Source organism: Phyllostomus hastatus, unplaced genomic scaffold (genome assembly GCF_019186645.2).
Source record: "Phyllostomus hastatus isolate PE091 unplaced genomic scaffold, TTU_PhHast_1.1 phas_contig_58, whole genome shotgun sequence".
Taxonomy (NCBI): domain Eukaryota; kingdom Metazoa; phylum Chordata; class Mammalia; order Chiroptera; family Phyllostomidae; genus Phyllostomus; species Phyllostomus hastatus.
Window position 1 is genome coordinate 32,983,259 of NW_025333916.1, and position 69,015 is coordinate 33,052,273.

At 55.2% G+C, this 69,015-nt stretch overlaps 3 protein-coding genes across 5 annotated transcripts; 2 read left to right on the forward strand and 1 right to left on the reverse strand.

The window, feature by feature from the left end:
- Positions 1–1,021: 1,021 nt before the first annotated feature.
- On the forward strand, positions 1,022–14,543 carry SLC6A19 (solute carrier family 6 member 19). Its single transcript, XM_045848409.1, has 12 exons — positions 1,022–1,338; positions 5,309–5,449; positions 5,922–6,059; positions 6,959–7,140; positions 7,498–7,608; positions 7,942–8,054; positions 9,505–9,633; positions 9,724–9,880; positions 10,531–10,735; positions 10,843–11,002; positions 12,890–13,052; positions 13,382–14,543. Exons 1-12 carry the CDS (start codon positions 1,137–1,139, stop codon positions 13,580–13,582), a joined length of 1,902 nt encoding a protein of 633 aa, XP_045704365.1. The 5' UTR covers positions 1,022–1,136; the 3' UTR covers positions 13,583–14,543.
- A 2,288-nt stretch (positions 14,544–16,831) lies between these two features.
- Positions 16,832–34,185, forward strand: SLC6A18 (solute carrier family 6 member 18). Of its 3 annotated transcripts, XM_045848166.1 has the most exons (12): positions 16,832–17,070; positions 19,910–20,050; positions 20,593–20,730; positions 21,328–21,509; positions 26,449–26,559; positions 27,461–27,573; positions 28,373–28,501; positions 29,753–29,909; positions 30,307–30,511; positions 30,895–31,054; positions 32,447–32,609; positions 33,919–34,185. In XM_045848166.1, the coding sequence occupies exons 1-12, from the start codon at positions 16,911–16,913 to the stop codon at positions 34,108–34,110; spliced, it is 1,851 nt and encodes a 616-aa protein (XP_045704122.1). In that variant the 5' UTR covers positions 16,832–16,910; the 3' UTR covers positions 34,111–34,185. The 3 variants fall into 3 exon arrangements, with proteins under 3 accessions (XP_045704122.1, XP_045704123.1, XP_045704124.1); XM_045848167.1 differs by lacking the exon at positions 20,593–20,730; XM_045848168.1 differs by lacking the exons at positions 19,910–20,050; positions 20,593–20,730.
- A 3,495-nt stretch (positions 34,186–37,680) lies between these two features.
- TERT (telomerase reverse transcriptase) lies at positions 37,681–58,384 on the reverse strand. Its single transcript, XM_045848055.1, has 16 exons — positions 58,131–58,384; positions 56,732–58,013; positions 52,998–53,193; positions 51,477–51,657; positions 50,442–50,621; positions 49,515–49,673; positions 48,405–48,500; positions 47,734–47,819; positions 47,363–47,476; positions 47,006–47,077; positions 45,087–45,275; positions 43,047–43,173; positions 42,374–42,435; positions 40,096–40,220; positions 39,202–39,339; positions 37,681–38,681 (listed from the first exon to the last, which is right to left on the reverse strand). The coding sequence occupies exons 1-16, from the start codon at positions 58,347–58,349 to the stop codon at positions 38,578–38,580; spliced, it is 3,330 nt and encodes a 1,109-aa protein (XP_045704011.1). The 5' UTR covers positions 58,350–58,384; the 3' UTR covers positions 37,681–38,577.
- Between the last annotated feature and the right edge of the window lie 10,631 nt (positions 58,385–69,015).

The window sequence follows — 69,015 nt, forward strand, 5'->3', positions numbered from 1 at the left end:
GGCAGCCGAATCACCTGCAGCCTGTTGGAGGGGGAGGCAGAGATCGGTGGTGTCTCTGGCATGACTGGGAGGTGCGAGGAGGGCTGGTGGACGCTGTGGGAAGACGGCTCCAGGAGGGGGAGCAGGTGTGGGCCTGGGGCACAAGGAGGGGTCTCAAAGGGGAGCTACTGATCCTAGCTGGCCAGCTGGAACACTGTGGGGCCCTGGTCCTTTCCCCTTGGAGAAGCAGGATGGAGGCTCCGAGCAGGAGTGACCCAGGATGCTGTGCCCTCGCCAGGCTGTGAGAACCCCCTGCTCCACCTCCTGCTCACCATCTCTCTCTCTCTCTGTCCCCCTCCCTCTCACGTGTGCCCTGCACCCAGAATCTGGCCCTGCATCTCAGAATGCTCAGACCACAGAGGCCACTGGCAGCCCCATGAGCCCACGGTGCCATCCCAGAGCCGTCCGCCTCTTTAGCACCCCACCCAGACCCCCAGCCAGGGCTGTGCGAAAGGACCCAAGTGACTGTGGACCTTGACCGAGTTGGGTCCTTGGTGGCAGCCCCCTTCATCCTTGTCACGATGATTCTGAGACCTCGCCTGCCCAGGGCACCTGGCCTTCCTTCTGCTGGGCACCATCTCTGAATTTTTCCCAGGAAATCCACCGTGCAGTTGGATGTACAACATGTTTTACAGCCCAGGAAGGGGCCTCGATGTTCTAAGGGCTATGAGGCTGGGGCTCAGGGAGGCCGGAGCTCTAGGAATGTGGGTCCAAGTCCAGCTCCTGCTGCTCCAGGCTTCCTCGGTGAGGCTCCCAGAGGGAGCGGCCAGGAGAGCCCCCTGGGAGTCTGGCTGTCTGAGTACAGGTGGGTGCGGGGGCGGTTCATCTGTGCCCGTGACTTCTGTGTTTGCACAGGGGGAGGGGCTGGCCAGTGCCAGCTGAGAGCCTCAAAGGGTCGGCCAGCACCTCCGGCCTCTGAAGATAAGGCATTAACAGTCCCGTGGACTCGCCCTTCAGATCTGCTGACGCTTCCTTTCGGCCTAGGTGCTTGGGGTGAGGTGCCAAAGGTTCCCTATAAAGTACTGGGGCTCTGGCTTTGTCCACTCGCCCTCCAGCTCCTGTCCTGTTCTGCCCAGAGGGAGCTGCCCGTGACCACCATGGTGAGGCTTGTACTGCCCAACCCGGGCCTGGAGGACCGAATCCCCTCCCTGGGGCAGCTGGAGGTCATGGAGAAGGAGGAGGCCAGCTCTCGGCCCAAGTGGGACAACAAGGCCCAGTACATGCTCACCTGCGTGGGCTTTTGCGTGGGCCTGGGCAACGTGTGGCGCTTCCCGTACTTGTGCCAGAGCCATGGCGGAGGTAGGCTGGGCAGGAGGGCGGGCTGGGGATCCAGGGCAAACAACAGTAATGTCCCCCAGGACCCCAGCACCCCGTTCACAGAGAGGAGATTGGATCTCTTAACGGATCTAATCTGGGAATGGGGACAGACAGGGACCAGCTGCTCCTGGGGGTGGAGCCCCTTGTCTGAGCGGGGAAGGCGCGGATCCCAGGGGCGGCAAGGCCAGCCCTCCTTTCTAGTACCGTATGGGCAGTGGGCTCCACATTCCCTGGGGGACAGAGGAGGGAGCTGGGCCTGCAGTGGGTGACCCTCGGAGGAACAGGCAGTCAGGCTCTTGGCAAGAGGTGGAAAGTCTGTATTCCCTGTGTAACGCTGGCCTCAGCCCATCCTCCTGTCTCCAGAGGCCTCTGGGGACCTTGCCTGTAGCCCAGGGGGACTCCTTCCCCTGGGCTGAGGCCACTCCCTCTCCCCCAGCTGCAGATATTTCCCTGGGGTTTCTGGGTCTCAGTCTCCCTGGTCTTGTCCTTCCACCCACCTTCCCGATGCCTGCAGGCTACAGGGATGGAGGTCAAACTCGTAGCCCCATCTGCCTCCATGCGCCTGTGGCTTCTGTCTCCCCTGGGCTCCCAGCCCTGGCAGGGAGACGGCAGCCAGGAGCTGCACCTTGGGAAGGGGCATGGAGCTGTGAGTGTCACCCGGGAGGAGGTCTGGGTAGGTGCTGCACTCACTCCATGGAGAGACAGGCTCTGCAGAGCTGGCTGGATGCTCAGAGGATGCTTCTGTCGCTGTGGGCATTGGGATAGCCTCCTCTGAAAGCACAAGGGCTCTCTAGTGATGTGAGTTTGTTCTTACTCTGAAGAACCTGCAGGCTCTCACCAGGCATTGTGACAGAATAGAAATCAGATGGGGTTGTTTCCAGGTCACCTGTGTGACCCACCCCCACTTCCTTGGCCAAAGACTAAAGCTTCTGAATGTCTGGAGGGTCTGTCTTTTTGCCTCAGGTCCTGTCCCAGTCACCTCTATGCCAGTGGAGGGGTGAAGGGACCTCCCTGGGAACCCATGAGGTCACCCAGCAGGAGAGTCACTGACTCTCTCTGAAGGTCCTGGTCACCTCCTGGACTCCCACCAGGGCTGCCCTAGGGCCAAGGTTCTGGCAACACCTGCAGCATTGGCTAAGTTCCAAAGGGAAGGGGCTGAAGCCAGGTGGGGGCAGGGGTTTCTGGGGACCCCTGAGAAGGGTTCACCCCTGGGAAGTGGGGGTTTGGGGAGTGAAACACACTCCTTGAGAGTCCGAGGGGCAGTGTGGGGACATTGCCTCCAGGCACATTGTCTCCAGGAGATGTCCCATATCACCCCTGGGTCCTGAAAAGTGGACAGCAAAGCCAGGGGTCCTAGGTTTGTCAGCTCAGAGAAGCGAGGAGGGAGGTCCAACTGCCGGTCTCCCACCTCTTGGGACCCTTCTGGTGGCTCACCTGCTGTCCTCTCCAGGCCATGCCCTGCCCCTCCCATGTGTTCCCGCCCATCTGGAGGGCCTCTTACTGCTCCCCAACTCAGTTCTGGAGCCAAACACCTGGTCCTCCAAGCCCAGGAGACATTCACTGATGACAGTGATAACACCCCAAGCCCACAAAGCAATTGTTGAGGACAGTGATAAGGGGCCAACCCCAGGAGAAAATTGCTGAGGACAATGACAAGGCGTGGCAGGTGACTCCTTCGGGGTGGCATTTCCCATCCTGCGGCCCCAGCTCTGGGGGAGGGCACGGTTCTGTAACTGGGAGGGGCACTGACAGATCTGAGGACTCGCGTGACCAGCCCTGGTTTGGTGAGAATTTAGCTTGCCTCCAGTTATTTCCAGGAGTTTTGGGTAAATTGAAAAGTAAAACAAACCATTATTTACTTTATATTTAGCTTTACATTATGAAAAAAGTAGAATGCAGAAAAGCAGAGAAAACTACAGAGGAGACCCCACCCCCACGATGGACCGGCGTCCACAGCTCTTTGCCGCGTTGGGTGGGGTGGCGGCCGTGTGCTGCGTGACGTGGAGACGCATTGTCATGGGGAGGCCTATCTTCTAGGTCTCTGACAGCGGCACATCTGTGACCAGAGTGGCGGGTAACTGGGGCACCGGGTGGGCTATGTCCTCTGCCTGCAGCACCTCAGCTGCCTCACCTTAGTTAGGTCCCTTTTCTTGGTCTCCTGGGTCCACCACCAGCAAGGAGCAAGATGTAGCCACCTCTGCCAGAGTCCATCTTGCCACCACACTGAGAGACAGCGGTCAACCTGGACTGTGTCTGGGCTGCAGGTGGCAGGGGTGGCCCCGGGCGAGGGCCAGCAGCTCTCCTCATTCAGCCTTCCGGGAGCCGCACGAGGGGCTTGGGGACCCATGTCCCCTGTGTGGGTGCGGGGCAGGGGGCTGGTGGGCCCTTTTTCTGAAGAGGGGCACTTCAAAAGTTTCAAAAGTTTCAAAATCCTCCCTGAGTTGAGTTGACAGCAGAGTCCGGGTCCTGGCCCCACCCAGCTCTCCCTCCCACCTTCTGGGCCTTCGGGTTCTGCCTGTGATGCGGAAGGTGACAGGGAGTTCTGATCTGAGGGGTGTATCACAAAGCTAGCTGTTTTGTCCAGCTTTGCAAACCAAGAAGTGGGGGTGTGTCAGAGTCAGGACTCACCCACTCCCTGAGTGGGCCACGATCAGCTGCGGTCCATTATCAACGCGAGTGCACCACCCACTCTGTCCACAGTGCTGCCACCCCGACTCCCCCCATACCCCTTCTTAGTGACAGTGCACGTAGGAGAGGTGGTGTGTGGGGTGGGGGGCCCTGGGGGCCCTGGGGACTGCCTTCCTCCACTGGTCCCGGCCCGGCACCCATCAAGCCAGCAAACATTCCTGGAGTTTCTACTCTGTGCCACACACATTGCCTCCCGGAGAGAGAGGTGTGCGGAAGGCTCAGCCCTGCCCCTGAAGACAGCAGCTGCCCTGCCCCAGCCCATGCCTCTCCTGCCTTCCCCACCCCTCCCCCACCCGTTTCCTGCATCTTTCTCTTGCGAGACCTTTGCACCTGGCCAGGTCCCACCGTATCTCTGCCTCCGTATGTGTGTCCATCGGTGTGCAAGGGCACCTGACCACGGGCACCTACAGACAGGACACCTGTCAGGTGCCCTGTTACACCTGGGGGAGCTTGCAGGAGGGAGGGCTGCAGGAGCACAGGCAGCAGAGGCTTCCTGGAGGAGCAGCTACCCAAGTGGGGTTTTTAGGGTGCCTAGGAGTTCCCTGATGGAGACAGAGGGGCAGCGGGACCTGCGGGTAAAAGCGATGTCCTGAGGTAGGGATGGGATCAAAGGACATTTGGGAACCACAGACTGGTTTTTTTCCTGAGACAACATGAGAGAGGCAACATGAGAGAGGCGACTCTTTTTGTAGTTTAACTTTACCCTCACCAGCATGGTGACCCAGTGAGTCGTCCCTGCCCATGAGCCTGCAGCCCCAGCGGTATCCCAGACCTGGGGCAGCCCCCACGCCCATCCCATGGGAGATCCAGCTAGGGGTCATTACTACTGTCTGCTTTTCATCTCATTGTCACATTGAGCTGACTGTTGCCTTTGAGTGAAGTTTCTGCGTGCCATCCATATCTACTTGGTTGGATTTTGAGCCCCAGAGGGGCCTCACCATGGTCTGTGGCCTCCCTGTGTTGTGTCCAGCATGTGGACACCTTCGTCAATTCCCCAGGAGCTGCCGTGCGCTCACCCTGCCAGACAAGCACAGTCCTGGGGGGACAGCAGGCAAGCTGGCCGCTCTCACGAGGTGGCATGAAGTGTTCCCCATAAAGCAGTCCCAATGGCCATCCTGAGTGGTGTGTTGTTGATGGTAGTGTCCTGAGTTTGTATTTGTGAGCAAGTTCTGCAGGAACTTTCTACCAGAGCCTGTGTTTCCAGAGGGGGCCTTTTGCCGTCTGGCGTGCACTACCTGACACACTGCTGCCTTTTTCTGACCAGGAGCATTCATGATCCCGTTCCTCATCTTGCTGATTGTGGAGGGCGTCCCCTTGCTGCACCTGGAGTTCGCCATCGGGCAGCGACTGCGCAAGGGCAGCGTGGGCACCTGGAGCTCCATCCACCCAGCCCTGAAAGGTGTAGGTGCGTGTAGGTGCCGTGTCAGTCGCACCCCTGCCTGAGTCCAGTGTGGGCAGCAAGCACCCTCCCTCCTTCTCTCCTTTTGCCTCTGTTTCCAGAGGGCTTGCTGCCCCCAGCCTTCTGCACACCTTTCCTTGGCATCTCACAGACGTCAGTGGCAGGGTCCAGGCTGGGGCCACTCCTGGCCAACAGAGACCAGCAGGGCAGCAGAGGCTATTCTGAGTCCCTGGGCATCCAGGGTTTGGGAGCGTGTAGATGCAGAGACAGCTGAGTCCCCCACTGCCTCCCACAGCAGAGCTCAAGTGCCTCAGGGACCACTTCCTGTTCCCTGGAACTCTGAGTCTACTCACACTCAGTCCTCGAGGGGGCTCCCCCAGCACTGCCCCCTCCTGCTCACAGTGCCCCACACTCCCAGGGATGCCCCCCCTGCAATACCTCCCAGGGGTGCCCCCCAGCAGTGTCAATTGCTCCCCAGGGATTGCGTCCATGTTCGTGTCCTTCATGGTGGGCCTCTACTACAACACCATCATCGCCTGGGTCATGTGGTACTTCTTCAACTCCTTCCAGGAGCCCCTGCCTTGGAGCTCGTGCCCGCTCAACGACAACCGGACAGGTGAGCCCAGGCAGGGTGGGGCTGGAGGTCAGGGGCCAGGACGGATGGCTACTCGAGAGCCATGGGCACCTTTGAGCATGCAGAATCCATGAGTAGTCGCCTTCTGATTTCCCCAACTTCAAATGGCTGTGGCTCAGGTTTGTCAAAAATCAGAGCACATCTACTGTGACGGAATTTTAAAAGATCACTCTGCCAGAGAAAACCCTCTAGAAAGGTGCTTCCACCTCAAGAGGAGGGGTGCCAGCCCAGGTCGGAATGAAGGGAGGGTGGGAGGATGCCACTGGGTGTCGTAGAGACCCATTGCTCCCTAACATCCCACCGAGGGGTCGCCTGATCCTCCATGGTCCCTTCCCACTGCATTCCCCAGGGCCTTCCTCTCTGCAGTGTTGTGCCCCAAACTTACCACTGGGTCTTTCTGGGGCCCCTTCCAGAGAGGGAGGGTTAGGAACAGACCCTCTGCCTGGGGCCTGTGGGGGCACGGGCCGTGTGCTCATGTTGGCAGCTTGCACACATCCGAATCAGGATTTGAACGTGGATCCCATAGGCAGGGAGTGGCCAGTGCATGGCTGTGTGTGTGCATGCATGTCCGATGTGCTCACACATCTGTGTGCACAAATGTAGGCACCTGTGTACATGTTTGCACCCAGGGATACCCATGTGTGCATGTGTGTCTTGTGAGTGTGCACACATGCGTGCATGTGCAAACACATGCAGATATGCTTGTGTGTGTGCACACATGTCTGTGTGGGAGTGCACTTGCCTCTCCATGCACACTATGTCCCTGGTGTCAGTCAGTCAGGAGCACAGCCTGGTTTCCAGCAGCACTGCCCTGCTCCTCATCCCCCCTCCTCACTTCCCTTTCTATGACCCATGCTGACGGGTGTGAGTGCCCCCTGCAGGCTATGTGGAGGAGTGCGCCCGCAGCTCAGCCGTGGACTACTACTGGTACCGGGAGACTCTCAACATCTCTACCTCCATCAGTGACTCTGGCTCTGTGCAGTGGTGGATCCTGCTCTGCCTGACCTGTGCCTGGAGTGTCCTCTACGTGTGCACCATCCGTGGCATCGAGACCACCGGCAAGGTGTGGGCTGGGCTTCAGGAGCTCGCTCACGGGGGCAAGCAGGAGCTGGCTGCCCCTTCACCGGCTCTGAGGGTCACCGCCCCATGTCTGTCTTTTTGGGAGGGGATGTGGTGCTGGCCTGGACAGTTCTCAAACCTGTGCTTAAAAAGCTGCAGCAAGAGTGACCCACAGTATCTCCCTGACCAGGGGGAGCTGAATAGTCCTTGGTACAGACAGAATAGGAAATGTCTCCTCTCCCTGCCCTGGCAGTGAGGGGTGGTAGGGTACCCAGGGGAGTGGAGCTGGGGTCCTGCAGGACCTTCCCTTTCTCTTCGTGAGCCCCATGTCCCCTTCATTCCACTCCTGCCCTGCCCCCAGGCTGTGTACATCACCTCGACGCTGCCCTATGTTGTCCTGACCATCTTCCTCATTCGGGGCCTTACCCTGAAGGGAGCCACCAATGGCATCGTCTTCCTCTTCACACCCAACGTGAGTCTCCTGCTGTCCACCCTAGGCCTCCAGCTCCTGTGGCAGAGGCCGCCCTGGGGGACAGGCCTCCCCACCTGACACCAGCCCCGGCCAGTCCCAACCCCCCGCCATGTGTGCAGGCTGGACCTGTGTGGGGGGCTGTCTGGGAGCTCGAGTGGGGCTCTGTGTGGATTGAGGGCAGCCACCTCCAAGTCACCAGCTACCACCTGCCCAGCGGCCTCAGCTGTTGCCAGCCTCCAGGCTCACACCTCTCCCTTGGGCCACTACCCCCTTGGTTTCCTGTGATTCTTCATCTTGGGGTACCTGGCTGAGGGTCTCTCTGCTTGGCTATAGATCACGGAGCTGGCCAACCCGGTGACTTGGCTGGATGCAGGGGCCCAGGTCTTCTACTCCTTCTCATTGGCCTTTGGGGGCCTCATCTCCTTCTCCAGCTACAACTCTGTCCAGTGAGTGACCAGTGGTCTGGGCTGGGCTTGCCTCGGTACCCCAGAGGATCTTGGGATCCATGGGCTCCGTGCTGCGAGGCAGGCTGAGGGTCTGGGAGATTTTCACACACCAGGTGCCTCAAGGGGGGCCTGTTTATGACCATCCTCCCCATGTGCCTTGGTCCTGAGAATGGGGAGCCCCAGTATGCTCCCATCTGTCCCCCACACACACTCTCTGGTGGCCCCTCAGCATCCAGGACCCCAGATGCCCGGCCACCACAGTACACCCCAGACCAACATTCACCCAGAAGGGGCCCCTAGGGATCTTCAGAGGAATGCTGTTGTTATCAGTTCATCTCCACAAGCACCAATGGAGGACCTACTGTGTGCCCTGCCTGGTGCATGAGTTGCTGTCCTGCTAGGACCCGTGGCTGTGGTCTGGCAGAGATACAAATGGAATGAGCAGGAAAAGGGGTCCCTGGAGGGGTGTGGGGCCAGGCTGGGGTCTGTGTTCGGGGCAGGCTCACAGGCAAAAGGTGGGATGGGAACAAAGACTCAGACAGGGAGTGGGTGAGTGGGATGTCTGCCGGCTGCTGGCCATGGGGGGATGCTCTGAGAGGGCGGGGGCTGGGCAGGGCGGTGTTGGGGCCCGATTTCTCCACCTCCACACTGACCCTTGTTATTTTCTGACTTTTTAATTCTGGCTGTGCTGGTGGGTGGGACGTGGTGTCTCACTGTGTTTTGATTTGTGTCTCCCTGAGAGCTAGGGGACTAGGCTTCTGTTGGAAGCATCTGCAAGGATGGTGTTAGCATCAGCAGTGGGGCCAGTGGGAGAGCTGCTGGGTCAGGTTGGGGAGGCCAGGAGTTGTGGTCTGGACATACTGAGCTGATGATGGGGAACCCTCAGCTGGGTAGGGACAGGACCTGGAGAACTGGGGGAGGGCAGAAGGGGGTTCAGTGGGGTAGGGGTAGGGGACACAGGAGGGGGTAAGGGGAGGCGTGTCAGGGTAGGTGTAGAGGACATGGCCCGGGCTACCTTTGCAGAGCTTTTGGAGTATGGACGGTGAGCCCTGGCCTGTCCCGACGGCATGAGGCTGAGTGCTTACTGAGTGCTCGCCTCCTGGGCCCAGAACAGCAGCTGGCTGAGCCGGAATTGCCACACAAGGTTCTCCCGTCCCAACTTTGGGGGTTGAAGGCTGCTCTAGAGGTCCCCACAGCTTTCAGGGGTCTCTAGGCCACCAACTTGCAGTGCAGGTGGCATTGTGAGGAGGGAGGGACCACCAGCTATAGGTGCAGGGCTTGGGCTGGCCTTCCGGTCACCTCTTGCTGGGTGCAGTTGGAGAAGGACAGGTGGGTGGGCTGTGTTCCCTCTTTTAGTGTATCCCAGCAGTTGAGGCTCAGGACTGGCTCCTTGCCTGTGCTGATGTGGCTGGATAGGTGGACACAGCGTGACCACTGCTCTCCTCTGCAGCAACAACTGTGAGATGGACTCGGTGATCGTGTCCGTCATCAATGGCTTCACATCCGTGTACGCAGCCACCGTGGTCTACTCCATCATTGGCTTCCGAGCCACAGAGCGTTATGACGACTGCTTCAGCCAGTGAGTGCTGCTCCTGGCCCGTGCCTACCTCCAGGGAGCCCGCCAGGCCTGTGCCGCCCAGGGCTGGTATCAACCTCACTCCCTTTCCAGGAACATCCTGACGCTCATCAACGGGTTCGACCTGCCTGAAGGCAATGTCACCCAGGAGAACTTCTTGGAAATGCAGCAGTGGTGCAACAACACTGACCCCGTGGCCTTCGCCCAGCTGAAGTTCCAGACCTGCGACATGAACTCTTTCCTGTCAGAGGTGAGACTGTTTGGAGAGGCTCAAGGCAAGGGGTGGGGGGAAGACATCCCTGGGGGACACTGAACTTCCAGGAGCCCAGTTCCCATGGGCCTGTCTCCATCCTCACATGCCTGCCTGCCTCTGACCCTCCTGCCCTGCCCTGGGGCTGACACCCAAGAGCCCATTGTCACGGGATGCCCTGTGGCCTGCTCTAACTGGCTCTAATGAACCAATGGGCCACATGGCAGGGGCAGCTGTGTAGGGGACCCATGCAGGCCCTGTTGATGTCACTCAGGACTCTGAACCTGGCCATGCGGGTGCATCTCAGGAATTATCGTCAGGTGGGGGAGGTGTCTGGTCCGAAATAGACAGCAGTCCATAGAGCTGCCACATGTCTGTCCAGGCAGCTCAGGGCCCTGAATGCTGCTGGATGTTATGATCCCTGTCCAGTTCATAAAACATAGTTCAACTCTTGAAAACAATTAGGCTAAAGAGATAAAGACTGGTTATTTCACAGGATAGCTCCAATGAGCCCAATACCTGCACAGTGTGGGCGTGGCATCTGGAGAACCGACCAGGCGCTGACAGGGAAGGAGAGGGACGCAACTGAGGCTGGGAGAACGTGGCGAGTATGTGCTGTGCGTGTGTGACCCGTCTGCTTATCCGTGCAGGGCGTGGAGGGCACGGGGCTGGCGTTCATTGTCTTCACGGAAGCCATCACCAAGATGCCGGTGTCCCCACTGTGGTCCGTGCTCTTCTTCATCATGCTCTTCTGCCTGGGCCTGTCCTCCATGTTTGGGAACATGGAAGGTGTGGTTGTGCCCCTGCAGGACCTCAAAGTTATCCCGGAAAAGTGGCCCAAGGAGGTGCTTACAGGTACACAGGCCAGGGCTGGGCAGGCCGGCGGCAAGGACAGGCCTCGGGGACGGTGGCCGAGGGGCCGACGGGGAGACCTGTCTGCAGCGGCTGTTCTCCGTCCTCAGGCCTCATCTGCTTGGGGTCGTACTTCATCGCGTTCATCTTCACCCTGAACTCCGGCCAGTACTGGCTCTCCCTGATGGACGGCTACGCCGGCTCCATCCCCCTGCTCATCATAGCCTTCTGCGAGATGTTCGCCGTGGTCTACGTGTACGGCGTGGACAGGTAGGAGGGAGGCTGAGGCATGTGGCTGTCTCCAACAGTCTTAGGAAACTCCCACCCTGGGATAAGTTGTCCCCTGTCCAGCCCCAGGTAGAAGACAAGTGCACAGGACACAGGCCTGAGGAACCACGTGGTGTGGGCACCAGTCTGGCACCTGGGTGGGTGAGGGAGGAAAAGAGATGGATCCCAGATGGATGTCCATCCAGAGCAGTCGAAGCTGCATCCCGTCCTGCTTCCAGATGCTTCCAGACCTAGCGTAGAAAGCTAAGCACAGACAGTAGGGGGCCACATAGTCACAAATGAAAATACAGGTGCCTCTGATCTGACCATGTGATTTAAAAACATTTATAACCAAAGTGTCATAAGCAAAGCCAAAAGACACATAATTAGCTACAGAAACAGCTGCACGGCATGGAGGCAAAGCGCTGGTACACCAGAAGCCCTTGGCAGACGAGACATGACCAGAGGGACCAGAAAACTCATAAGGGTGGTCTTTGTCCCGTGTGGCCCAGAAGCAGCCTCCAGGGGCTGGGGAGCAGGCAGGGGACTTGCGTGTGGGGGGTGACAAGACAGGGACATTAGCAGTGGTTAAGGGGGCCTCCCTGTGGGACCAGGGGGAGGGAGCTGGGTGTTTTATGTTAACTGGGGGTCCGTGGCCAGGGAAACCACTCTGGTGGGCATGTTCTGGGTCTGTCTGTGGGGAGAGAGCTATGCAGCCAGACAGAGACTCAGACAAAGAAGGGGGGTGGTGCGGCCCTTTCAGCCATACCCTTGGTCAAGCACTCAGGGCATCACCTCATTATCATGGATGGGGAAATCCAGAAGATGACACCAGGTCTCTGACAGGAGTAGGTCTCACCACAACTTTAGAAGTAACTGTTGGCGTCTACTAACGAGAGATGCATAAGCCACCAGGCCAGGGGTGGGGAGGGAGGAATCTCACTGCGAGAGTCCTGTTCTGGATCACCAAGACACGCGAGTGTAAGGGCACACGAACAGGAGGCCTATCTCGGCCACAATGCACACAGTCGGGGCGGCCACCACAGAGCGACTGCCACGGAGCAACTAAGGAGTACATGCGCAGACTCACTCGCTGTGCCATCACATCAGCACGTGCCGGGGAAGAAGGCCTCAGTGGAAACGCCTGCTGCTGGATGTGAGGCAGCTGTTAACGTCCTAATGAGTGTGCATCCACCTGTGAACAGCCCGAAGACAGTGTGAAGCCAGGCACTTGCTGCCAGGGGTCCCACGCAACGCCGCCTCAAGGAGGTCACGTGAGCAGGAGGTGAAGAGCCAGGAGTGGCCCCAAGCAGAAGAGACTTGTCACCATGTTCCCAGGCCCTGCTGGATACAAGGCTTAGGCATCTCTATTTTTCTAGAAGTGTCCTGCATATCCTCGGTGGGCCTAGACAGTTCACGTTCCCATCCTGCCCACTCTGTTCTGATTTCTACAATACTGAACTCATTTGTGTAAAAGAGGGTTCAGCACGGGATGGGCAGGAGGTAGTAGGGCCTCCAAGGTCAGGGCTATTGCCCTGCCAAGGAGATTGAGGCTTTCTTTCTCCATCCCCCCAGAGGCATCAACTCCTATTTGCATAACTAATTGCCCAGGGAATGTTCGCATGTTACAGCACAAGGCTGTGGTTTGCTCTGTAGGGTGGTCTCCATAGGCCTCCAGAGAGGCTGCCACTGTGCCCAGAGGCTTCCCAGGGGAGGCAAGTCTTTGCCTGGAAGGATGGCCACCACTGTAACGGGGGCAAGGCTGATGTAGCACTTCAGGGTGGCAGCCGTGTGTCCGGCGTGGAAAGGCCAGCCCATCCTGTGCTTTGCTGGGATTACAGGCCCCTGATGTCCACCAGCTGACGGTTCCCTATTGGCTTCTGCTTCCAGGTTCAACAAGGACATTGAGTTTATGATCGGCCACAAGCCCAACATCTTCTGGCAAATTACATGGAGAGTGGTCAGCCCACTGCTCATGCTGGTCATCTTCTTGTTCTTCTTCGTGGTCAAGGTCAATGAAGAGCTGATCTACAGTGTCTGGGATCCTTCCTATGTGAGCATAAAGGGGCTACTGGGTGGGGGGTGGGGGTCATGTTCCCTGTTAGGAGGCATATGGGGGACTACCTGAGGGGCTAGGGGAGGTGGGGAAGGTGTGGGGGGCAGAAGAAGTAGGGAAGCAGGGAGGGCAGAGGAGGTGGGGGAGGCAGGGGATCATATTTCCTGTGAGGAGGTATGTGGGGGTGGAGGAGCCTTGGGTCTCCTTCTCCTCCTCCACAAGGGTGAGGATGTGAGAATCTTGGGGAGAAGGGGGCACTGTACCCCCAAAGGAGACCCCACTGGCTGTCTTTGTATCTGCTGATCCTGTGGTTGCTCTCTTCCTAGGAGGAATTTCCCAAGTCCCAGAAGGTCTCATACCCAGACTGGGTGTACGCCGTGGTGGTCCTCATTGCTGGCGTGCCCTGCCTCACTATCCCCTGCTTTGCCATCTACAAATTCATCAGGAACTATTGCCAGAGGGAAAAAAACCAGCAGCTGATCAGCACCCAGTCCACAGCCTCTATGAATGGAGACCTGAAGTACTGAGCACAATGTCCACGGCTGCACATGTGCATGTTCATATGCATGTGTGAGCACGTGAGTGTGCACATGGGAGAGAGAGAGTGTGCATGTAGGTGTGCACATATATGTGTGCACACAGGTTATACAAGCACACACGAGCACACACACATGTGCATCCACGTGCAGGTCTCCACGATTTTTGTGCACACATGTATTAGCATGCATACACACATGCATATGCATGTGTGGGGTGTGCACACACATGACAATACATGCGCATGAATGGGCATGCACAACCACATGTGCATGTGTGCCTATATGTGCGAGCTTGTGCACACATGTGTGCACAAGAACACACAAGTTGGGTATTTATGAACATACATGTATGACACATGTATAATGTGTCCCATGCATGTGTGCATACATATAAGTGTTCGTGTCTAAGTGCGAGTGTGTGTTTGTGTGTAATTTATATGGACATGTGCATGCAATATGTGTGTGCATGTGCACACATGTTCGCATACAGGTTGCTCCACAGCATACACATCCCCCATGTGGGGCCTGGCTGCCCTTTTGGTTCCCTGTGTTCACGGATGTGGTGGGGCCTGTGCTCACATGCTGCCCTGCCTTCCAAAGGAAAGTCCAAAGCGACAGCAGGGAGGCCATAACTGCTGTGCTCATCCTATGGGAGACAGCAACACTCCTTGGAACAGTCTTGCTGCCCCCCGTTTCCCTCACTGTTGACCCCTTGACCTAGGAGTTCTTGCAGTAATGTTGTAATTTACCCCACGACAAGGAGCCCTGTCTGGAAGAGGCCATGGGGGTTTAGGCCCGTGATACCTGCCTGTCCACCAGCTGGCAAAGAGTTCCTGAGTCTTGGCAGTGTTCCAGCTTAATGAACACTAACCCATTTAATCATTGCTCTGGCTGCCACAAATAGATGACAGTTAAATAAAACTCAACTTGGCATAATTTAAGGCAGAAACATCCTTTGTGTGTGTGTGTGTGTTTTTAAGAGAACATTAACTGTGTGAATTTTTAGCCTGGTGTTGGAAAGGATGGGTTGTAGGGTAACTCAGCCTTGGTCACTGACATTGAGGACAGTCCATAGGTCCCGAGCAATGTCAGGACCATGAAGACCCTGCAAGACCATCCACTTGGTGCCACTCAGTGAAGGCCGGTGTTGTCTCCTCCCCCATCATGGAAAGGCTGCATCCTAGGGTGCAACATCCAACCTCATCCGAAGTTACTTGGTACTTGGGGCATTTATTTCAATGAACTGGCCACTTCCACTTTCCATGGAAACATCTGGAAGCTTAAGTTAAACTGGACTTTCTGAGAATTCTCTAGGCAGGGGCGGGAGAGCTGAGTGGAGGGTGGGTCCCAGCACCACATTCTGTCTGTCCACTTGGAGACCCCCCAACACACCCTCCCCTCCGAGCACCTCCTGTCCAATGGGGACCACACATTTCAGCCCCGAAGCCTTGCTGAGAACCTCCAAATGCCTCCCAGTGTCTGGAGTCCTCTTATATGGCCAATCACCTGGATGTTGTGATCTACGGAAACCTCTGGAGGTAGAGTGGGAGGCCAGCCCATGCCCTCCACCCCAGGCCATGACACCGTGTCCCTGCCCAGGAAGCCCACAGACCTCACACCGTTCTGGTCTCCACCCCCAGGTGTCAATGGCTTCCGTGGGACCTCACCTCCTTCTATCCACAGAGCCTTCTGACCCTTGATTAGGGAAATGCTCATCAGTATCCTGTGGATGCACTGCCCCACCAAGAAGTACAGGACAGGAGAGATGGGGTGGGGCTGATCCCGTCAGTTCCTGTCACCTGAGGAGTGCCTCATTTTACAGACTTATTGTCTTTGCAATTTTTTAGACATGCAGGTTTTATGAGCAGAAAGTGTACCTGGTCTAAATAAATCACTGCATTTCATATTCTCAGCCTAAATGTTGTCCAAATACAGAGGGATGAGCAGAGGGAACAACCGAGCCCTTTGGAAGGGATGCTGCAGGGCTGTTGTCCTGGGTTCCAGGACTGCCTCTGAAGAAGCCACAGTGTGGTGTCCATGGAGCCCAAGGCGTGGTGGGTGGCCCTGGCTGCTGCCTGAGGGGCCCTGTGTTGCTGGGGGTGGGCCTTAACCTCAGGACGTCAGAGCCACTGGCCAGGTTGCTGGGCTGGGGGCCCGGGAGAGGGAGTAAGAAGAATGGTGGGAAAGGCCCAGGCAGGTGCTTCAGGCTGGGCCACACCGCCCCACCCTCCTTTTCCCTCCTCCTCCTTCCCTCTTCCTCCTTTTCATCTTCTTTGATTCTCCTTTTTGTCTCTTTTCCCTCTCACCCCAAAAAGAATCTTTTAAAACTGTGTCCACAGGACCCACACTCACAGGGCCCATGCATTTGGGAACATGGCCACATGTTTGAGAGGCACTGCATCCTGGATAAGTGAGAATTGTGAGCCTGGGGCCTTGGCCTGTGCCGGTGGAAGAGTCTGCAGTGGGGGGGGTCTCCCTGTCCAAGGAGCCCCCAGTGAGAGCACTAGGCTAATCCACCCCATGTGAGCACATCTCCTCTCTCTCGGGGGATGGAGTGACTGGTCCCCCAACCTCTCAGGCCCCCACTGTGTGCAGTGGGTGTCTCCTGTCTTGCCTGCTGCCTGAGGACAGCAGTGGGTGCTGATGGTGGCATTGGGTGCTGAGGGTGTGGGGGAAGGTGCAGTGTCGAGTGGAGGAAACCCCTCCCATCCCATTCCCACACAACCTCAAAGGTCACCACTGTGTGATTCCATTTCCATAATGTTCTTCAACTAACAACTATAGTGAGAGGTTGCCAGGGTTAGGGAGGGGGTGGAAGTGGAAGGGAGATAAGTGTGGCCAGCAAGGGGGACAGGAGGGACCCTCTGGTGATGGACGGGCCCTGAAGTGACAGCAAAACATCAACATCCAGCTGTGATGTTGACCAGATACTTGCAAGGTGTTGCCACTAAGGGACCTGGGGGCACGAGCTCTCTGTGGTGTTTCTTAGACTATTATTGCACAGTCAAGATAGCCTAATGGGCCCCAGGCTTGGGCCCCCTGAGTGTCCCCACTGGGAACAGAGGCCCTTGCTGAGAATGGTTTGTTGGTAGGGCACCTGCAGGCCGTCAGCATTGGCCATACAAGGCAGGTTGGGGCCGGAGGGGGCCGAGGAGGGACTGCCTGCCAGAGCCAGGGCCTGGCCTGAGTTACCGATTAACTGGCTCTACAGTTTTCCTTTAAATAACAAAAAATATACCTGAAGGGGAGACTGCACCTGGCTGCAAGCGCCAGCAGAAGTTCAAGAATTGAGTCACCAGGGTGAGGGAGACCAGGCATGGCGTGCACCCCGGGACCAGACTCATTGGGGGACAGCAGTGGGGACGAGAGGCCCAAGTGGGACAACAAGCTCCAGTATGTCCTGAGCTGTGTGGGGTTTGCCGTGGGCCTGGGCAACATCTGGAGGTTCCCGTACCTGTGCCAGAGCCATGGCGGAGGTAAGCCTGTGCCCAGGCCGCATCCTCAACCAGAAGAGGGGGACAGCAGTGGCGTCTCAGATGTGTTTGTCACCTGTTCCTGCCCCTGGGTGGGAGGTGTTCCTCCTGGGAATTGGTGATGCACTGTGACCCAGGGAGAAACGTGTCCCTTGGGAGTCCTGTCTGAGGGCATCAGAGCTCTTGGAACACAGGCAAACCATCCAAATACTGCTTCTGCTCAGCTTCACCTTGGGGCTGCGAGTGTCTACGGACTCTCTCAGCCTTACTTTCGGAGTCTGCAGGGCAGGCTCCTTGCTCTCTTCGAGAGCTCTGGCTTCAAGCATCCCTAAGACAGCGGGTCTCCATCGGAGGCATGGGCCCTATTGGGAAATGTAGCCACATTAGAGTTTTTCATTTCATTTCATTTCATTTCATTTCATTTCATTTCATTTCATTTCATTTCATTTCATTCTATTCTGTTCTATTTTTAATCCTCACCTGAGGACATGCTTATTGATTTTAGGGAGAGGGGAAGGGAGGGAGAGAGAGAGGCAGAGACACATCGATGTGAGGGAGAAACATCGGTTGGTTACCTCTCACAAGCGCCCCAACCGGGGACTGAACCCATAACCTAGGTATGTGCCCTGACTGAGAATTAAACCCAAGATCTTTCAGTTCACGGGAGGACGCTCCAACCAACTGAGCCACAGCGGCGAGGGCGAGTCATTTACTGACGGTCAGAAGGACGTGAACTAAAGCAGAGAGCCCGCTTCTTACTCCACGTGCTCGTCTCGCTCGGTGCAGCGCGGACGTGCGTGTTCCTTTCCACCCTCAGTGCTAGTGCTGGGGACTGAGGGCACAGAAAGACGCAAACCACCCTTGACAGCTGTTACGGATCGTCGTCAGATTTTGTCTCCTGTTCTGACGGGCAGGGGACTCCCCAGGTTAGGCTGGTTCTTCCCTGGGGTCCCACCCTCCAGGGGCCACCCTGGCTCAGTGCCTGGTCAACTTGACTTCAAGGCACCCTCTGCTCCTGTGGGACTTGAGGGCTACCAGAGAGTCCCTCATGGTGATCACCTGGCTCCATGAGGTCTCTGGTTGGATACGTGGGGAGCGTTTTGGGGGGGCAATTACCCTGGCCTCTTCTGCCCAGGAAATGAGGGACGAAAGGAAGTCCGCAGGTGGGTGAGCTCTCATGCCTTGTTTTCTGGTCTGTTCCCTTTTCAAGGGCAAACGGTTGGCTGACCTGGTGGCGATAGGGAGATAGAGGACAGGGCTTAGTCTTGTCATGGAGACAGGGAGAAAGGGCTCAGGAGCTCCGAGGCCCCAGCTCTGCAGCGCAGCACAGAGCGGACAAAAGCACTGTTTGACACAGCTCTCCTGGTTAGAAGGACAATGCTTCTTTGAAGTTGATTTTCTCTCTTGATTATAGGAAGATTCATGGCATGCAGAGGGTTTTGAAAAGGCAGAGCGAGAGAAGGAGGAAACTGACCTGTCACGTCTGCCCACAGAGGTGTCGAACGTCTGTGGGCCTTTGGGGCAAGGCAGCACCGTGGGCCTTGGGTGTCCTGACAATGAGCTCACAACACCCTGACACAGAGGCTGCAGCGGCGGTCGCTCCCACGGCCCCTGGGCTGCCCTTCGCATCAGGAAAGAGGGCAGTAGGCAGCAGGCTTGACGCAAGGCTGGACATGCTGGTAGTTAGTAGTGTCTGTAAACGTTTCACCACCCACAGCTGGTCCCACGGTCAGGGCTGCTACAGTTGGGGAGTCAAACTTCCTGAGTCCTCGTCGCCACAGGCTGTGAGCTGAGGCTGCCCGCCTCCTACCCCTACCCCCACCCCCACCCCCACCCCGGGGCCTGAGGCAGGGTGGGGCTTGGGCCCCTGGCTCCACAAGGGCTGAGAGCTGTCCCTGAGCCCAAGGGCCTTTGTCCCCATTTTTGAAATACTTGTTTAGCTGCAGATATAAAAGCACTTGGTGAAATGTCATGAGATATTTAAGTTGCTTTCACTCACACTTCTCCTAAAAAACGTCCCCCCACGCGTGTGAAGGCCCTTTTGTCTCTCTTTTACCACTACTGATTATTTTGAAAATGAGGTGTAAGTGATAAGCAGATAATACGTCACATTTTTAATTTGCCCAAGTTCACTACACTGAGGGTGACTGTTATTTTCTCTCCCATTCGTGATTATTCAGCTTTGTAAACTTTCTCTTTAAATATAAGACTTAGGCAATGTCACAACATTGTGCAGGGCATGTAGACACTGACAGTGATCCCATCACACAAACACCATCTCATGCTCTGTGGGGAAGGTTACCACGCAGCTGCTGGGGACCCTGTTCACCTCCCAGCAGCCCGGGGACAGCCACAGGGTCTGGGGACACAAATGGCCGACCTCACCCACAGGCCTTGCAGGTAGGGGCTGCAGGTCCTGATCACACTTGGTGCCCAGGTCTGTGGACTCTGGGAGAGGCCAGGGCCCTGTGCACGTGGCTCAGTAACTGGGACCAAACAACGTTTTGTTCTGCCCTTCCCACTGCGAGGGACAGAGATGGGTTCCAGCCCAACTCAGGGCGCAGCTGACAGACGACCTGAGGCATTGGCCTCCACAGAATTCTGTGTGAATGGGGCAGCTCCGTGTGCTGGGAGAGCTGGTAGCCAAGGGTCATGGGGTCTCAATGGGAACAGAGTGGCCCGTGTGTTGGTGAAACTGCCTCTGAAGCACTGAGTTGGATATGAGGCCAAATGATTTAAAACAACAGCACCAGGGCCCGGGTGTGGTCCATCCCCTCTCAGGGAGGCCACGCTGCTTTGCCTGCCCATGTGGCTTCCTCTGCTGAGCACCATGTCTTCGCAGGGGCCTTCCTCATTCCCTACCTCATCGCCCTGGCCTTCGAAGGAATCCCGCTCTTCCACCTGGAGCTCGCCATCGGCCAGCGTCTGCGCCAAGGCAGCGTCGGGGTGTGGACGACCATCTCCCCCTACCTGGGTGGCGTTGGTACGCTGCCTTTCTGGGACCCCTGCCCACAGTTGCTGGGGAGGGTGGGAGGTAGGGGCTCAGTTCCATGGGCACTGTGGGTTTGCTCGTCATGCCAGCACACATTTGTGGTTTGGAACCTGCAGACAAAGGAGGGATTTTGCTATAAATGTGCAGGGAGACCCAGGAAGCAACGTCCCTGTGGGAGGTAGTCACACTATGAGGAGGCCTCATTCAGTTCCCCTTAGGAAGGACTTGGGTGCAGGGTGTTGTGTGGGGTGAGCTCAAGGTGCAAGAGGAAGAGGCAATGGGTGAACCCCTTGGGGCAGCAGCAGCAGGCTGTCCTGTGTCCCGAGTCCTATGGGCCTGTGCACACGCTGAGCCAGCACGTCCTGGGAGCTCACGGGCATGGGGGCAGGCAGGCTGAACACAGGCCATAAAGTAGCACACGACCAGCAAGGAGATGTGGCTGGATGCAGCCAGCGGAAGGGCAGCAGAAATGCAGGAGGTTGAGTCAGGGTAGTGTGTAACAGGAAAGATGGTGACTGTCACTGTGTCCATAGGCCTGGGCAGCCTCACCTTGTCCTTCGTGGTCAGCCTCTACTACAACACCGTCCTGTCCTGGGTGTTGTGGTACTTCCTCAACTCCTTCCAACAGCCACTGCCCTGGGGATCCTGCCCGCTGGATGTCAACTGGACAGGTAGTGCCAAGGACCAGGGAAGTTTGAGCTCTGCCTGAGCCCCGAGCCCCACATTGTTGCCCTGAAACAGCATATTTGAAATTGGATTCTCTTTGCCTTGTGTATCTTTTCCCTGCTGGACAAAGGGGCCTACAGACAGAGCGCGGCTCCTCGGATCCATGCCCATGCCTGGCAATGAGAGAGGGTTGCTGCTTTGCCTGAATTAGGTTCTTTAGGTCCAGACCTCAGCCTAGTGCTGGGTCTGCCTAGATCTTGGTGACAAGGAAAACAGTCGTCATCTTTAGCAGTTTGCTCACAAAGCTGTGTTCATCCTCTTTCCCTTCCCACCTCTGGCTGGTATGAACTCGTGTTTCACTCATTCTGAACGAGGCCAGCCCCGGGCACCTGACAGTGAGTGGGCCTGGAGGCTCCTCATATTGACCTCACTGACCACGCTGGACGTTCTGGACAGTGGGGGGCCCTGGTCCTGCCCAGTGTGCCTAGCACTCCAGCAGCAGCTATAGGATGGGTTATGTGTAGACTCACTCCTGGGCAAAGGTTTGTAAAGTCCGACTCCCACCTGAGCTCCTTGGCCAGCCTGTGACCTTCTGGTTTCAGGGTTCGTGAAGGAGTGCGAGGGCAGCAGCACCGTCAGCTACTTCTGGTACCGGCGGACGCTGAACATCACAGCTGACATCAACTACAGCGGTTCCGTCCAGTGGTGGCTGCTGGTCTGCTTGGCTGCCAGCTGGGCAGTCGTATACTTGTGTGTCATCAGGGGCATCGAATCCACGGGGAAGGTGAGAGCTCGTGGGGCAGACCCCACTCCTCTGCTCCCTCCAGCTTCAGAGGACTCCCCACCCCCACCCCGCCACACATCGCCAGCAGGGTTTGCAGCTGATTTAGAGACTCTGCGAGGAGGGGCGTGGGCATCAAGACTGTCACGTCTCCTTGGAGAGTCTACACCTTTATCATTATTGAGTGACCATCCTTCTTCGAGTCATAGTCTTCTCTCTGAAGTACATTAAGATATTATCATAGCCACCCAGGCGTCTCTGACCATGCTTTTTCCATTCTCCTTCTTTTAACCTACTGAGGCCTCTGTTTAAAAGTATGTTTCTTGTCGACAGCATACATTGGGTCTTGCTTTTTAAAATCCAATTTGACAATCCCTACCTTTTATGTGGGGTGCTCAGACCATTTACATTTAATGCAATTATTGATCTTGTTGATGTAAGTCTCTCACTTATGTTTGTTTTCTACTTGTCAAATCTGTTCTTTGTTCCTGTTTCCCTCTTTTCTGAGATTTTTTATGATCCCACTTCATGTCCTCTTTTGGGTAATTAGCTATAACACTTTGTTTTATCTCAGGGTTGAATTAGGGGTTGTAGCTTCTCATCGTCCACCTTGGAGCACTGTGCATGTGGTGGAAGAGCCCCCTGGCAGGATGCCTCCCTTTCTTCCTCCAGCTTTCGTGCTGCTGCTATACAGAGGGGGCAAAAGTAGGTTTACAGTGGTTTGTATGGAAAATAATATAATAATTAATAAATAACAATATAAGAATAAAATCTGTGTTTGACGTACTCACGACTGAAAACCAACTTTTGCCTCATCCTATGCATTTTACTCATAATATGTTGTAAACACCAAGTACATTTTTAGCATTTTTGTTTTAAACAACTGTTATTTCTTAAGGAGATTTACATAATGAGGAAAAGTGTACTGATAGTTTCCATGCAGAAAGGACCAGGGAGCCTGCACCTCTGGCTCACAAGCATGGCTTCCAAAGTGTACCCAGCACAGTAGCTTCCCTCCCTCCCCCTCTCAGTGCAGAGAAGTCCAGCATCATGCATATCTACCTTTTTAAATCACCGCGTGCAGTTCCAGGCACCCGTACACCCTGGCTCCCAGTCCTGGTTGTGTGGCTCCTGCACAGAACGAAGTGTGCATGTGCACCTGGGCATTCCTCAGTGGGTGTGTGGATGTTACGTACTCTCACATGAGGATCTTCACACTTGAGAGGAATGGAATTACTGGGGGAGATCAGGGCAGCCATGAGGTCAAGCAATGCAGCCAGAGTTTCCAGACAACCCTGTTATAAAAGTCTCTAAATATGCATCCTGGTGACCCTCAAAGTCAGTCTGTATTTGGAGACAGTAAGAAAAGACCGTCCATTTAATTAATTTATTTTTTAAAATGATATTTTATCAATAGTGCTCTAATAGTTGTCTTAATTTTTGCCCCCTTCCATCCAGCATCCCCCACTCCCTCAGGGAATCCCCACACCATTGTTCATGTTGGTGGGTCATGCATACAAGTTCTTTGGCTACTCCATTTCCTGTACTGTACTTTACATCCCCATGGCTACCCTGTAACTACCTATTTGTATTTCTTAATCCACTCACCTCTTTACCCATTCTGCCCACAATCCCCTCCCATCTGGCAACCATCAAAATGTTCTCCATATCCATGATTCTGTTTGTTTTCTTCTAGTTTATTTTTTTTAGATTCATTTGTTGATAGATATGTATTTATTGCCATTTTATTGTTCATAGTTTTGATCTTTTTGTTTTAGAGAGAGGGGAAAGGAAGAAGAGAGAGAGACAGAAACATCAATGTGAGAAATATCGATTGGTTGCTTCTTGCATGTCCCCAATTAGGGGTCTGGCCTGCAACCCAGCATATGCCCTAACTGGGAATTGAACCAGCAACCTTTCGGTCTGCAGGCTGACACTCAATCCACCGAGCCACACCAGCCAGGGCTCCTTCTTTTTCTTAAATAAGTCTCTTTTACATTTCATATAATAATGGTTTGGCGATGATGAACTCCTTTATATTTTTCTTATCTGGGAAGCTCTTTATCAGCTCTTTGATTCTAAATTATAGTTTTGTTGGGTAGGGCAATCTTGGCTGCAGGTCCCTGCTTTTCATGACTTTGAATATTTCTTGCCAATCTCTTCTAGCCTGAAAAGCTTATTTTGAGAAATCAGTTGACAATCTTATGGGAACTCCCCTGTAGGTAACTAACTACTTTTCTCTTGCTGCTTTTAAGATTCTCTCTTTATCTTTAACTTCTGGCATTTTAATTATGATATGTCTTGTAGTGGGCCTCTTTACATCTGTCTTCCCTGGGACTCTCTGTGCTTCCTGGACTTGCATGTATATTTCCATCAACAAACTAAGGAAGTTTTCTTTCATTGTTTTCCAAGTAGATTTCCAGTTTCTTGCTCTTTCTCTTCTCCTTTTAGCACCCCTATGATATGAATGTTGGAGCATTCGAAGTTGTTCCAGAGGCTGCTTACACTATTCTAATGTTTTTGGATTATTTTTTCTTCTTGTTCTGCATGGTCATTTTTTTTTCTTCCTTATGTTCCAGTTCATTGATTTGATTCTCAGTTTCACCCACTCTACTATTATTTCCCTAAAATAACATTTCCTGTAAATGATCTTTATTTCAGTTAGTGTCTCATTCATTTGTAACTGGATCTTTTTTATGCTGTTGAGGTCCTCACTAATTTTCTCAGCATAATTAGTGTTTTGAACTCTGCATCTGATAGATTGCTTATCTCCATTTCCTTTAGTTCTTTTTCTGGAGTTTTGATCTGTTCTTTCATTTGGGCCATGATTCTTTGTCTCCTCATTTTGGCAGCCTCCCTGTGTTTGTTTCTATGTATTAGATAGAGCTGCTCTGACTCCCTGTCTTGGTAGTGTGGCCTAATGTAGTAGATGTCCTGTGAGGTGCAGTGGCACAGCCTCCCTTATCACCTAAGCTGGGTATGTGAGGTATGCCCTTTGTATGGGCTGAGTATAGCCTTCTATTGTAGTTGAGCTTTGATTTCTGTTGGCAGGCCAATGGGAAGGATTTACCCAGGCCAGTCAGTTGCAAGGACTGGCTGTGACCACTGACCACCAACCTCTACCCTCTGTGGAGGGTCAGCTGCGTGGGGGCAGGGTGGTGGTGCTCAGATGTGGTCTGTAGTTGTCCACTGGGAATGCAGGCTCTGGAGTTTCCCAAGTGGTGCAGGCCAAGTTCAGCCCCAACCGGTGTTCTGCCTAGGGCCACCCTGCATGGCCTATAATGCAATTTGAGATGACTGCTACTTGTGCTTGGCTTGGAGATTCCCAGGTGAAGCCAAGCTATGAATCTAGGCAGGCTGCTGCTAGTGCTGAGCTTGGAGCCATTAATCAAGGAGTATGGGGGCTGGGGGCTCACTGAGACTAGCTGTTGCTTGTTTGAGGGGATTTAGGAAGTTGTGAAGCATGAGCCAAGACCAGCCATTCAGTGACTTTATGCAAAAGTCAATGTTAACAGCTCAGATGGGCCCATACGTTGGGACAGAGTGTCAGGGGATCTCCAGGGTGTGGCAAATCATGTTAACCAGATTGATGGAGTCTCAAATATGGCACCTGCCTGCTGGTTCTATGGCTCTGTGAGGGGAGGGTTCAGAAAAAGGACCATGGTCTCTGCCTGCCTTTCTGTCTGGGAAAAAGCTGTCTACCAACTCCTGCTTTGATACCAGGCACTTCAGTTCCTCTATATATGGTACTGGTGCCTTTCAAGGTGCTACCCCAGTCCTGGAGCTCAGAGGAAGTGAGTCTAAGTGAGTCTGTGTGTGGGTTCTTTAAGAGGAACTGCTTGGGACTCCAGAAGTTTCTTCCATTGACTCAGTCCCTGCTGGTTTTTGCAGCTAGAAGTTATGAACACATATCTTCCTGGCACTGGAACCCTGGGCTGGGTGACCTGGTGTGGGGCTGAGACTCCTCACTCCCAACATATCCCTCATGAATTTTTATCCACCACATGTGGATGTGGGACCAGCCAGCCCGTTTCACATCTCTACCCCTCCTACTGGTCTGGATGGAGATGGCTTCTATAATTCCATAGTTGCAAGACTTCCATTTAACTTGATTTCACATGTTTCTGAGGATGGATGTTCTATAGTTTATTGTAATTTTGATGTAGTTGTGCAAAGAGGTAAGCCTTGTCTACACATGCCACCATCTTGACTGGAAGTCTATTTATTTTTTCAAAGATTTTATTTATTTATTTTTACAGAGAGGGAAATGGAGGGAGAAAGAAAGGGAAAGGTACATCAACGTGTGAGAGAAACATTGATCAATTGCCTCTCACATGCCTCAACCGGTGGCCTGGCCTGAAACCCAGGAATGTGCCCTGACTGGGAATTGAGCTAGTGACCTTTCAGTCTGCAGGATGATGCTCAACCCACTGAGCCACATTGGTCAGGGCAAGAGCATCCGTTTTAGGTTTACTTTGCATAGATGCTGTGGTGCAGATTCCTGCCCACACATGACTGAGAACAGGTGCCATGTAGGATGTGGGAGAGGTTGTGGGCAGGTATGAGACCCCAAGACCCCTGAGACAGGCCAGGGGATTGGGGTGGGAAGAGAGTGTTGGTGGAGTGAGAGCTGAATGCCTGTAGTGCAACTGAGGGGGAGGTTGCTGCCCAAGAAGTCAGTGACCAATTCAGATGACCCATGGGCACAAACACACGCATGAATCCATGTGTGACCATCAGAGTGAGCTCCAAACCCTCTAAGCTTGACCAGAGCCCACCTCCACTATCTTTACCACACCCTCCACCTTGACTCGACCAGAATTCCAGATGAATGACGTGACACTGGCCACTGAGGCATGTCCAGCATGCCTGCCTCTCTAAAGATTTTTATGTGGAGAAGATACCACTGAAGAACCTCACAATCTGGTCCTTTTTTTTTAAGGCAATTTATTTCACAGCCTTGTTCCCCTACCTGGTCCTGACGATCTTCCTTGTTAGAGGACTCACCCTGCCTGGGGCGGCCGAAGGGTTAACCTTCCTGTTCACTCCCAACGTAAGTGGATCTAAAGTGGAAGTTTAGGCACTGGAAAACATTCAAGTCGGGGCCACAGCCAACCCCAGCCCAGCTATCCCACTCCCTTGCCGTGTGGGGTAAGGATGAGGAGGAGGGGAGTATGGGTCTCAGGGAGGAGGTCAGGGTCAAAACAAAGGGAATAAGAGGAGGACATGGTTTGGGACATTCAGACTTTGGTTCTAGTGGGACGTGGGGGACCACGGTTCAGGGGAGAGGCTGGTTGCTATCCCATCCCTAGTGCCCTGGACCCCACACTTCTGAGAGCCTTGTCCAGCTGCATGGCCCCACGAGGTGAGGAGCCATGGGACCTAGGGGCCTGCCTGCCAGAGCTGGCAACCCTTCCAGACCACCCCATGCTCTCAGGATCCCAGCAGCCCCTGGAAGATCCTGGGGCTGTGTGGCATGTCCCAGGTTCCCCAGGCAGTGCCCTGCCCCAGGGGAAGGGAAGGGGACACCTGTGTGTGGAAGGGTGTTTGCCTAGGGTCCCCCAGCAGCAGAAACAACAGGCACCGTGTGCAGGTGAACTCCACCCTGGACAACTACTCAAACCCTCCAGGTCTGAGAGGAACAAATAGACACGGCAAGGTTCAAGTTGCTCAGACCCATTTCCCAGTCCTGAGAGGTTTACAGCCAGGTTCTCAGCACCCACATGTCCCACGTGGATGGGAGCTTTGGCTTATTTGACACATCACAGGATGGGAGGCCGAGTTTTCTGTGTTAACTGCCCTTCCAAGCATGCTCCCTCGACTGTCCTTGGGGCCTGAGAGACGACACCCCTCATGACAGCTGCCCCAGAGGAAGCCCTGGAAGCATTCTGGGACAGTAGGCGCTGGGCCCGTGTGGTGTGTCTGTGGCACCAGGTGCTCCTGTGTCTCCCCAGATACAGACTCTCCAGAACCCCCGGGTGTGGCTGGATGCGGCCACCCAGATATTCTTCTCTCTGTCCTTGGCCTCTGGAGGACACATTGCGTTCGCAAGTTACAACCCATCCAGGTAGGGCTGAGCCTGTCCTGATGCTCACTCAGCGTGTCTTTATGGGACTTCCTGCCTGGGACAGAGGGTAACCTAATGTGAACTTGAGATGAGATCAGATTCTGGAGATTCCAGCAGTTACTGAGTCATCCCCTGAGGGCTGGAGGTCAGGTCCTGCATGGTAGTGTGTTCCGGAGCCACTGCTGGAAGAGAGCCCAGATAACCAAACCCAGGAACAAGACCACGTGCGGCGGACACCGCCCAGCATGAACCACGTGGGTGGGGCATGAGGTTGGAGAGCAGAAGTGTCACTGTAGCAACTAACGCAAACTCAGGCCTCCACTCCACAGGGAGCCACAGCCACCATTCATGAGACCCGATACCCCCTCAATGACCATGGCATTGGAAACTGTGCAGTGAGAGGCCCTGTCACACCAGTAAACCTAATTCCGTGTGGTGTCAGTATTTTCATTCCTCAGAGAGCGCAGGGACAGGAGGTGGAGGACAAAGGGCCAGCAGGGCTGTGGGCTGTGTCAAGTTACTATCGCAACTCTCACCCTCAGTAGCTTGTGTGTGGTTAGCCCACCTCTGCAGCCGGGAGCTGGGATTAGTGGGAGGGGCTGGCGAGAAGCGGGTGAGCGGGGAAGAGGCCAAAGCTGTCCTGAGACCACCAGGAATAGCACAGTGTTTCTGGGTCACACACTAGAGGCCCCAGGTGCAGCGTGGGGAGCATCAGGGCAGGGGCGCTGAGGCAGCAGGCACCCACTCTGAGTTTCCTCTCTGAGGGGCCCTAACCATAGCACACGCTCTGTCTGCTCAGGAACAACTGTGAGAAGGATGCAGTGATCATCGCCCTGGTCAACAGCACCACCTCCCTCTACGCCTCCATTGTGGTCTTCTCTGTCCTGGGGTTCAAGGCGGCCAATGACTACGGGCACTGCTTGGACAGGTGTGCACAGTGTTCTGGGGCCACCAGCTGGGGCCTGCTGCACTGGGGGTCCCAGTCTATGACTTTCCATTTCCGTAGGGGAGGAGGACAGAGAGTGCCCTCCAAAGGGTACATCTACCTGGAACCTAGAACGTGACCTCATTGGGTCTTGCAGATAGTGTTGGTTAAGATGAGATCATACTGGAAGGGGCACCCCAAACCATGAGAGTGTTCTTATATGAGACAGAAAGGGACACACGGATGCACAGGCAGAGGCCACGTGATGGCAGAGGTGGGAGTGACACACCACAAGCCCAGGAAGGCCTAGAGCTCTCAGAGCTGGGAGAGGCACAAAGGACCCCCCACAAGTCCCCAGAGGGTGACCCAGCCACGTCCATGGTGCTGCTGTGATGCCTGTTCTAATGCGCTAGGCCAGGCCTGCAGAGGGAGGAAGGGGCCGGAGGCACTCCCAGGATGCTGGGGAATGCTCTGGAGGGGCTGTGGGGCCCATGCCCAGGGGAGTGGCCCAGTTGCTGCTTGGTTCTTCTAGACGTTTCCACCAAGATGCCTGGAGAATACGAGTTGTTGACCCGTTAGCGGCACCAGAAACCATCCCAACAAGCTTCCTGGGCAGTGTGTCTTGATTTTGCTGCATTTAGGGACAGCACACCTGTACCACACTTGGGGGACATTTTACATAGCAAAATCACCACCAAAAAGCACAAAATATGTGAAAACCATGGACCCCAACTGTCCACAGTGAAGATGAAATGGAGGCAGTGTGTGGCCTGGCTGGCCTCAGCCGGCACGCAGAAGGGTCCTGGGTATTGATTTCAAGGTTACAGAAACACCTGCGATATTATTTAGAGCCGGGAGCCCTGGAGACAATGGAGTGAAGCTCTCTGACTATGAGGCTGGAGGGGCAGAGAGCTTGGGCCTACCCTTTCTGGAGCCTGTGGGGAGTGCTGCACCCCATGTCCCCTGGGCACCCACAGGTCAGGCTCAGTTGGGCCCTACTGGGGAGCACCCTCTCCAGGTCTGAGGCCCCTTGGAGGCTGAGACAGCCTTCCTCCTCACAGTGTGAGTGAAGAAATAAGCACTCCCACCTGCACTCCCACCACAAGTATCCTTGAGACCCTGCCACACCCAGAGGGGCTGACCTTCACAGGATTGTTGGAGTCCTTTCTGGGCGTTTCTGGCTGTATTCGCTTGTGGGTGCTAGGTGTCCCAATGACCCCACTGAGTGCTCACTCAGCCTCTCTGTCCCTGCAGGAACATCCTCAGCCTCACCAATGAGTTTGACTTCCCTGACCAGAGCATCTCCAGGGACAGCTACGCTGCTGTCCTTACACACCTGAACGCCACCCAGACCAAGATGGTGGCTGGGCTGCACCTGGAGTCCTGCCGTCTGCAAGACTTTCTGGATAAGGTACTGAGGGGGCCAGCCTTGCTGCGGATGGCTGACCAGGGGAGTGGGTGTCACTGGCTGTGGCGGGAAGTTGAGCAGCTGCACGCGGACCAGCCGACCACCAGGGACCAGGGCAGTGGGCTGGGCTAGGCGGTCAGTAGGCAGGTCCTCAGGGCAGCGATCTGATGGGTGCCTGAGTCCAAGGGCCCGGGGTCCCATGTCACACGTTGGCTGCAGGCCATGAAAGGGGAAAAGGCTCCTGTCACTCAGGAAGGCGCCCAAGTTGTGCCGGCGCAGCCCGCACAGAGCAGGACCACCACCTTGGCCTTGGCCGGAGCAGGGGCGTTGGGACACCCACACCTCACAGTGCAGGATGTGTGCTGTGTGTGCCCCAGTGTGGGCCCCGTGTGTGTTGCAGAGCGCCTCCGGCACGGGCCTGGCCTTCATTGTCTTCACGGAGGCCATCCTGCACATGCCAGGGGCGCCCGTGTGGGCTGTGCTCTTCTTCATCACGCTGTTCACCCTGGGGCTGTCATCCATGTTCGGGAACATGGAGGGTATCATCACGCCGCTCTTGGATACGGGGGTCGTGCCAAGATGGGTGCCCAAGGAGGCCATCACAGGTGAGTGTTGTCACTGTTGCTGGCCTCACAGCTCTTGTTCACTCCCGCATGATGTCTAGACACCCTCCTCCATGAGGGCTTGAGGGCCGAGTCACAGGCCCCATGGAGAGCTGGGCCAGCCTTGCCACCTCTCAGGGCTGGACTTGGTGGCCCTGCACTGACTTGATGCCCCTAAGGATCATTTTGGGAGGGCAGAGGGTCAGCAGAGTGGGTCAGGGAGCAGGGGTCCCCTCCCGCATTGCCCAGTGAGTGCAATCCCAGCATCCCCTTGCCCTCTGGGCACAGTTTGGGAGGTGGTGGGGACAGGCAGACGGGAGAGGAGGTGCGAGGAGCTGGTTGGGCTGCAGCCAGGGCGACGTGCTCAGACGCGTGTCTGTGTGCAGGGGCCGTCTGCCTGGTCTGCTTCCTCTCGTCCACCTGCTTCACGCTGCAGTCTGGGAACTACTGGCTCGAGATTTTTGACAACTACATTGCCTCACTGAACCTAATCATGCTCGCCTTCATGGAGGTAGTCGGTGTCATCTACGTTTATGGGATGGAAAAGTGAGTTCCACTTTCCTCGGCGTCAGCTGGGGCTGAAGTCCCACCCCTCTGCTCCCCACATCCCTGTGTCCAGTGCCTGGGCATTATGGCAGCCTGTCCCCAGGGCACCTAAGAGGATGAGACAGAATCATCCGAGGCCCCTCCCAAAACATGCCCAGTGGTCCACAGAAGCCCTCGCAGGACCGGCCACCTGGCTGTGCTGGCTTCCCAGCCTGTGGGAAGGCAGGCAACAAAATGACCAGTCTCTAGCCACATAGGGCCAACTCCTCAAGTTCAAGGACAGGTGGACACTAGGGTACCAGAAGGCCCTCCCTGCCCAGACGCCTTCCTGGAGGCCTCTGAGAAGGCTCAGCACTTGTCCTGCCCGTCCCCACCTGGCTTGGGCCTGCTGCACACTCACACCTTTACTCACACCTGGAATCACCCCGTCACTCACACCTCTAACTTGTACCTGTCACGTGCACACTTAGACCTGTACTCACTTGTCACCCCTAACCCCAGTTTTGCCCCAGTGGTCCTCGAGGTTGTGCTCTCTCTTCTTGGTTCCAAGGGGTCCTGGGAGTCACCAAATCCAGGGCCTTCACCCCTGCTGTGAGGGCACAGGGGCCAGCATGCCTGTCCTGAGGTGAGACGCTGCTCACCTGGAGAAACAGGAGTGAGAGGCAGCTGACCTGGTAATGTGGGACGGTGAGCCCTGAATTCCAGCCAGCCACGGGCTCTCAGGAGACACTCAGGACGCATCTGGAGTACAGTGGGGTGGAGGGAGCAAGCAGAGGAAGGGCTGCAAGGAGATTCCTGCCTCTCCACTGGCTCCTGGATGCAGCTGGGGCACAGCCTGAATCAACTCTGTCTCCACCCCCAGGGGCAGGGCAGCTCACAGGGGGTTTCGCCATCCTGGGCATGAAGGGCACCAGGTCAGGCACCAGCTTCCATTCTACAGCTGGGCTGGCAAAGGCTTTGCTGCTTCTCACCCAGCAGCTGAGCCTCCCAGGGATGAAACCTGCAGTCCTGTCCAGAGGCACCCCACCCAGGGGCCGGGCTGCGGGCCAGGCTAAGTTCCTGCTTGCTGTCTGGCAAGGGCCAGGAGACCCTGCAGCACCCCCTGCCCAGCCCTCTCCCTTATTCAGACTAATCTGCTCGCCCAGGCCTTTGCCACACATCGACGGGAGACTGAGTCCTCACCAGGGTCTGAGAGGGCTGCCCATTTGGGTCTGAGGGGTCTGAGGTGGCTGCTCAGGAAGGCACATGGGCAAAGGGCAGATGGAGGCGGGGGAGGGGTAGCCCCCACAGGTCACATCATGGTGACACTGCATGAAGCTGCTGGCTGAGTGTGTGGGCTTGCCAGCATGGGCCGGGGCCGGGTGGGAGACCTAAGCCCGCTGTCTCTGGCAGGTTCTGTGACGACATAGCATGGATGACGGGGAGGCGGCCTGGCTTCTACTGGCGGGCGACCTGGAAGGTCGTGAGTCCCCTCCTGCTGCTGACGATCCTCACGGCTTACATGGTTGTCATGGTCCGGACAACGATGAGCTATCGGGCCTGGGACCCCCAATACGTAGGTCCTGCAGATGGGGTTCCCAGGGGCCCTGGGGTCCCTCAGGCTGGGCCTGAATTGGCCCTGGTGTCATCCGGGGCCCAGATGACCCTCCTGGTGGACACCTGCATCCTCAGTGACAGTGTGGGCTACCTTTTCTTTCTTTTTTAAAAAAAAAATATTTAGTTTTTGGAGAGAAGGGGAGGGAGGGAGAAAGAGAAGGATAATCATCGATGTATGAGAGAAATATTGATCAGTTACCCCTCAAATGCCCCCAACTGGGGACCTGGCCCACAACCCAGGCCTGTGCCCTGACTGGGAATGGTTCATAGGCTGCTGCACAACTCACTGCGCCACACCAGCCAGGGCTGCCTTTTCTATGGGACCTGAGGCCACGGGACGTCTAGAGTCCCCTGGGACATGGGAGGAGACTCCGGCAGCCTGGACAACCTCAGCCAGTGGCAGAAGGAATGGAGCAGTTACCAGACTCTGGTGACCTCACAGGTCCCTGTAGCCCTGCACACAGAGGTGTGGCTGGAGGCCACACTTCCTAAGTGCTGTGGGGACAGGCATTGCACACTACTCACCCCTAGTTTGAGATGGGAGAAGGTGCATGTGGCTTGTGTCATTGAACTGCCTCCAAGCCCTGTCAGAGGGCCAGGCCATGTGGTATAGCCGACCCACCACCCCCTTTAACTGCTCTGAACTTCGACCTGCCCCCTGTGGGAAGCCTGGAAGTAATTCTGTTCCAAATTCCCCTTCTAAAGTGGAGCTGCCCAAGCCACCAAGGGCAGGAGAAAGAAATGGTGCTACGCTTTTCAAAGAATTTTCATGAATATTATACTATTAGATTCACACAGTTGTGCCCTGTGAACCTCAAAAGAAGGGCCTGAAGTCGGTGTGTTGACTGCCCTCCAAGAGAGGGCAGACGGGGGGCCATGAGGCCTGATGATGCCCAGCGGGCCAGGCAGAGGCAACCTCGGGCCTGTAGGTTCCCTTGGGGTGGTCAGGCGGCACTTTCCAGAACACAGTCCCTAGGTTCCAGGCCTGTCACTCAGAGTCCAGTCCCCAGAAGAGACTCCGTGTCCCAAAACTTCAGCCCCCTGTGCCCTCACTGCCGAGGGAGCAGCCCCTGGTTGTGTGCCTTTTCCGTTCACCCACCTGGAATGAACCAGCCTGTTGCTTCATTTCAGGAAGATTTGGGGTGGAGCTGCCCATGCAATGCACGCTCATTTGGCGGAGGGTCAGCCCCACTCTGACCAGGGTGGTAGAACAGAGTGACACTGTTCCCTTCCCCAGACGCTCATCCTGTGGCCTTGTGTCTTTGCAGAAGCAGTTTCCCTTGAGGCAGGAGAAGTCCTACCCAGGCTGGGTGCAGGCCGTCTGTGTGCTTCTGTCCCTGCTGCCTGCACTGTGGGTCCCGGCGGTCGCACTGGCCCAGTGGTTTGCCCGGCGCAGACGGAAGCAGAAGAGCATGCAGCAGGAAACACAACTGAAGTTGCAGGACAGTGTAGCCTGCTGAGGGTGGGGAGAGCCTAACCTGTATGTCCCTCACCCACAGATCACCTAACCCCATTATATTCACCCTTGAACCTGAGACCTGTGGTTGTGGCTTCCAGACACTATCTCGAATGCTGACCCTGCTCAGTGGTTAGACCAGCTTCGACATCATAGTCCACGCTGTTCTCCAAACAGGAGATGGCCCAGCACCTGGCTCCTGGGGCCCTGCAGTCTGGCACTCTGCAAAGCATGTCTGGGTGGCCATAGGTTGTGCCTGGCAAATCCATGGGCAAAAGGGCAGGAGGTCCCACTGCCAAGCAGGCCGGCAGAGGGGGCTCTAAGGCAGCCACATCCACAGCCTGTGCAGCGGGGTCTCGCAGCACACAAGTTGTGGGAATCGTAGGGCTGACCTCCAGTGAGAAGTGAACAGGCCCTGGGCCCACAGCAGCTCCTGCACCTAGAGCCCCTGGGTCATGGCGGGGTCTGTCGTGACTACGTAGGTGAAGGGGAACCACGTAGGCAGCAGGAGCACAGGCTTTTCTCAGGCGAGGTGGGCAGCCTCATGTGGGGAATTGCCATAGGAGACCCATGGGCACCCCAAGACTCCAAAACAGAAACGGGCCCTCAAGGGAGCAGTTAGCCTGGCCAGGGAGCTGGGCGCTGGCTGGTTTCTCCTGAGGTTGTATCAGAAACACTGCCTTCCATTCTTTTAAAACTCTCAGAGGAGCTCTGGCTGGTGTGACTCAGTGGATTGAGTGCCGGCCTGCAAACTGAAAACTTTCTCAAAGGCTAGGATGTGTGTCAAGAAGGCACTGAAAGGCTGATTATCATTCAGGTTCCTACTGTCTCAGAGGAGTGGCATAACTCATTCCCTCCCAGTTTCTCCCAGTCACTCCTCGGTGCCATCCATGCACCCAGCCCTCCTGCAGACCTCAGCCAGGGCCTGCCTGTTTCAGAGCCCTCCATACAGGGGCTCTTCCCTAGCTCCTCCAGTGCTCACTCCTCCACCTGCCCACCCTCCCTCTGCCCCCCTCCACCAGCGCTGAGCCAGGGGGCAGGTCTAAGGTGCCGAGCCCTGACACAGCAGCTTGCTCTGACTTGCCACCCTGAGACCGCTCTGTCCTTGGCTACATGCTGCTGGGAACAGACTCCGTGAAGACCTAGCACGGGCCTTCCTAAGCAACTTTTAAACCAGAGTCTCTAGTTGGGCCAATGCTGTCCAGGGTACTGAAAATCCCCAGACAACAAGTATTACAGCAGGTCATACACAACCCATGCCTGGCCTGCTGAGCCCACAGCTGCCTAGACCCAGGCAAACAGGGCATGTGTCACTGCTACCTAAGAGCAGCTGGGTGTTCAGGTGGACTGAATTCAAGAATACCCCAAAGTGTGTGTTAAGCCCCACAGTTGGGCGAGTCCTGCCCTTTGCCCCCATGCTGCCACTGGCCCCTTCCTCTTGCAAAGCCAGCAACGGCCAGTGAGTCTCACATGGCATTGCTCTGACATATGGTCTCCTCAGCCTTGCAGGGACCCTGCGATCACACTGGTCCTCCTGGGTAATTCACAATCATCTCCCTTTCAGTCAGCTGATGAGTTATCTCATTTCACTCGCAGGTTTTGGGATTAGGGTGTAACTTTGGGGGACACTATTCTGCTTCTTACATCACCTGGGGGTTCTGAGCCCACCCAGGTTTGGGAGCCCTTTACTCCACAGCGCCCCTTACAGCGAGGTGTGAGCCCGTACGCAGGCAAGAGAGGGGCAGGATCCTGGGACTGGGGGCATAACCGCTCAGCACTCCGAGGCACCCAGAGGCACCCTCTACTTTCCTCTGGATTCCTGGCCGCTCCGTTTGCACCTGGACTGTACCTGCTCCACACATAGCGGTGGGATGCAGGGGCAGGTGGGCTCCTGCTTCTGCAGTTCAGACCTAGCAAAGACCAAATAGCTACATTTTTTTCCTTCACTTAAATTTTTTTTTAATCATTTTCACATTTCACCCTGAGCTCTCGGCAGACTGCACAGTGGTTGTGAAAAAGAGATGAATCAGAAGTTCTTAGTGAGTGAAGCCTGACCATAGCACATGCGTTTCTTCAAGGGTTTAACACTCGCATAAAGATGCTCGTGGCCCTGAGTAAAGCTGCCCCCAAACACATTTCCTAGAGAACAGGATTCTGGAGCTTCAAGGGAGCAATGACTGACCTCCTGGGCCCAGTCTGCTATGGAAATGCCAGAAACACACAGGGTGCCATGAGCCCGTGGCGGTCAGGGCGGGTCAGCTCGGGCGCCTGCAGGGGGCTCCTGGTCATGTCCTGTCCTACCTGCCCTGGGTGGCAGGTCGGTTCTCCCCCATTTACAAGAGTGGTGGCGCCGCAGGGAGACACTCAGGGTGGGGCTCATCACTCACTGCTCATCTCGCCTACACATTTATGATGCACTTGGACTTGGGCCTGCCATAAACAGCCCTGTCACTTGAGCACTCTCCGCAGCAACAGTAAACAAGGCAATGTCCATAAACCCCAAGGGCGCATGCACTCAGCCCCCTCCAAGGTACACTCAGTGGCACCTGTCACGTTTTGTGGCCCTATCAGGAACATCTGGAAGGAAGCTTCTGAACTGCTCACCACTCCACCCCAGGGGACAGGGCAGAGCGCCAACTTCCTCGGTGGGGACAATTACTTCCGATGACACGTCCTTTGAGCTGCCTCCTCTTACACTTTGTGCAATCCTTCCAGCTCTCCGTTTGATGTTGGTCCAGTGCCCTGCAAGGCCCACCAGTGCACAGCAGGCCCCCCGGGGTGGACCAGAGGAGCGTGCTGTGGGTCCCCACTGGAGAGGTCATTCTCACAGACGTGAGGACATAATTCCGGCTCCTTGCCTGATGACACCTAGAGCTCCGTGGATAAGCCTTTCTCTCACTGGGGCTCCCACAGACACTGGAGGCTGGGGTGGACCCAGAAGGTGGGGTCTGAGCAGGGGCTTGACAAGGGGTGGTGTGGAGGCTCTGGTGAAGCTACTGAGAGAATAGCCCTTCCTCCCCATCAGCTAGGCCCCAGACTGCATACTCCCATATAAGCCCCTCCATGACTCCCAGCCACTTCTCCTGGGTGGTCCCACCTATGTCCCCCATAACCTCACCCTCCACACCCCTCCAAACTCCTGACATTGACTGCGGACTGACAGAGCTGCTATCTGCTCCCCAGGCTACTGTGTAGGAGAGACCCAAGTCCAGCCCCCAAACCTCCAGGTCCCCCCAGCAATGGTTCTGTGGGGGCCCCTCACCCTGCCAGCCAGCAGCATCAGGAACTTGCTAAACTCCCAGGCTCTATCCTGGACCTCCTAAACTGGAAACTTGGGGCCACAGCACCCCATGTATGTGTGGCTAAAGCCCCAGGGAACCCAGAACTCAGCTTGTGACCTGCTGCCTCATGAGCTCCAGGTCACCCGAGCTGAGCAGGTGTAGTCAGCTGTAGGCACGGGTAGGTGCTGGGCTACGGCCTTCCTGCCCACCATCCTGCTTCACCTGCCCCACAGGAGCGCCCCTTCCCATCCGCCTCCCTCCTCCCTCCTTCCCATCACATCCCCACCCCAGGAAACCCCCTCCAGCCCCACGAAACCAAAGACCTATACACATCAACACTCAATGCTCATGTTTTTATAATCATGTGTAACAGTACTTGTGTAGTATGCATTTTAATACAAACTTAAGATAAATATTTAAAAACTAAGGAAACAATAAACAAAGGCTCTTCTCTCTGAAGCTCTCGCCCTGTCACTGGGGTGATGGGGTAGGAGCAGGAGGCGGTGCAGGAGGGGCTGTGAGGGTGGACTGCTGAGTGGGGGAAAGCAGGGGACTCTGGAAGTGGGTGTGGCAGCTGGGTGAATGGCGCTGGACACTTGGTTCCAGGAGGCCTGGGCAGGGTGTGGGGACAGGGGGGTCAGAAGCGTGGGTGTGGCTGGTAGGGACAGGTCTCAAACAGCTGACCAGGCCCTTTGCTCTAGGGCAAGCTGAGCAAGGCATGGACTTTGGATGCAGCTGGGGTATCAGACAGGTAGGTGCCGCTCCATTGGGTGTGGACAGCTGGATTTAGGACTCTATGCAGATCAGCAGGAAGGAATCCACATACACACCCACCACTTGTAGGCCATCACTCCAGACCAGGGCGTCCCCACAGCAGGAAGGGTGACAAAGGTCCCTGTCTTTTAGACCTCTAGATGCCAATGACCCAGCCTGTTTCCCCTACCTGCCTCCTCCTGACAGCAGGCAACTGAAGGATGAACCTGTCACTAGGAACTGGCAGCAGGGGGCGGGGGTAGAGGCAGGGCAGGCTCTGCTTCCCTGAGGACCTGGGGCAGACCCCTCCAGGAAGCAGCAGAGCAAGCAGCACGTCTCAGGGTCTCAGGGCACAGGGGCCAGACCCTTTGGGTGGATCCAGCTGGGATGGGGCTCGAGGACCTGGCACCCACTCTGGGCTCAAGAAGGGCTGGCTATCAGTCCAAGATGGCCTCGAAGTCTGTGGTCAGGGCTGGATCAGCTGCGGCCTGCAGCGTGGCCAGCGTCGCCCTTGGAAGCTGCCGGCACAGCTGCGCTTGGGCTGCAAGGAGATGCCCGAGATCAGACTTCCTCCCAGAAGAAACCTGAGAACGTGCTTCAGGTTAGCTTTGTGGGCCCGCTGAGGGGCCGGGAAGAGATGGCTGTGTGCCGAGCCCCTACCGTGTGCTGGCCAGGCTCCAGGCATGGGGCACACACCCTTGTGGCCGAGGAACAGACGGGGCCAGTGAGGATGTCAGAGCACAGTGAGAGGGCGGGGCGTGCAGCCAGGATGCAGGCCAGGGGTGGGAGAGGGAGGAGGGAGGGCTGATAGCTCCTTCAGGAACTGTCAGCCTTGGAGGTGAGGAGTGCAGAGGTGGAGAGACTGAGTGGGCCGGCCAGGACCCCAGGCAAGGGAGCCATGACCCTCGAGTCACCTGCGCCCCACCACCTGGGGACTCCTGTCCCCACCGCTCCTGTGACTCAGACACGGAGGGACCAACGATCGTTCACTCAAGGACAAGGACAGTCCCTGCACCTGCACCAGGGGTGCCTTGGCGCTGGACACACTTGTCCAAGCTTACCAGCCTGGAGTGCTCCCAGAAGACACTTGTAGGTGGCACTGTGATGAGACAGCTTCAGCAGGAAGGCGTGCAGGCACAGCCACCTAGTGGCTTCCAAAGGAAATGGGCCGGCAGCACCCTTGGTCCCCAAGGACATCCCTGGGGGACAACACAGGAAGAGGCTGAGGCTCCCATTGGCCCCTCCCCAGCGCTTGGGCTCCATCCAGTCCAGACACCTGGGGTCCCCGTCAGGCTGAGTGCTGGAGCAGGGGCTCCACGGGCAGGGCACCAACAGGTGACTTCATTTCAGGTGCACCCCAACCTAAGCATCACAGAATTCTGACAACTGAAATGCTTCTGACTTCTCCAAAGAAGCTTCCTCAAAAGAGAACTAACAGTAAGCAAAGGTTGTTCCCCTCAGGACCACCAGGCATGGCCTGATTCAAACTGATTGTGACTGTGCATGACCAGGTTGTAGGGGGCGGAGACAGGATGAGGGCTCGCATGGGTGTCCCTCACTTCCCTCCCTCCGAGACAGGCAGGGGGCCTGGGCCCAGCCTCCCTCCTTCCTGACTACCGGCCTGGATCTGTACAACCACCCCCGAGCACCCTGGAGAGGAGGCCCCGCCTGGGAGAAGGCCCCTCAGCCAGTCCCCAAATGTCCCATCACGTTCCAGTCATGAAGGATGTCCGCCCACATGGCAAGGGGTGGGTGAGATGAGGTAAGCGTGCGGTCGGCAGGTTAGACTGTGGGGAGAAGTGGCAGGAGCCCGACTCCCTGTCTCCCATCTCCAGTTCTCTAGCGCCTCCAATACACTAGCGCCTCTGGTACACTAGCACTGGGCACTCCGGGGGCTGAGCATCCAGTGTCTGCCAGCACCACAGGCTCCCTGGCCCTGGTTCACCTGCACGTACCTGTGTTCTTGGCTTTCAGAAGGGCATAGCAGCGGGACGCAGTGTCAGAGATGATGCGGAGGAAGAACGAAGGGTTCTTCTGAACGTGCTGATTAAACGGGAGCTGGAGCACACAGGCGTGAAACCTGAGGGCAGATCAGGCTTGTCAGAGGGCAGTCCCTGGCTGAACGTGTGCATGGGCGGCACGTGTGTCTACAGGCACAGGTGTGCACATGTGCATGTGCACTCAGCCCGTATGTGTACATGTGTACAAGTACCCCCCTGTGCACGTGACCACATGGCAAGCCCTCTCGCCAAGTGCCCTGTGCTCCTGATCTTGCTGACGACTTAAGCCCCTTCTCAAAGAAACGTGCATGTGTCCATCCAGCCAGTCGGCAGGTAGAGGCATCTTTCTCGCTTATGGGAGTGGGGAGACAGACCTAGAAACAGGGTCGAGGCCACGCTACTGGCCTGGAAGGGTACGTACCATGCTCTGGGAGGACCCTCTACCAAGGGAGGGACGCTGCTTAATGCAGAGTGGGGGAGGCCTCCACTAGTCGACGCTGCACCTTTCAACAACCCCAGCCTGGAGCCCCCAGTTGTTCAATAAGAGCTGAGCCCAGCAGGTCCCAGTCAGATGGTGCCTGGTGAGCATCCTGGCCTGTGGGCCAGGCAGACCGCCCTGGCCTCACCCACCTCAGCCCTGGCTGCTGTGACCATTATGGTCAGCTTTACGTGTCCTCTCCTGCTGTGGAGGGCATGGGGCTGTCTGACCTTCTACGTGCCTAACCTGCTATATTGGGAAGCAGCTGCCATTCACGCCCGTGGTGGGGAAGCCAGCAGCTGCTGTCACTTTGGAACTACACTGTCCCTGACCGAGGAGCGTGGAGCTGTCCAAGGGTGCCTGCCCTGCACCCAGGGCCCCAAAGACCAAAGGGGTCTATTGCTGGGGACACAAGGGTGCGGCTGGGCTGAAGCCCAGAGCAGAGCCTTTAGCAGGCGCAGTGATGTGGCCTCCAGGGACCTGGGGCTGGTCAGGGGCTGGTCCCCCACTCACTTGGAAGCATCGCCTGACTGCTCCTCACCCCTGAGGGCCCTGAGAAGTGAGCGGGTATCACAGCCACCTTGCTGTTAGCTGGGGATGGCCTGTGGGCATGTTCCCATTGACACTGAGCACATCTGCAAAGGTGTCCGGCAGTTTGCACACGAGAGCATGCATGCACGGAGAGAAGATGCAGGCGAAGGAAGAAGCACCACACAAAAAGCAGCAGGTGGTGACCTGAGCACTGGGGGCCCTGGACGGAGTGTGTGGGCCCCACACCTCCCAGGTGCCAAGGGAACAGCAGAAACGTACACATGACCCTCTGGCCCTCAATGGCTAAAGCACAGGGCATGGGCCCTCTGGGGCTGATGGAGTTTCTTGGTGACATTTAACAGGCATTTCCTCTGACAGCCCCATTCAATTCCTATGAGCCAACTGTGTCTCATAGCATGGGCACAGCCCTGGGTACCACAAACTCAGAGGCTTGAAACAGATGCCCGGCTCCCCAGCACCCAGGGGATGGCTGTGTACCCCTCATCCACCCCATGCTTCCTGAGCTGCCTGGTGGCAGGTCTCCCTGGAAACCACTGAGCAAAGACTGGCATGTGTCTTGAGGCTGGACAGGCAGGTAGCCGGGCTAGTGTCCATCTTCCTGAGGGGTGAGCACAGCCGAACAGCAGGACCATTAACATTTTCCCAGCAAACACTCAGGCACAACCAGTTCTCAGTTCTGCCCCAGTTCTTGGCAGGTTACTGTGGAACCCCTGGGGACAGGGAATGTTCTGTAAGCATGGCAGGGCCTCAGCATGGACTAATGAGTGGGGCAGGAGTGGTGGTTGAGCTGTTTGGGAGCCATATACCAGAGCCCCTTCCTGGGGGGCACTGGAGAGTGTGTGGCCACAAATGGTCACCTGTACCCGCCTGGACCCTCTGCTCTCTGGGATCCTCCTCAGGAAGGCATCTGCCTTCCTCGCATTGTGGCTCATCTCCTACAACCTGGTCCTCGCAGCAGGACGCAGGGATACCTCGGGCCACGCTGGCCTCCTAGCACCACCTGGTGACCGGGGTACAGGACCTCCAACAAAACAGCACCTCCATGGACACACATGAAGAGACAGCCTCCGCTGCTGAAATTGCTTTCTCATAAACCAAAGGCTCCGACATGAAGGCCTGGGGAACCAGGGAGAGGGCGCTGCCCCCAGGCTGCACGTGGCCCTGTGTGCCCCCTCCCTGTGCTGGCGCAGCCAACGAGCCCACCTGTAGGCCTGCAGCAAGAATATCTTGTAAACGTTTGTGCAAACCGTCTGGAGGCTGTTCACCTGGAGCCGCAAGGAAAGGAAATGTTGGAAATACAACTGAAATGTACATTTCTATCTTTTGCTTTATCGCCAGCACAAATGGAGTAAAAAAGAGGACCCTTGTCTCTCCACTGACATCCCACCGCATCCTCACTGGTGGCCCCTCGCTGCCTGGGGTGGAATCAGGACTCTGCTGGGGCCACCTAAGGGAACCAGGCAGGAAGGGATGAGAAGGCCAGTGCTCAGGGTGGCTGTGATGACGTCTTGTGGCCCTGAGGTTCTGAAGCCCGAGCCCGCCAAGGCCTTGGACCCCTGTACCCTATGAAGAGGAGCCACAGGGTAGAGGAAGATAAGCCCGAGGAAGCTACGGGAAGGGGCCCTCGATACACATGGGCAGCACACTTGCATGTGCCTATGTACACTCCCACATGTACACACACAGGCTTGTATGCAAACACAAACCCATATGCATGCACAGCTATGCATTTACACACATAAGCATGCTCAGCTGCACACCCACGTGCTTATGTACACGTCTGCACACGTACACAGCAGGACCTACAAACCAACTCCCACAGGTAGACTGAGCAGCAGACTTTCTGAGCTCTGAAGTCTGCTGGCCGCGTGCTCACCTGCAGATCCAGAAACAGACTGTGGCATTTCAGCCTCAACACTGCAAAGAGCTTCCGACGCATGCTCCTCCCGGCCTTGAAGCCCTGGCTGAAGGTGAGACTTGCTCTGATCGAGGTCTGGGCATAACTGCAACACAAAGGACGTGTCCCATGACACGTGTGGCCACCTCCCACTGTCAAACATGGCCTGTACCCCTGCCCAGAAGGGGACGCCCACCTGGCATCCTCTTGGCCCCACCCAACTCGGTCATTTCATGGAAACAGGGGGACAGAGGATGGACAGGGCCCTGCGCACGGCCACTGGCACCTGGGGCACTCCTGCCATGTGTCCCCCTCCATGTAACTCTGCAAAGATGGACAGAGGTGGCATATGCCCACACCCTGGATGCCTTATCTTGAAATGTATTTATTTTCCCTTTATTAAATATTCTTTGAAAACAATTTTAATGGCAGCATAAGGTTTCTTCTGGGTGTCATGTAGTATCGCAGCCACTTCCTTAGGCTGTCCCATTGCTGTGGCAACAAGCCATGCCACCCCGAGCATTAAAAATGGTCAAAATCTTTGATGCTGTTTCTGATGTTTTTCTTAAGATAGATCTCTAGAGCTGAAATTACTGGAAGAATGTTTTAACACTTTAAGAACTTGGATACAAAGTTACTGCTTCCCAGAACAGTGGTTCTTGTCTGCCCACCCTAAGAAACACACAAACATGCCCACAACCAGCCCCAGTGCTTGGCGGACTGCAGGGGAGCTGCTGCGGGGGTGGTGGGGAAGACCAGGGCCTCGGTGCCATTTGGCAGAATTGGGCCCAGAGGGTGAGGGACCTCAGGAAGTCCAACCAGAGTTCCCTGGATGAGGAGAAATCAAACAGACAAAGCTGAGGGGTGGGGGCAGGGCAGGGTGCAGGACAGGAAGCTGAGGACAGGAAGCACATGGGCCCGTTCCGTGAGGCCGCAGACAGGTGACTGACCATCTGGATCGAGCACAGAAAGTCACTGCATTTGCCTCTTCCCTTTCTAAGCAATTCCCAAAGAGCTTCTTGGCAATAGGAGCAAGCGCCAGAGCGCTCCAGCAGAAGAGCTGGCATTCCCAACACAAGGAAGGGGAACGCCCGCTTCCACCAGTTTCCCAACCTGTACCTTTTATTCCTAAAAGGGCAGATTCCTGTATCTGTGTTCGCCTGAGGCAGTTCGCATCTGTGCTGGGCCTCAGGCTGGGCTGCGTGTGAGCTCTCAGGTTTGGGAGAGACAGGCTGTTAGGGCCGAACTGTGTCCCCCACAGTCACACGTTAAAGCCCTCTCTCTGTGTGACTGTGTGGGGGACTGGGCTTTTAAGAAGGTAACTGAGCTAAATGAGGGCATTACAGTGGGCCCCAGTCCAAGGTGAACAGTGTCTTTCTCAGGAGAGAGAGACACCAGAGACACTTGAATGCAGAAGGACAGCCACGTGAGGACACGGGGAAGACGGTGGTCTACACGTCAAGGAGAGGTCTCGGGACAGACCAGCCCTGTCCAGATCTGCACCTCAGACTTCTGGCCCCCAGGACTGGGAGAGAACCTCTGTGGTTTAAGCCATCCTATCTGAGGTATTTTTTATGGTGGCCTGAGCTAACCATACAGGGACCCACAGTATCGCGTCCAGAGCAGGCCCTGCATGCCACAGCCCTGCGTCCATGGCAAATCAAAGGTGGCCGTGAACTCATGATGTCCAGTCTGGGCATTGATGGGCAGTGAAGTATGTGCCCTCACTGTGAAAAGACCATGTCCAGCAGGACCTGAAATCTTGGGGTTCAGATCTATACCACTTCCCTACATGCCGGGGTCCCTGAGCCAGCCATACAATTTTCTTTTACCTGAAACACCCCAGATAGCTGCTTACCTGGCGAGTCCCCTCAACCCTACAGAAGGACACACTCTGGCCCCGTCTTGAGGGGGACAAGGCACCTCAGCCTCTGACCTTTTGGGACCACAGCCATCTGTTGCACACAGAAGCAGCATCGGGACCGGACCAGCCCGGTACACCTGGCCAGGCGCACTTACCTGGAGTAGTCGCAGAACACCTCCAGGGTCCGTGTGTCCAGCAGCAAGCCACACCAGGGGAACAGGCAGTGGGCCGGCAGCTGCAGGGGGACTGTGTCGCCTAGGATGTCGTCTTCCACAGGGAAGTTCACTACCGTCTTCCGCAAGTTCGCCATGCAGCCATACTCGGGCACGCCCTTGACCAGGGTCCTAAAGCAGAGGGGCCATATCGGCCACCAGGAGCAGAGGGACGCCACTCAGGATCTCGAAGCACTGGCTCAGTGCATGTAAAACTCTGAGAGGCAGAGGGAGCAAGGGCTGGCACTGAGGGGCAGCCGCACCAACCCTGGTGGCCCACAGGTGCTCCTGAAGGCTCTGGGTAACGGGTGTTAACGATCAGAGAGCAGGGCGGCCACCAGGAAGGGCAGAGGCCGGTAGCAGGGGAGGGGAACATGGGGCTGAATCTTGAAGGCCAAGTGGACTCCGCATGACCCTGTTCGTAGGTAAGACAGGTGAGCAATGGGCTTAGGTTCCTGGCTGAGAACGGAGAAAGGCCAGGTGGGAGGGCATGCAGGGACCATGGATGACATACTTCCTCTCTGCAATGGCCAACTGGGCTCACTCAGAGACCACAGTCCCCAGGTGTGCTGGGGAGTTATGACGAGGCCAGCATCTGCACTCAGCCAGCTTTGAAGGTTACCTTCCATAGTGGGGTGGCACACCCATCAGTGGCAGGACCCGAGAGCAGAACTGGGGTGTCCTGAGAAGGGGCAGTCCTTCGGTGGACAGCAGCCTGAGCTCCTGCCCTTCCTGCTGCAGCCCGTGGATTTCAGACTCACCTTGCTGGCCCCCACCATTGCATGGGCTGACTCCTTGCAATAATTCTATATGCCCCCAGCTGTCCAGCTCCCGGTGGGAAACCAATGTACACACACTCTGAGCCACCTCCCCGCCCAACACCCTCAAAGCAGTGGTGTTCCACAGACATTCCACGAAAAAGGCCCTACTCTGTCTGTACCATCCCTTCTCACAGCCACTGGCCACGTGTGGCCACTGATGTCTTTGAATTTGGCCAGTGCCCAAGGGCCTGGATCTGTCATGTGACTTAACTGTGACAAATTGACATTTGCACATTATCCTGTGGGGGGCTAGTGTGTGGCAGGGGGGCCCGGCACATGCCCAGCAGGGTTTTATGCAGCACACCCTCCGACCCCCAAGGATTCCCGGGACAGACAGAGGTACGGGACACCATTAGAGGGGTTCTCCAAAGACAGCCCTGTGCCCCAAGCAAACTGGCCCTCAGGCACTGGCACTTCTGGGAGTTTGGCCTTGTCACTCTCCTTCCTTGGAAAATCACACTGCGAATCAAGCCCCAGATTCCCAGGGTCCGAGAAGGCACGGCACTCTGTGGGCCGTCCCTCCTAAGGCAAAGACCCTGTCTGCCAGACGTTAAGTTTGAACAAAATGAACTTTAACACCAATGCCCCAAGTGATCCCGTGCATTTAGCAAGCCCCGCTTCTCCATTTTCTCTTCCAATGCCCACCACAGAGGAGAGTGACTCCATGTTAGGAGCTGCAGACAGGCAGGCAGGGCTGGCTCCTGCTCCCCCACTTCACGGGCACAGCCCCCAGAGAAGGTGTCACTGCTGCCTGCACTGTCCAGCATACTGCATGTGCATAACTTCCAAGGAGCCTCCAAGGACTCAGCCTAGCCCAGACACCTGACCCACATCTGCTCCCTCCCTCTGGGGACACCTGTGTCCTGGTGCCAGGCTCCTGCTCTGCTGCAGGTTCTCAGAACAGCACGGCTGTGCCACGTGCCCTCAGCAGAGATGCTGGGACATGGGGCATGAGATGAAAATTAATTCTTAGGTGAGCAAGGTGGGCTGCATGAGGCCACAGAAGCACCTGTTGAGGCACACGTATGTGCAGGCCCTTACCTGAGAAAGGCTTTCGCTTGTGACAGGTGAGGGGTGACCAGCAGGAAGTCATCCACCAAACGCAGGAGCACCCTGACAGGGGAAGATGCCCGAGAAAGGGCGTTAGATACAGGAGTTCATATGCATGAGAACAAGTAACCCATGGGACTCAGCAGTCAGGCCCGCACAGCCACCTGGCTGGGTCCCCTGGAAATGCCGCACTCCCCTGTGCACTGCGAACCACTCACAGCCCACATACAAGGCCAGCTCACTATCCCTGGGGAAACCTCCCATGATGGACAGGCAGCCCCATGTCTGCACCAGAGCATGAGAAGGGGCAAAGGTGATCAAGGGGACGAATGACCAGGACCCTGTTACCCGTCCTGCTGCAGCCCGGGGAACACCCTGCTCTCCATGTCTCCGTAGCACAAGCTGCACAGCAGGGTGGACAGGATGGAGCCCTGGGGGATCCCCTGACACTGGACGTAAAACCTGGGGGAAGACATGAGCGGAAGGGTGGAGCACGTGTTCAGATGTGTGTGCAGACCCCACACACACACACGCACGCACACAGTGCTCAGACCACATACACATGTGCACACCCACCATGAACACAGAGCCCACGCCACCCTGCCTGGGGAGGGAGGTGACTCTAGATCTGCCACACCCGCCCACGAAGCCCTGCCACAGACTGTCCAGATGGGGCAGGACCCCTTTTCACCAAGTGGCAGTAGGCAGCCCTGACTCACTTGCCCCCAATCCTTATGACATGGTTGTGCACCAGGTGCAGGAAGAAGTCGAACAGGCTGCTGCTGGCCTCGTTCAGAGAGCAGCTCTGGAAAAGTAAGTGGGAGATGTGTGTGAGCGAGCAGACACGCAAGCAGATGCGCGGGGGCAGAAGGGGTGGCGGTAGCAGACGAGTGGGGATGGCGTGGGTCATCTGTGGCTCTGGCTGGCTCAGACCCACGGCCACTGGCCCAGACGGCTTGTGCCACTCACTGTTATGCGGCACGTGGTAGGGCTCTGGTGGCCGAAAGAAAGACATCCGGAGGTCTCAGAGCCATACTTGGCGGATCAGCTCGACCCTAAAACTGGTTCTGCACAAAGCCACAAACTCAGCAACAGCCTCTGCTCACACACAAGAAAAACATGCTTCCCACCCGATGGGTCAATTCCAGGTAGGTCTATGGGTCGAATCCAATGTGTCTCCCTAAAGGAAGGGACATGTCTTCTTTTGGCCTCAAGATCAAAACTGAAGGAGAAGATGCCTCTAGCAAACCTTAACAAAGCAGCTGGACAGCAGCAGAGAATTCAGCGAGAGGGCTGCAGGCAGAACAAGCCTCTGCTGGAGGAGAAGGGTGGCTTCAGCGCACCCACGGCCCTGCCCCCAGCAGCGTGCCGGGCGCCTGCCCACACCGACCTGCTCAATGACCACGGCGTCCCTCAGCGAGCTCGTCTTCTGCAGTTGCTGCACGAACTGTTTCATGTAAGGCTGGAGGTCCTTGAAGGTGGACACCTGGCATCAAAGACAGCCGTGTGTGAGGTGCTGTGCACACCCTCAGGAAGTTCAGGCTACACCTGAGTGCTGACGCCTGCAAGTGTGCGAGCATGAGCACATCTGGCCCTCCTGTGCCGTGCCACTTTGGTGTCCTGTGCTGTCCCCCAGGAGCCCAGGCCCAGCCTGTGGCCGTGCAGTGGGACCCAGCGCTTCATGGCCATTCTGGCACAGCCGCTTAGGAACATTCCTCTGGTGATGTCTGAGACTAAACGAAGCATGCTTGTGACCTGGCAACTGCACCCCAAACCCACCAAATGACACCTGACAGTGATACTCATAGTGCCAGCTGCTTCTCGGACTCGCTGGGGAGCAACGGAAACCAAGGGGGAAGGGTGTTCAGTCTGAGTCGCATTCACGGAATTTGAGATAGGTTAGCAAGTCCGCACGACGGAGGTCAGAGCAGCAGGCACCTGGGGCAAAGGGGGAGCCTCAGGGTGGGGGTGACTCTCTATGCCTGGACACGGGTGGCAGCACCATCTGTCCACAGATGCACAATTTCACTGTGCTGTACACTTGGGATATGCAGTCTACACTCATCTGACTTGCACAGGGTTTTTCAGGGGTGCCTTTCCCAAAAATTTTTTGGGGAACTCCTGCACCCTTTTGCCTTCCTATGGCATAGCTGTGAGGGGCTGGGTGCCCTCACTCTCCAACAGGCTCCTAACAACTACACATGACAGGCCTGGCTCTGGGGGGGCGGCCATGGGGACCCAAAGAAACACATGCGTGGCTCCATTGCCACCCCCTCACACAAACCCAGGGGTCCTGTGAAGGGACAGCAGGCAGGAGAGGCTTGGCGAGAGGACTGAATGTGACATGAACCAGAGCATGAGGAGGACAAGGACAGAGGCGCCTCTCAGCACTGGGAGCACAGGAAGTGCCACTCAGCACCCTGGGGGATGGCCAGACTGCAGGGGCGACACATCCACGTCACGGACACACCTCCTCAGGGCACACACCCGTGGGTCTTACGTGTCTTTTGAAGGACTTCCGGATGTGCCCATGGGTGGTTCTCTGGACCGTGGCATACTGGCGGAGGCAGTACGTGTGTTCTTGGGGCTTGATCACGTTGGCGATCACCTCCACCAGCCTGTTCTGAGGAAGGGCGTCGTAGGCACCCATCACATCCACCTACATGGATGGAGGTGTGTTCACAGGCTGCTCACACACCTACCTTGGCTGCCCGCATCCTGGGTCCCACCTGCACTGTCCTGCCAAGTTGAGGCCGCAGGCTGTCCTTAGAAAATCCGGGGGTGATCAGACATGGTGGTGCCAGGAAGCCCCCGAACACCCTTCCCAGACCCCGCCCCCCGCTTCCGCCATACACACTTGCCCCGCCGTGGGGCTCTTGCTGAGATCCCCTCATATCCCCCAGACTCTGAGCACTGCAGGGTGGCTCTAGGTCCCTCTCTCCACCCCCCCAGACTGGGACACTCCGGAGGGCCCACATTTCTGAGTGCAGGCCGATGAGGAGTAGGTCCCTGGCGGATGGCCAGGGTACTAGGGCCCCTGGCTTTGTGGACTGAGCCAGGCGTATTCTTTCTCAGGGAGATCCCCCACACCCCAAGCAGGTGGCAGTGTCACATCCTCCCCAAGGGCAGGGGCCCCCGTGGAGTTGGGATGAGGAGCAGCCGAGTCCACGCCAGCAGGGAAGACTCAGAGCTTCTGCCCCTGGGAGCCAGGTGCTCCCAAACGGAGATGAGGTCGCCTGCCCTCCCCGCTCCCGAAAGTCTGCAGCTCCACCACAGGCGCCTCACCCTGGCGGGCCTCACCCTGGCGGACACGGGCCCTGAGGAGGGGGCCACGCCCAATGCTCTGGCCGGAGCCCAAAGTATGGAGCCTCCCGGTGGGTGAGCCTGAGGGTGCTGAGTGAGCTCACTGGGGGTGAGGGGCGCCCACCTTGACGAAGTACAGCTGGGGCGCTGGGTCCTGGGCCCGTATGCGCAGCACAAAGGGACGCCAGGCCCTATAGATGTCATCCATGCCCAGCAGTGAGGCACCCAGGAGGCCAGGGCGCTGCGCCCGCTCGTAGTTGAGCACGCTGAACAGTGTCTTGACTTTCGAGGACAGATGCTGCACCTGCAGGGCCAGTCAGGATGGCAGCATCATCACAGGATGCCCCTCGCCAAGGGAACCTGGGGCCCCACCGCCCCCATCCCACCTATGGGGCCCGGGGACACAGGGAAGCTCTGCTTCAGCACCCCTACCCCCCAGCTTCCTTCAGATGATGGAAGGGCAAAATGATCGATTCACCCATGCCCACCACAAGGCCCTGGGGCATCATCCCCAGAGACCCAGCCTGCAGTCCAGAAGCGCAGTACGGAATGCTGCTGAGTAGCTACTGCCCGCAGGACCGTGCCTCCCACCTGGCCCCACCCTACCACGGATGGAAAGGTGTGCTTCCTCCTGGGGACTCGCCCACACAGATGGGGAATTCGTCTTCACTCACAGACCAAACCAGATTAGGTGACAAACCTAATCCACATAGACAGCTTCTCTTTCTTTTTGGGGGATACCGTTAAGGGCACAATCACTCCCAAATGCTCCAGGGAGGCACTCGGAGGGGATCGGAGCTGCTGGTGATGCAGACACAGCACAGGAGGAAGGGGGTGCTAACCACAGGGTGGGGTCCTACAGGAGGGTCTGGGAACCCGGAGGGGAGGCTGACTGGCCTAGTTCTTTCTGTCCCTGCATCTTGGGAGCACGCATCCCTGGCACTACGGCAGGACCAGAGGCACCATGTCGGTCCCTCATGCCACGGGTCCATCTCATGAGAACCTTGTGGGTGCTCGGAGCCTGTTCAGCAGCTTCTAGGGCCGGCCTTCCTGTGAGCTCCTCCTCCTCCGGACCCAACAGCATGCTGGACTGTCTGCCCGAACACCAAGCCTGGGGTTTAAATGCAGTTGGTTTAAAAAACGAGACAAAGGCAGTCACCTTCTTGTCCCTGCGGAACGCTCTGGCCCCCACAATGTAGTCCATGTTCACAATTGGCCGCAGGCCGCTGGGCTTGGGGAGGAAGCGGAGCCTGGACATCAGCAGAGCGGGTCTGGCGTCCTGAAGTCGCTTGACCTCGGCTGCTGACAGTTCGCGCAGCTGCACCCTATCGAAGTGCTGTCTGAAACAGAGAACCTCCTGGGACATTGCTCGGCGGCCATAGGAGAGCCCAGGTGGGTCGACTTGTGGAGGTGCCCGTGCCTATGGGGCTGCCCCAACACTCTGACCAGACGCTGCTGGAGCGCCCTCTGTGGCAGGGGCCCAGGACACTGGTTCCCTCTGGTACTGAGCCCAGGGTACTGCAGGCTGGGACTGGACGGAACCACTGGGGGAAGGACCGCACATTCTGCCACATGGAAGGTGCAGGGGAGTTACTTCATGCAACCCCACAAGGGTCAGAAGTATCTCCCTGGGCACCTCCCCGCTCCCTGCCGGTCTTTTCCCAGAGACCACCCACAGGAAGGGTCTGAGGCTGAGAATGCTCCCTGGGCTGTGGCTCCAGCAGTGGAGGAAGGTTGGCGAGTGCAGCCCATCACGAGACTTGAACACCCAACAGGCAGGGCGATGGTCTCCCCACAGTGAGGGTCTAAATGACCACTTTGGATCACAGGTCATGGATTTTTAAAATTATTAAACAGGACACACTGCGCCTCAACTCAGACCCATGACAACAGCTTCCAGACCCTCTCTCAGGCGCCAGAGGACTGGGACTGAGCCCCTGGTTCAGGAGTCACTGCCTCCCTTCGGAGATGTGTGGCTCAGGGTAGGGTTTGACCCACCCTGATGCCAAATGTGCATGAAGCATGGGAGCCCTGAGCTGGCCACTTCAGCGTCCTTCCTAAGCCCTCTGAGGACACAAGGCACCTTGGCCAGGCCCACCCACAGACAGAAGGAGGGCTTGGGTGTCGGGCCGTCATGCTCCCAGCCCTGACGGACCCCCACCCAGCTTACGTCTGCCACTGTCCCGCATCATGTACCCAAAAGAGCTGCTGAGTAGCTCTTCCACTCTGGAGGCAAATCCACTCAGAGGCAGGCCAATCTCCTGGAAGTTTCCGCCTCAGGGTCCTGCCTCATAGCAAGACCTCTCCGTCCCCAGAATCTTCCCACAGTGAGTTGTTAAAAAGGTGGGCTTCATTACCTTGTGACACAAGTCCCAATCATTCTGTGCAAATTAAAATAGAATCTGACCACACACCCCTTACAGGGGTAAGTGGCTTTCTTGCATGATGGTTCCCAGTTTCGAGAACCTAGCGATCACCCCAGCTCAAGCCCCCAATGCCACAGGTAAGGAAAAAGGAACTCTGGGAGTCCCTGCCAGCACGGAAACCCCAGGGGCCAGACAGCCCCTGGAGTAGCTGGGTGAGAGGCCCGGGGTGGGGGAAGGGGACATGGGAACCCAGAGCAGGAAACAGCACTGAGTCTGCAGATGGGAAAAACAGGTCGCGCCACGCTCTGTGATACCTGATCCCAATACTTTGCAATTGGCTCCAGACACTCTTCCGGAAGAAGAAGAGCTGGTTCTTCTGAAATGTGGTCTCCGTGACATAAAAAAAGGACTTCAGCAGCTCAACCACGTATGTGCCCATCAACCAGCACAGAAACTTGGCCAAGACTGCTTCTCTCAGATGGTGTTCTGCGGCCGGGACACAGCGACCCCCTGGAACGAGAGGCACGGGCTCAGCCCGCCTGGGTGGCCCGTCACGGCAGCCACGGGCGGCCTGAGACGGTGAGCCTGGGCCAGACGTGCGGCAGGCGCGCCCCACCCGCTGGATCCCACAGGCTTGGGCGGAGGACGAATGCGGAGCACCTTAGCAGTGGCGTGTCTACTCACTGACTGTGTGGAAGTGGCGACACTGGGGACATGCTGGGCCTCAATGAAACGCACTGTTAAATTGGTTTTACTTTTGCCTTTCACTTTTTTTTTTACGTGGCTACGAGGACATTTTAAATTATGCACATGGCACACGTTCCGTTTCTGCTGGGCAGTGATGATGAGGAGTGCCACCATGTGTCCTGGTGAACGAGCAGAACGGAGGACGCAGGGACACGGTGTCGGGCGTCCTCACTGCGCAGCAAGATCCAGAAACGCCCGGGGTTCTTCGGGCTGGGCAGCCCGGTGAGTGGGGGCAGTCCCATGTCAGCTCAGGGATGCCACATGCTGCGGGACGCTGAACGCGCCCCAAGACTGCCGTCCTCCTCTGCGTGCATTTTATCCTGTGAAACGCCACGGGAAGGGAGCCGTGGGTGTCACCGGGCTGCCACCAGAGCCACGGCACCAACGGAAATATGTAAAGGAGAGAAAAGGGACCCAGAGGCAGGCCTGGGACAGCGGACAGGTTGGGGAACAACGGAGAGAGGGTAAAGCTAAACACAGATTAACTGTGGAGAACAGTAGCGGTGTCTGATTTGAAACCTAACCAGGGGATCAGCGTGCAGGTCGGGGTAGTGGCCAGATTAAAACAAGCCAAGGCCCTTGTGTTGCTCAGGAGAAGGGAAACCGCTAAGGACAGAGAACAGGGAATATAAGAAAAATGAAAACAAATCCGATTCTCCAGGAAAGTGGCAAAGTGTCACACTGGATCAAAAATAAACTTAAAATGTCAGTGATATGCTATTAAAAAGTTACATCTAAACCATGAAAATATGAAAAGGCTGAACATAAAAATCAAAAGATGACAAATGGCACGAGAGGCAAACACTGACCAGAAGGAAGCCGGCGCAGCCGTTCTCAAACCTGTGAGAACAGGCTTTAAAGCAGTAAGAAGCAGTGGCCCTCACACCCGCACACACCTAGTAGCACCACGAACACGCTGTCAGAACGGGAGGAGCGGGACGCAGCGCCCCGTGAGACACACAAGCCCGCTCGGCACTCGGAAGGACCCACGTGATTCTCACAGTGTGTAACAAGTCTGATACAGTATACACCCACGTGATTCTTGTAGCGTGTAATGAGTGTGATACAGTACACACCCACGTGATTCTCATAGAGTGTAACAAGTCTGATACAGTACACACAGCCACCACCCGGGTGCCCAGGACACCAGGGGCACTGGTGAAGACTGTCCCTGATCCAGATCACAAAGCCAGTCCCCAACAGCTGGGGACACTCAGACCACTACAACCTGAGCTGGAAATCAGTAACATAAAGACAACTTAAAATAATCATTGATTTGGGAAATCTAAAATACATGTCTAAATAACTCACTGATCAAAGAAATGACAGAAGAAACTACAGAACACTTCAACACAGTTGATATGCAAACGTGGGCAGCCCATCAGAACAAGGTGCAGCGGAGCAGGACCACCGGAAGCGCACAGCCGGACACCCACCTGAGAGGTCAGAGGCGGACAGGACACGCCCGAGAGCAGAGGGCACAACCACCAGGGGAACTGGCGGAGTTCAGAACAAAGCCCCAGGGAAAGCTCCACCTGGGCTCCACCCTGAAGGTAAAGGACTTGGCAGGAGGGACACACTCGGAGGGCAGTTCAGGAAAAGTGATCCTGTGGTGGGATGTGAGTCCAAGGCGGGGCACGACCTAAGCCAGCAGCAGTGTGTGCCCAGGTTAGGGGACGGGTTGCCACCAGCCCACAGACAGACAGCCCAGGGAAGGGCAGCGAGTATGTAAGCAAGGAGCCGCGGCAGCTCCTGCGCCTCCATCAGGAATCTGTCTGGAGATGTCTCTGTAGCAGATGTGGTCAGCCCGGCAGTCTGGCCTCTGGGGCTGGTGACCAGGTTGCCAATGGGAGTCAGTAGGCAGTGTGGCAGGTGGGACAATGGTCAAGGCTGGCTAGACAGAAGGGGCGTCCCAGCAGGAGAGGGTAGAAGAGGTGACCACAGACAGCTGTGATCAGAAGAGGTGACTCAGAGGCAAGGCTGTCCAGTGCATCAATTATTCAGCTAGGGGGCAACTGGCGTGGCCCAGCCACAGAAAGAAGCTAACGCCCAGGGAGTGAGCGAGGACACCCTGGAGGCCCCAGTAGCCTGGGGAAACACCATCTTGGGGTTGGGCCTCGTTGGAAATTGGGGAACAGCCACAGAAGTCAAACTCGCACAAGGCAAGCTGGAGCCCCGAGTAAAATGAGTTGTGTGACAGCTAACTTAACTGAGCCTGGCTCGTTGCAGGGTTGCCTGCCTTGCCCACGTGGTCTGTGGGTGCGTGAGTCACCCAGTATAAAGAGCTCTAGAGGTCTGCTGGGCAGCCCTGCTTACGCTCAGCAATGTTGTCCTATTCATGCAAATAGCGGGTAAGGTAGATTTCATGGTATGTTTTCCACAGTTGAAATGAAATAAAACAAAAAACAAGTTGCTGGAAGGTCACCTTGCTGTCCAATCACCTGACCCTGGGTTCACTTGGGAGACTGAGAAGGCGTGCCCCATTGTCTGACACTGTTGCAATCGGGATCTTTGGGGATGGGGATGGGCGTTTTTAAGGCCCCCACCCCAGGAGGCTGCACCATGCATCTGGGTGGGCAAGTCTGGCTGCAACATAGGGCTCTGAACCATTTTTCTTCTAAAAGTACTAAATGTTGTAGGAGTTGGGGGAGATCAAGAGCAAAACTTGGGTCTGTTCTCACTGCGGCCCCTCCACCACGGGAGCAGGGAGGGTGGCTGGTCCTGCGCACTCCTGGTGCTGGTGTGCAGAAGAGGAGCCTGGGGGCGGGACTGGAGGAACCTCACCATCAAGCCCAGAAAACCAAAGGGCCTAGAGGGAGGGACACCGCAGGCCAGCTTGGCAGAAGACGCCCTGCAAGCCCCCACAGCATCCCTCCGCTTCCCTGGCCCAGGGGAGCGTCCTGCTGCCCCCTCTGCTCCCTGGTGACCCTCTCCTTCCTAGAGATGGGGCTGGGGTCCTTGGGCAAGAGACAGTCTTTTGCCTCATTCAGCTGTGCTGCCCTGGCACAGCAGCTACACGATTAAACCTTAAGTTTAGATCTGTATGTTGCATCTGGGAAGCTGGAGTCTTATCGCTCATCCCCCAGCAAAGTGGGTTCCAGTCCCAACCTCTGTTTCTATCAGAGGGGCACTATTTCATGGTGATAACCATGGGCATCAAAAAAGGGATTTTGAACAACGTTCGGGAACACCCATGAGAGCTTCCAGATGCTTCCATCCTGTTGCCACAGCCCTGCTCCACGTGACCCATCTGCTCACTGCCCAGCCTGGGCCTGCGGGGCCGTGACACCCACTTGCTCACCTGGGCTTCTGCACAGCCAGGTGCAGTCCTGCACTTTCATCTTCCAGGTCAGCTCCTGATGTGAGAGCTTGGCGTACTTCCCCAGAAAGATGAACTTCTTCACATTCTTCAAGAAGCGGCACTCATTGCGCCTGGAACCCCAGAGCCTGGGTGGCACCAGCCGGCGAAGACAGGCCCGCAGGAGCTCGTACACGTGCCCCGGGCTGCTGTGCTGGTGAAGCAGCTGGCCCAGGCGCTGCGGGCCAGCGTCCTGCGGGGCGCAGATGCCCACCCCCCCACACCCCTTGTCGCTGGCCCCCACTGCCTCCGCGGTGGCCGCGTCCGGCAGTGGGCAGTGCTTCCTCAGTAGCGTGCCATAGGGACACCGCGCATGGTTCCTAAGCAGATCCCGGAACAGAGGCCTCATCCGCCAGTAACGCGCAGGCAGGCGGCGCGTCCTGCGCAAAGCTCCAGGCTGCAGGGCCTTCAAGTCCAGAAAGATGGTTTCCACGAGTCTACGGGCCCCGGTCAGACTGGGCTGCAGGGAGTTGAGCAGGAAGGAGGAGCGCAGCCGTTCCTTGCTACCAGAGCGGTAGAGAAACTGCTTGGTCTCAGCGACCACTCCAGGACTGGAAGAGGACTGGGGACTTGACGGCAGAGAAGATGGGCAGCTGGCCTCGCGTTCACGGCCCAGCAGTGGTAAGGGACGCTGGGTCCTGAGCGGCTCGCCCTTTCCAGATGCGGCTTCCACAGCAGCTCTGGTATGTGTCACTGAGTGGAAGTCTCTGGTACTCGGCCCCCAGACTAGCTCTGGGATCGGGTCGCGCCTGGGCCTCTTGGCCTGTGGTGGGCTTTCCCCCACGTGGCTCCTCCGCCGCCGCCTGGAGCGGCAGCCCGGGAATACACCGGCCTCCCTGCTGCCGCCATTCCAAGCCTGGAGCATGGGTCCGAGGCCCATCAGGCTCCCATATTTGTGTCTTGTGGTGCAGAGGTCGTAGAGTGGTGGCCCGCAAACCTGGTAGGCGCAGCTCGGGGCCACCAGCAAGTAGAGCGCGCAGCGTCCCAGCAGGTAGGTGAGCACGTCATCACCCACGCGGCGCAGCAGCAGCCCCCACGCACCACTGCCTCGCAGCGTCTCGGTCACTGTATTGGGCAGGTAGCTGCACACATTGGTCGTGAAGACCATAGGGGGACCGCTGTGGGCCCCGTCCAGCAGCGCAAAGCCGAAGGCCAGCACGTTCCTCGCACCGCGCTCGCAGAGTCTCTGCACGACCCTGGCCACCAGCTCCTTCAGGCAAGACACCTGCAGGGGAAAGGTTACAAGTTGCTGAGAGCCCAAGCGCAGCGGTATCTGGCCTTGTTCCGAACTATGGCCCTCATTCCATCCAACAGGCCCGACCGGGGTCCCCGGGACGCTCACCTGGCGGAAGTCCGGGGTGGCGGGGGACGGCTGCGCGTCCCAGGGCACACACACCAGGCACTGGGCCACCAGCGCGCGAAAGGCCGTTGGGTCCCCACGCTGCATGAGGCGCAGACCCTCAGGACCCAGGCGCCGCACAAAGGTGTCCAGAGGCACCACCTCGCGGTAGCAGCTACGCAGCAGAGCGCGCACGGCGCGGCACCGGGGTGCACGCGGCATCACAGGGGATGGGCTGGGCTCCTACGTTGACCGGATGCTACCACGCGCACAGAGAAGAGGGGTCCTAGGGGAGGGCGGTCTATGAGAAGGAAGGGGCGGGGCCTGCGGGAAGGAGGGGCGGGACCTGGCCAGGTCGAAGGGGCGGGGTCAGGGCGGGGTCGCGGGCGATAGGTGCTTGCGCTTTTACCTTCCCTCCCTCCCAGGGTGGGGAGTCTGGGCGTTGGCATCACGTGCCAAAGAGCAGCGGTATCCCAACCGCGCAGCTGCACCTAGCAGCCTCCCCACTCATACCGCGGAGCCCCACAGGGAGGGTTGGAGCGAAGAGACTCTGGGAGTACAGTACCTCCAAGGGGCTCTGGTGCACTATGTACCTCCTGGGGAAAGGGTCCTTCTGGTTTGTCATTTTCTCACGTGAGACCTGACTCTGGCACAGAGGGCTGCGCTGGGGTCCAGTAGAGGGGTTTGGAAGGAGCAGGACGATACATAATGTACAAAGGAGAGAATGGACCCCATCGCTCCTGTCAGGCAGGCCTGGGAAGCATCGAAGGCACAGGTGCATCCTCAGTGGGCACCCAGGGGTACTCCTGGAGCTTTCTTCCACTTGGGCAGTGGGAAGCGGTCAGTGGGCAGCAACAGTACTCACATGCTGATTTGGTCTCCTTGACCCCAAACTGGGTCATAGTTTCTGTTTGGTTTCTTAGGTTTTTCTAGGCCCGACCATAAACCAAAAAACCTAAAATCAATTCCCTATTAATCATGCACCTGGTGGGTCTGCTAGGAAGGGGAAGAAAATGGAGCCACCGTTTTCCTGCGTGGCACAATCTGTGGGCTCCTCACACCGGCCTGGTCCCTCAGTGTCTGAGCTCTGAGACCTCTGTGCCCTCCAAGCCAGAGGGCAGAAGGTGAGCCTGGATAAGCCGGGGGACCAGCCTACAGCCTCGTGGCCCCAGAAAGAACCAGGAGTCCTGCCTTCCCGCCCAGTGACAGAGACCCTCCCCAACCTCTCACCCCTCCCCAGAGACAGGAGGATAGTTTTGACAAGGGCTGGCGGGTTGTACGAACCACACAGCTCAGAGTCACCCTAATGAGACCTCACCCCAGCCCGGACACTGCGGGATGTTCACATTTGCGTCACTAAGATGTGGGGAAGCTTCCAGGTCTGGGGAGGCTTGTGGAGGTGACAGATCTGAGTTTGGCAAACACTGAGTGGCTGAACAAATGTTAACCTTTCACAGCCATGAGAAATTTGATCAGGAAATTGCTTTTATTCATAGCCTCAGCATTTAAATAAGCCTCTGCTCTGCTCTCTCGCCCTTGACACACAGAAGGTGTTTCCCATTTACCATGCCCCCAGGGTATCTGCTGCTTGGTAATCCCGGGGATGAAGGATCGCTGTTCTGAAGGTCCTGGGAGTGAGCACTTGCTCCTTTGTGTGGCTAGAGAATCTGGGGCTGCTTCAGGAAATTTGTTCTTTTCCAGTAATGAAGTTACTCTGGTAGAAACATAATAAAAAAAAAAAAAGAAAGAAACAGGGGCAGAAAATGACAGGCGTGTGACTAATACCATGTGCATGCTGATGAAACCTCCCAGCTCGAATGGAATTACTCACAGCCAGTCGTCCAGGGACGCAGCTTAGTTTGTTTTGTCTCTGAGGTATGTGATGGTCTTAAATCATTGCCTCGTAAGACATGATAAATGCTCCAAGAAAAAAAGTGGCTCTGTTGACTTAACATACAATAGAACCACAGAACCCCATTCCAGGTCTTCTGGGCGGGTTTGGATGGGCTTCACCTTACACTTGGAAGTTTCTGGACAGAGCAGATGCTGTGCCAGGGATTCTGCCCAAAGGATGCTGATGCACCATTCATTCGCCCACTGGAGGATGATGAGTAAGAGACCGACGTCAGGAGATCCGCAGCCATGTACACAGTAACGGGGCACTGGGTTCCTCCCAGGGAGGGGGCCAGGAGTCCTGGCTGGACCATGGCCCAGAGCTGCCCTGCCGTGCTGCCCACTGTGGCTCCTAGTCCACGAGTGATTACAGAAAACACGGAAGAGGAGATACCTGAGCAAAGTGGGGACATGGAATTCCACAAACTCCGGACCAGTGAGTGTGACTTGAGCCCAGGGAGATGTCTAAATAAATCATTAGGTTGATGGCTCCTGATCAGGACTCAGCTCTTGGTAGCAGCCTGGGGCGAGGGGAGGATTGTGTGTGGGGACGGGCCTTAGTACTCAGCCCTGGTACTGCCTGTGCCCACTGTATGGCACGCCCAGTGCCCCGTGCACACCCCACCTGGGCACCCCTCGTGGGCATCCTGGATGAGCACACACAGCTCGTGTCTCAGACCTATCGCCAGGAGGAGAAGGGAAGACCAGATCGCAGAATCAGGACCCAGACAGGGCTCAGCGGGGCAGGACAGATGCCAGATGAATGTGGCGGGATGTGAAATGCACACCAATGGCCTTTACGAACCTGACTGCAAAGCAGTGTGAAACCAAAACCCGGTCAACAGCGCACCCTGTGGAATGCCAGCGTGACCCCAAACCCAGCACTCGGCATGAGGACAAGACACGGAAAGAGCCCCCAAGCTTGCTGACTCCAACCCCCTCCCCAACCCTTCCACCTCTCTCCCCCAAGGACCCTGGATTGACTGAGGTAGGGCCAGCTGGATAATCTAGGGCCACCTCCCCTTGAAATACTTAACATAATTTCATCTGCAAAGTGCTTTGTGCCAGGTGAGGCCACACTGACAGGTTCCAGGACCAGGCTGTGACATCTTGGGGGCATTATTCTGCCCAGGACACTCAGCATGGCAAAGAGTACAACTGTTAGAGGAACCAGTTCAGTCTCAGGTTCCTCTCCCAGCGCCCCCTGCGTTTAACCTCCCATAACTCAGTCAACACTCCACCAGAGCCAGGATGCTGACCCTGGTACATGGGTGGGTGGTTTGACACCACTTTGTCACCTGTGTAGAGTTGTGTGTCCAGTACTGTCATGTCTGTGTCCTCGCCTGCATTTGGTGGTGCCACTAGTTTTTACTGTAGCCACTCGGACAGGTGTGTAGATGAGCATCTCTCACAGTCCTGAGAGGCCTTGACAACTTCAGGGCTGGGGGAGGCCTCTAGGACGGGGTCTGGATTAGAAGTTGGCAGAGCCCGAGTTCGGGGCTGCGATACCAGGATCCACATTTGGGCCAAGAGGCAGGTTCTGGCTCAGAGAATGTTGGCGAAGTAGAAGGATGATGTCAGGAGAGCCATCATTCAAACTAGACATGGATTGAAAAGAGGGGACAGCCTTAAGGTAAGTTCCGAAAGTGTTTTCTGGAGAAGCAGAGGGGCAGGAGAGCCCAGGCCCCGCTGGGAAGGGGATGGAGCGGAGGACAGCTGAGTGGACCTGTGAGCTGGAGTCCTGGGTGGGTGGGTGGGGAGGAGGAGGGCTGTCCTACAGAACCTCTGCGCCCATCTGTCCTGTCTCCCAGGTTGTCTGAATCCAAGAACCCATTGTTCCAGCTGCTACTGTTACCCTAACCTGGGGGCGGGTCACAACAACCCCCAGTTCATTTTGTCCTGGGTTTCCTGGGTTAATTGGTCAGGAGTCTGAGCAGGTATTCTCAGTGGTGAAGATAAAGAACAATATGAATAGTGTTCTTTGTCTATAAAGCGCTTTACAATGCACACTCAAGTTTGTGCACATTAGCAAGTTTATTATCACTGAACAGTCCTAGAAAGTAGGTAGGTAGGTGCCGTTGTGCTTTCTCACAGGTTCAGAGGTGGCGGCTTACTGAAAATTGGGGCAGAGCCTGGACACAAACCCGGGCTCTCCAAGTCCAAGGGCATTGTTCCCCCAGTGCCCCAGGCCTGTGTTGGGAATGTGGCACAGCCAGGAGAGGCACCCTGGGGGCATGCCCCCAACTAGGTCATGGGCATCCGAGGGAGCTGAAACGCTGCAGCCTCGCCCAGTTTGGCAGCTCCTAGGGAAAAGTGTCGTGTTTTCCCACTTTCTTAGCTGGACAAGACCTTTGATCTCCCGGTTGGCAGCTTCACTGCAGTAATCCTTCCTGACCTGTTTCCATCTCCTGTGTACTTTCCCTTGCACCTTAAACCCCCTTACGAAAACCAATAAAAATGCTCGGCTCAAAACCCCTGCGGCTGCCTGTGTTGACTCCTTGCACCTTGGCAAACAGTCAGTTCCTGCCGCCTACGTTTGCATTTCTGCACTCTTAAGAGGTATTTGATGAAATTTAAGAAAGCGGTAAGTCAAAATTATCCACTGGGATGCCAAAAGGTGGAATTTATTTACTGAATTAAGTCTTTTAATCACTCCCTCTGTGAATGCCATGCCTCTGGCCTGGCCACATGCTGGTTCCCTGCGAGCAAGGCACAGGGACGGGGAGCCTCCAGGAGGCCCTTCAGGAGCAGGGTCCTCACCAGGGGCTCGGAGAAACTCGGGGCTGGACAACTCGGTGACCTGGGGGCAGTCTGTCCCCCCCAGCAAGAGTGAGGGGGAGACAGGGACGGAGAGAGGATGTCATGACTGCACAGCCCAGGCTTCTGGGTTTTGCCCGAGACGAGTGTCAGTGGTTTTGTGAAAGGAGGAGCTGAACTCTGGCTTCCTTACAGATAAAGTCAGTCACCACTTTAGAAGAAAGCAAGACTGAAGCCGCATGCCAGGGATTGTCCTTGATTCCTCTTTGTCGCATGTGCCACATTAACCACCGTCATCTCTTCCATTCCTGCTAGCCATTCTCCAGGAAGCAACTAGAAGTATCTTTGAAAAACATGAATAAGAGCACGTCACCCCCTGCTAATACCTCCTAAGGCCTGTCATTGACTCCAGATCAAACCCAGGCTTTTTACTCTGGCCTTCAGACAGGTACACTTTCTGGTCTTCCCACCCTTGCCCCACATGCTTGTCTTAAACCAGGACCCTTGGAAAAGCTACAGTCATTTTGTGTCCACAGACTCCCAGGCAGATCTGACATACATAATCGCTCTGGAAGGACTCATCCACATTTTAGGTTTGGGGGTTTCCACAGATGAAGCTTAACCTATGAACACACCATCAAAACCCTCCAACACACAAGAAATCAAAGTGCTGTGAGTGAGTGGGCAGAAACAAACAAAGCCCAGTGAAGCAGACCTCTGAATTCTGCAGCCGTGAAAAAGATTTATAGTATAGTGAGAGTTTATTTTGTACACAGGGTCTGGCACATTAATGGCCCTTTTTTTATCACAAAGTCTTTTATTATAAAATGATAAGCATATAATTCTGTAACATAACACTATCACACTCAAGCACACTATATGGCATGTTAGGTGAAATGTTAAAATTAAAACTATAAATTATTATTATTTTTTAAAAGACTTTTAAAAGGATTTTATTTATTTATTTTTAGAGAGGGAAGGGAGGGAGAGAGAGAGAGAGAGAGAAACATCAATGTGACCTGCAACCCAGGCATGTGCCCTGACTGGGAATCGAACCTGCGATGCTTTGGTTCACAGCACGCACTCAATCCACTGAGCTACACCAGCCAGGGTTTTAAAACTATAAATTATTACACCCATATTGTTAACCTACCAACCACACTCAAGCAGACCTTCCTTTGCCGGACCCTGTATTTAAAAACAAAAGCAGGAGAGTAAGGTATGACTAATGGGCACAGCTATTAAAATAGAAAAATTTGAAGAGAGTCAAACAGATTGCCTAGAATTATATGTATGTATTAATGAGTAAAATTCAGTAAGATGAACCTTAGTTCATCTTTGATTCTACTTGAACTGAAGTAGAGAAAGTTTGCAACATGGAAAATGGTGTAACTGAAACTATACAGACTTCAGCAGGACAAGGAGGCTGAAACAGGAAGAGACAGAGAGATTAGGACGAAATTGCAGGAGAGCAGGAAAGTGTGGAGGGAGCACTGTTCGAGAGAGAACGGCTGAAGTCTTCTGTTGTTGATGGAAGACATGACTACACCATTAGAGTGCATTACATATCAAAAGAGCAGAGAAGGGGCTAGGAAAATGTCAGAAAGGTCTTACATTCAGGCGGGAGAAAACAGCTCACCGACCCAGGTGACCTAGGTGATGGGGACTCTAGGAAAATTCCTCTAGGTGACCGGGGGGATCGCCATTGGTCTGTGACTGGGCCCCATAAAAATGCCTCTCTCCAGGAGGGTGAAACAAAGACACTTTATCTGAATCAATCTTGAAGGAGGTAGCGGGAGCCAAATTTCTAAAGGAAAGAAATGTGAACAAAGAACCATGCACATGTGAAAAATAAAAGGAAGGTCTGGCTGGTGAGGCTCAGAAAAACAAAACAGAACAAGCTGAAACCTGAGGACAAAGCACTGAAGTCTGAGGGCCCATTGGAGCTGAACGGCCACAGGGGCCAAGTCCGCGTTCCTGTTTCTTCTGGAGTGAACTGTGGCAGTTTGTACCTCTCAAGGGATCTGTCCATGTTGTCTTGTTGACTATGATGCGTAAAATTACCCATAGCATACTCTTATGATTCTTTACATCTGTGTGGAACCTGTAACGATGTCACCTCCCTCACGCCTGGTACTGCATAGTTTGTGTTTTATCGCTTTCTCTAATCATCCTGGCTGGAAGTTCATCAGTTTTATTCATCGTCTCTAAGAACAACCTTTTGAGTTCATTCATTTTCTTTTTTGTTATTACACTGACTTATTTGCTCTGATATTATATTCTATTTACTTTGGGTTTAATTTGCTTTTTTAGTTTCTGAAAGTGGCTGTTGAGGACACAAACGTTTTTTCTGCCCTAGGTTTTCAGTGCAGTGAATTTCTACGTTCTGCTTTAGTTATACCCTCATCTATCCAAATATCACAAATTGGGATACTTTGTTTTCATTTTCATCTTGTTCAAGGTACTTTCTAATTTCCCTTTTGATTTCTTCTTTGATCCAGGGGTTATTTCAAAATGCGATATTTAATTTCCAAGTAGAGCTTTAATTATTCCATTGGGGCTAGAGAACATAATTTGTATGACGAGTAATTTTAAATTTATCTAGGTGTTTTACGGCCCAGAATATTATCTTTCTTGGTAAATGCTCCAGCAGCTTTTGACAAGAACGTGCATCCTTCTGAGGCGGGTGGGTGTCTATGCACAGGTCACGTGGCTGACAATGCTAGAGTCCTGTTCATTCTCGCAGATTTTCTGTGCACTCGTGTCAGTTACTGGGACGCCTGTGGCAACCGCCCCTCACTGTGGTTTCCACTGTTTCGCTGTGCACTTGTAACCATTTCTGCTTCATATATTTTGAAGCTCTGTCATTGGGTACATATTTAGAATTGTTAGGCTTTCTTGATGAAGATACCTTTATTTTTATGAAACGTTATTTCTGGTAATGTTCCTACTCTAAAATCTACTTTTTTCTGATATTAATATAGTCAGTCCAGCTTTCTTTTTATGGTGAATGTTCTCTTAATGTTTTATTTTGAATCTATCTGTGCCCTTGTATTTTAAGTGGGTTTCTTACAAGCAGCATTTAATTGGGTCTTGCCTTTACCTTCAGTCTGGCAATTCTGCCTTTTAATTGAGGTGTTTAAACCACTTTCATTTAATTTGATTATTGATAAGGTTGGGTAGGTTTCAATCTACTACATTTTTTAAAAATTGTATTTTATTGATTATGCTATTACAGTTGTCCTGATTTTCCCTCTTTTCCCCTCTTCCGCCCAGCACCCTCCACACCCTCAGGCAATCCCCACACCATTGTTCATGTCTGTGGATCATGCGTGTAAGTTCTCCAGCTGCTCCATTTCCTGTACTGTACTTTACATCCCCGTGGCTATTCTGTAACTGTCTGTACTTCTTAATCCCCTCACCTCTCCCCCATTCCCCCACACCCACTCCCATCTGGCAACCATCAAAACACTCTCTGTATCCATGATTCTGTCTCTCTTCTTCTCGTCTGCTTAGTTTGTTTTCTAGATTCAGTTGTTGATATATATTGTCATTTTATCGTTCATAGTTTTGATCTTTTTTATTAAGTAAGTTTAACATTTCATATAATAATGGTTTGGTGATGATGAACTCCTTTAGTTTTTTCTTGTCTGGGAAGCTCTTTATCTGCCTTTCAGTTCTAAATGATAGCTTTGCTGGGCAGAGCAATCTTGGCTGTAGGTCAATCTACTACATTTCTGTTGGTTTTCTATTTGTCCCATCTGTTCTTTGTTCCTCTTTTTGTATTTTTCTGCCTTTTTGATTCAATTTAACCTTAGTGGCTTAGTAGTTGTAACTGCTGTATTTTAGAGACCAGTGTCTGGCTTACCGTGCACATCTTTAACTGGCCTCCGTCTACCTTTGGGTCACAGCACATCTTCGTGTTGAGTAGGAGAGTGTTACAGCAGTTACTGCTGTGGCCTCTGCCTGAATATGTGTTACCGCTGTCGCATATTTCAGTTCCATATGTCATGAACCCCCCAAACACCGATGCCATTTTTGCTTTAAGTGGTCCGTTATCCTTGAAACTAACTTTAGGAACAGGAACACAATCTCTACATTTACCCACATAGTTACTTTTTCTGACTGGTGGGTCAGACTTCTGCCAGCTGCTGCTGGAAGGATCCCTGGCAGTTCCCGCAGAGCAGGTTGGTGAATGCTTCTAACCTCTGTATGTCTGTTCAAGTCCTCAATTTTAAAATATATTTTGAAATATATTTCACTGGGTGAACAATTCTAAGTTAGCAGATAGTATTTTTTTCTTTTTAGTATTTGAAAAGTATCTTCTGGCTTACATTCCTTCTTTCAAGAGATCTTTGTCCTATGTATGTCATGTCTCCTCTCGGGCCGCTTTGAAGACTTTTCTCTTTCTATCAGTTTTCAGCGATTTGGTTATGATGCAACTTTCAGTTTTCTTCCTGTTTCTTGTGCTTGGTTTTTCGTAAGCTTCTTGAATCTGTGGTTTTATATTTTTAAAACGAAATTTGACACATCTTCAGACATTTCTTTAAATATGTCCCCTCTGCCTCTTCGCTCCCTCCGGGACTCCCTTACACAGATGGCTGCTCAGAGTGCCCCCTCAGGTCCCTGACGCTCTGTTCTCTCTTTCTTTTCCTCAGTTCTGTTTCTTTTTGTGTAGTTACTGTGGTTATGTCTTAAGATCCATTCATCCTTTCTTTTGCAATGTCTAATATTCCACGGATCCCATCCAATGTAGTTGTCATCTCAGACAGAGTTTGCATCTGTAGAAGTTTGATATGGATCTTCTCATGTCTTCCATGCTTCCGTTTGACACCTTTAGCCTTTCCTCTAGCTTCCCGAACATGTAAAATGAGTTTAAGAACCATTGAACTATCCTTGTCTACTAATTCTGTCACGTTCGTCATTTCTTGTTCAGCTCCAGGTGACTGATTCTTCTCCTCATTATATATAGGCTGTAATTTCCTGCTTCTTTGCATATCTGGTCATTTGGATGCAGACAGACATTGTGAATTTCATGTTGGGTGAAGGACATTTCTGTATTCCTATGACTATTTTTTAGCTTTTTACTGGGAAACAACCTCTTCAGAAACAACTTGGACCTTTTAGACCTTGCATTTAAGCTTTGTTGGTGGGACCAGAGCAGTGCCTAGTCTACTGTTAAGATTTCACCCCCTACTACCGAGGCTCAGCTCCTATGAGTCCTCTAACTGGTACCTCCTGAAGTACAAGGTTTCCATTCCAGCTGCTGTTGAGTACCATGGATCATTCCCTCCAGTCCTTCTGGCAGTTTTCTCCTTAGATTGTAGCTTCCTGACACACATGCCCTGATCAGTAACCAGCTGAATACTCAGGACCTCCTGCCTCTCTCCAGATTCTCCCTGTGCAGCCCCCTCCACTCCAGCACCGTCTCCCAGTGCCATCTCCTCGCCTCAGGGAGGCTGCTGGGTTGCCCAGGACACACTCTGGAGCCTGGGCCTGGTGGGCAGCTGTGGACGGGCCTCTTCTGTCCCTGCCTCTCAGAGATCACTGCCTCTCCCTACCAGATGCTCAGGGTCTTTAGGACTGTGACATTGTGTATTTGTCTAGCTGTTGTCATTTCACATGGGCGCTAAACCCAGCCCCTGCTGCTTCTCCTTGTCCAGAAGCAGAAGTTCCCAAAACAGAACTTTAATGCTTCATTTGGAAAAAAGACTGAAAATGAATGAGCTAATTAGCTATCTCCAAAAGTAGACCCAATACATGTAAAAAGAAACAATAAAAATCTGAGCAGAAATTGAGAGAAAACAAAATATAAAGAATCAACACAGGTCCTGGCTGGTGTGGCTCAGTGGACTGAGTGACGGCCTGAGAACCAAAGAGTCACTGGTTTGACTCCCAGTCAGGGCACATGCCTGAGCTGCAGGCCAGGTCCCAGGCTGGGGGCCAGGTCCTGGGTTGGGGGCATGCCAGAGGCAGCCCATCCATGTTTCTCTTACAAGATGATGTTTTTCTCTCTCTCTTTCTCCTTCCCCTCCCCTCTGTGAATAAATAAATAAAATCTTTAAAAAAATCAACACAGTTAACTCTTAATTTTTTTGAAAAGACCAATACTAGTAAAATTGACAAAATCAGATTTGTCAGGAAAAAAGAAGATACAAATAACTATGCAAAGAGTTGTTATGGGTTTGTATTTGTATCTCTCCCAAATTCATATGCAGAGGCCCTAACCTCCAGGACC

Coding starts and splice junctions, on each gene's coding strand:
- TERT (XM_045848055.1), bottom strand. CDS start 58,349: ATGCCGCGTGCACCCCGGTGCCGCGCCGTGCGCGCTCTGCTGCGTAGC. Junction 47,477..47,733: donor GTCATAAGGATTGGGGGCAA/GTGAGTCAGGGC, acceptor GTCTTCCCCCAG/GTTTTACGTCCAGTGTCAGG. Junction 45,276..47,005: donor CAAGCGAAAGCCTTTCTCAG/GTAAGGGCCTGC, acceptor CCTCTGCTTTAG/GACCCTGGTCAAGGGCGTGC.
- SLC6A18 (XM_045848166.1), top strand. CDS start 16,911: ATGGCGTGCACCCCGGGACCAGACTCATTGGGGGACAGCAGTGGGGAC. Junction 20,051..20,592: donor CCCCTACCTGGGTGGCGTTG/GTACGCTGCCTT, acceptor CTGTGTCCATAG/GCCTGGGCAGCCTCACCTTG. Junction 29,910..30,306: donor TGCAAGACTTTCTGGATAAG/GTACTGAGGGGG, acceptor TGTGTGTTGCAG/AGCGCCTCCGGCACGGGCCT.
- SLC6A19 (XM_045848409.1), top strand. CDS start 1,137: ATGGTGAGGCTTGTACTGCCCAACCCGGGCCTGGAGGACCGAATCCCC. Junction 1,339..5,308: donor GTGCCAGAGCCATGGCGGAG/GTAGGCTGGGCA, acceptor TTTTCTGACCAG/GAGCATTCATGATCCCGTTC. Junction 7,141..7,497: donor GCATCGAGACCACCGGCAAG/GTGTGGGCTGGG, acceptor CCCTGCCCCCAG/GCTGTGTACATCACCTCGAC.